This window comes from Xenopus tropicalis, chromosome 5 (genome assembly GCF_000004195.4).
Source record: "Xenopus tropicalis strain Nigerian chromosome 5, UCB_Xtro_10.0, whole genome shotgun sequence".
Taxonomy (NCBI): domain Eukaryota; kingdom Metazoa; phylum Chordata; class Amphibia; order Anura; family Pipidae; genus Xenopus; species Xenopus tropicalis.
Genome location: NC_030681.2, coordinates 43,166,722 through 43,238,810, shown reverse-complemented (window position 1 = coordinate 43,238,810; position 72,089 = coordinate 43,166,722). Strand labels below are relative to the sequence as shown.

Here is a 72,089-nt window from a genome sequence, read left to right as displayed (position 1 = left end):
ACAGGTAGCGTAGGGCAGGCAGAGTGCTACCCTATGCTGCCTGTGGGAGGTGAACCGGGCAGGGGTTTGTTCTGGGAGTTTGTTAGCAGTTGGAAATAGCCAGTAAATGGTCCCTAGTCATATGGATTTTAGGGTGTGTCTTAATATGACATAATATAATTCTTTCACATATGAATGATGGTTGATATCCCTGCAGTGAGGACCAAGCATTTGGGTTTTTGCTGCACTACCACCATTGTGATAAAATGGGTGTGTTTTGAAGTGGGTGTGGTTTAAAAGGGGGAGTGGCTTCCATTAGCAGCCCTCCACCATGTATGCGCGAGAAATTCCGGCCCTCGGCACCGCAGAAGTTGGACAGCGCTGGCTTAAGGAAAATATGACTGCATAATGTACATTGTCAATAATTCACTTTAGCAGATGAAAGTAGAAAATGTAAACTCAAAATATCCCCTCACTAGCTTGTGTTGGGACCCATAGGGTTTAGCTCCCCTATGGCTTTACTTCCCTACCTCTTCACATATTCCTTGTTACTGGGCAGAAGCCTTTGTAACAGTTTACAGTTATACCGTATCCTTTATTGGCCCATGTGGTTGTCCACACCCCTTGCAGCCTCAAATAGTGTCTAAATAAATAAATTTCACGGTAGCACTTACCGGTCAGCTCTGTGTGTGCTCGCGTACCGCTGACACCCAGACAGCATATCATCCATCAGAAAAAGCAAAATATACGGAGCAGCCACAACATCGCTGAATAAAATCCACGTTTATTACATCCATTAAAAACACATTGTGCGAGTGTCATGCAAGGGCCATACGCTTGACACGTTTCATGGCGTCACGCCGCTTTCTCAATAGCAGCTTTTGAGAAAGTGGCGTGACGCCATGAAACGCTTGTTTTTTGATTTGGCTTGTTTTTCCCTGAGTGATTAGTCCCATGAAATAAAGTTCTTTTTCAAACAGTCAAAGGAATGTTACTGGACCCTGTTTTAACCCAAGTCATTGGCCTCCGACCCTCCCCATGCCAATAGACTGTTGGTTTTCAGTTTTCTCATTTCTTTTATTTGTCAGTTCTTTTTTTAGTCCCATTAAATAAAGTTGTCTTTCAAACAGTCAAAGGAATGTTATTGATGAGAAATCACTAGCAAGAGCAGCATCTTTGCTCCAACCAGGAGAGACAGCTGTGAGTATTCTCTTTTACAGACTCTGCTGCCTTATTGAAGGGGCCGCACAAGGCACAAGGGTATCAGGTTAAGATTGATTCTCCCTCATCCATGTATGCTGTATGGAATCCGGACCACTTAAGGTGGAAACCCTAAGGACATTCTGTTACTGTCCACAGTGGTGCTCCATTATTCTGCTTACTCTGCATTTGAACCTGCATCTATTGATTACATCTGTTTTATGAGTATTGATAGACCTGCTTTGGATTATTTGTCTTGGACAAATAAATTGTTCTCCAGTTGCAAAGAGCTTCTGGAGTCCTTAATTTTCCTTTTCATTTACTTTATTACATCTGGCAGTGGGAGGTGTAGTTGAACAACACCATTCAATACTTACTCTTCCACATAGCGAAGAGAGTCCAATGTACCCCATGTTTTAATCTATCCTAGCTGGACTTGTCTGTATTACAGACAAAAAGGGGTTACAGTTATTCATTCTACAAACCACTCTCCTGCATATTTATCATGCACAAAGCACATCTGAAAAGCAACAACAGTTCCCTTTGCCTGTCCGTTTGATTTAATAGTGGCCATTGTAATCATTATGGACGAGTGAATAGCTTTAACCTGTCATTTTTCACAGTGGTGTGTGCTTGTATGTATGCAGAACTTTAATCAGAACTTTCTGGATAACAGGTTTCAGGATGATGGATTCCATAGCTTTCCTGATCCTGACTACTTTCTGACTTTATCCCTATCTGTACCACACTACAGTACTTACTTTGTTAAAGTTAGTAGGTTCTTTTTGGTATTTCTGAAGAAGTTCTGGCAACCCAAAAGGGTGTTGGGGAGGAGCGGTACCCGCAGGAATGGTACCCGCATTTTACAGTGACTAGCTACTGCTGGATGACTAGTTTAGGTTCCAGTTATTAAATTATTATTGTGACAAGCTGCAGGTAAAGCACTGGAAATACAAGACATATGGCCTTTTTCTTGTCCTTTAAACATGCCATGGCACTTCTTTGTCTGTTATTATAAATTACCCATGGTTTGCAACATCAGAGATGACCTATGTGCTATTGATCACAATTAATTTAACTTTTGTGTCAGCAAATTATTCTCATTTAATTAACTTTATGTAATTGATTACTTCAAATTAATTCATATCTATAGATTTTGGTTACATGAAGGTTAATTTATTTTTATTTTTTTTTTACATGAAGGTTAATTTAAATATCACACATCGGCACTTGTTTCATAACTTTAAAAACTTGAAAATAATCAAATAAGGATTTGCTCACATTAGCACTTTATCAGCTCACCTTATGCAAGAAAACTGTCTTTGACCAGTGACATATATAAAATGAATTGAATGGTATACAAGAGATGATTGCAGAATAAATCTCAAGGTATGGATGAATGAGCAAGATTTTTATCTGACCACATGTATCATTTCACCTGTATTTTTCATAATCGCTTGCAGGGTAACTGAATTGCATACAAAATAAAAAGGAAGGAAGAACATGAATACAGTGAGAATATCATAAATAATGTTATTGATAAGAATGTGCAATGTAATCAAAACTGGAAACAAAGTTTATGAATGTTTTTGCACTGATTCTGTGCTTGTTTTAACCTTACTGGGCAACAATTAGGCACAAAAATTTGGAATCATTACTTCTAAAGTCATATAAGTAAATCTAAAGCAACTGGACTTTCTAAGTTATCAATGAAGACGTTTCACTAGTCATCCGAGCAGCTTTGTCAGTTCAACTGAGTGGTATGGGAAGTCCTCAGCATATATACTCTTCCACTTATCCAATCACAATGGCACATTGTTAGGGGCACATTTACTAATCCACGAATCCGAATCCAAATGGGAAAAATTCGGATTGGAAACGAACATTTTGCGACTTTTTCGTATTTTTTGCAATTTTATTCGTCGCCGTTACGACTTTTTCGTAAATTGTCGCGACTTTTTCGTAGCCATTACGATTTGCTTGTATATTGTCGTGACTTTTTCGTATTGAGCGCTCGTAAACGGCGGGCAAACCTTTCAGACTTTGCATGATTTTGGAAGCCTCCCATAGGGCTCAATGGCACTCTGCAGCTCCAACCTGGCCCAAGGAAAGTCTCCCATAGGGCTCAATGGCACTCTGCAGCTCCAACCCGGCCCAAGGAAAGTCTCCCATAGGGCTCAATGGCACTCTGCAGCTCCAACCTGGCCCAAGGAAAGTCTCCCATAGGGCTCAATGGCACTCTGCAGCTCCAACCTGGCCCAAGGAAAGTCACGATACTGAAGCTTGAATGAATCCGAAACTTTCGTACTCGGTGCGACGGCTACGAAAAAGTTGTGACAATTTGCACAAGGCATAACACTACGAAAAAGTCACGACAAATTTACAAAAAAAATCGCAAAATATCGATCATTACGAAAAAAACGCATTCGGACGCTTTTCGGACGTTCGTGGATTAGTAAATGTGCCCCATAGTCTTCAGAGAGATGACACCTGGAACTCATAGAGGTGTAAATGCTGTTCAGGTGTCATCTCTCTGAAGACTAACAATGTGCCATTGTGATTGGATTAGTGGAAGAGTTCATATGCTGAGCACTTCCCATACCAGTCAGTTGAACTGAAGAAGCTGCTCGGATGAGCAGTGAAACATCTTTAATGATTACTTAGCAAGTCCAGTTGCTTTAGATTAACTTATACTAGATATACCATGACCTGGATGAATGAAAATCTTCATAATCATACTTCTAAAGTCATATTGCCTTTTTTTAAAAAATCAAATATTGAATAATTATTAAATTACATTTTCTACTGCTTATGGGACAATAATTTTTTAGATAGTATAGTTGAGATGTAAATGGTTTAGTAATGTCTTCCTTAACCCAATTTTTTTTTCCTGCTGAAAAAATGCAACCGTGCTGTGTGTCAGTGGTGCTATTCATAAAATAGATATAGTAATCTAAAAGTTCAAAAAAGACACTAAGGGGAAGATGTATCAAAATGTGAGTTTAGAGCTTAATATATAAAAATTCACCCACATTCTATTCATTCCCATGGGATTTTTAGAAGCGTATTTATCAAATTGTGAGTTATAACTTTCAGCAGATAATAAATACGCTTCTAAAAATCCCATAGGAATGAATAGAACATGGGTGAGTTTTTACATTTTGATAATCTGCCCCTAGGGATGAGCACATTTTTTGCATGATATAGATTTGACCATTGACTCATATTGACACATACACATAAAAACAGAAGGTATTTTATTAGCCTGGTGCTAAAAATGATGCTCAATACCAGGGTCATTAAAAGAAATCTAAAAAGTCAAAAAAGTTGTGTGTTTTCCTGAAAATGTGCTAGTCCTATAGATATCGGTCCTAAGAATTAACTTCAATTTATTTTACATGAAATGATGTGCAAAAATGCAGCCAATTTCATGTGACCCTAGAGTAATGCAAATTTTAGAATATGTTCTAATGCAAAGAACATAGAAAAGCATGTGGTATCCTAGTTTATATTATACTGTAGGTGATGTAGGTGAATGAAACCTCAATATTCAGCTTTGTTAAGAAAAACGTACTTCTTATAGACTTGTAGATGCTGTGCTTAATAGAATGAGAAGTGGATTAAAAAGATTGCAGAATATTTGATATAATCCTGCATCTGTGTACTACATGTGGCATCTATAGACAAACAAAGCAGAAAATTAGCCCTCGTAATAAACATGAAGAAAAGTGATTTTCAAAAAGTCTGCCAAGCACTTTAGCAGTTGGGGACACAGTCAAGAATCAATACACAGTCCATTAGCAGTCCCGCAGCTTTCTTACTAAGTATTAAAGGATTGGTTTTATAATGGAAAAGAAAAAATATGAACAGAAAGATAAAGTAAAAGATTGCCAGTTGGTTCAGAAACATTATCGAAACAAAATTAGATCAAGTGTGTTATGTGCTTCTAATTAACACAGTAAGTAGAATGAATAAAACACTACTTGAATTTTTCTCATAATGTTTCCCTTTAGAGTCTTAAGCCTGATTAATATGCAAACCATAAATAAAGTAAAGCATTAGCATTTAGAGTCTGGGATAACATTTACTTTATTTTACTAGTTGATACGATAAAACCAAATGTATACTGTAAATGTACCTTAAAAGGAAAAGGAAAGTCATTTTGGCATTTTATTGCCAATAAATTTGCCACATTAGTGCCACCTAGAACACTATATTTATTCTGCAGAAACCTTTACCATACCTGAGTAAAGAACCCTAGAAGCTTTATCTGTTTGTTTAAGACAGCAGCTGCCATTTTAGCTTGGCCTTCATAGCTTCCTGCTTGCAGCTTAGCCGTTGGTAGCTCAGATCACACATTCCTAAGGGAGGGGGGGAGTGAATTCCTTTGGGAGGAGGAAGCAGGAGAAGGCAGAGAGGAGTAAGCTGCACAGACTCTGGCCCTGGGAATTAAGGATTTTTCTGAGAGAGGAAGTCTGATACTGAAGAACATGTTTACAAAAAAGGAGACAAGAAATCCTGTGTTTCTTTTGATAGAGGAGCTTTTCTGTGAGTGCTTATGGCTGTATTTATATAGACCTTTACCTTTCCTTCTACTTTAAAATGTATTTTAGCGTATGTATGAATTACATCCAATTTGATTTATCAGTATTAATTAGTGTGTTGAGTAGGTTTTGCCTCGGTTTGAGCAGTGTCTCAATATATTTGCATTACAAAGTATTAAGGGAGACTAATATTTATTAGGTGTGAGCTGATATATTTGTGTATGAGAGTGTTTATTAACCTATCACCTTAACCACAGCAAGATTTTTTTAAAACCAACCAAATGTGAACAAATAGAATTCATTTTGCTGTGAATTTTGTCAAAACTTGGCGTTGAATGTTAATAAATCAGCCCTACAAATTTATCAAAATGGAATAATTCATAACAATTTTTTGGATTTATCATCCCAATTACTGGTGAGCACATTTTTTCTGCAGGCACGGATTCCCTACGAAATTCTACATTTCACAGAGTGAGGGAAAAGTTGTGGTTTGTGAAGCAGGTTTTGTGAACTCTCTGGTGAAGCGCAACAGATTCGCCCATCACTAATCCCAGTTACCAAATCTGATCACATTGGGAACAGTCAATTGTGAATCTGTATTAAAAGAAACTAGATACTATTACATTTCTGAAATATCTACAAAGTGAGATTTTGAGATGACAAAAAATAACTGCAGTTAAACTTTATTTTGTCCTTTCAAGTCACATACTGTTGTCCCCATTGCTTCTGAGACTATTGGGAAAGAGCAGGATTTCAGTGACTTGGCTTGTTAATGTATATTGTGGCTCCAGCAAAGGTGAAAAGTGGAGTCAGAATTTAGTCAGTGTTGTGGAGAGCAGAGTATATTGTCCCAACAGATGGCGGGTAGTAAAATTTTATGGTGGATTTTATAGTATAATATGAGTATTGGGTGTCGCATATGGTGGAAATCAAAAAGTCAGGTGCCTACCAAAAGCAACAGCTAAATGAGGCAAGAGGTTATTGTAAGCACTGCTTAATAAGCGAGTCACGGTGGAAAGGGAGGTCATGTTAAATTAATGATCTGGAATGATCCAAAGAAACTGAAACAATGAAGTGAATTATGTTCAGGAAAAAAAAAGCTTTTTCTGCTTCATTCTGCGTTCTTCTGAGAAAGAAAATTTGTACCATTTTTGCTAAATATTTATTTTGTTGTTGTTACACAGTTACATCAAGCTTACCCCTCCAAACAAACCCCAGTGCACATATGCGCACACACTCATACCAACACACTCACATGTATAAGCTATCTATAGCAATATCTATATTTAGGGGCCCATTTACTAACATTCATTTTTTTCTGTGATTCATGGTTTTTTGCACTAAAAAAATATTTTTGTTTAAAAAATGTGACTTTTTCAGCATTTATGTATCAAAGTTGGTAATGGGAGTTGCCCAAGCAATATTTTTGTGGTCCTTTTATTTATTTGAGTTTTTCGCATTTTTGGGGGGAGCTATTCATGCTATTTAAGTGATGTAAAATTCACGATTCAGAGTTTTCACTTTTTTTTATGCATTTTGGCATCCACTGTCCAATTTAAAGCAAGCAAGTCATAGTAAAATTTGCAGAAGTAGGAGACTTCTTAATGAATGCAAGTGAGTGTAGAATTGGCCAGACTAGGGATGACTTCGATGACATAGTTGGCCAACTTGAATATATTGCAATATATGGACAAACAAGTCCTCTTTTGTTAAGGAGAAGGAAAGGTAAAAACTAAGTAAGCTTTATCAGATCAGGTCTATGTAAATACAGTCATAAGCACTCACAGAAAAGCTGTGCTGGGTCCTCATTGAAAAGAACCTTTTATTCTGTATACATGATCTTCTGTGTCAGACTTCCTGCTTTCAGAAAAATCCTTCAGGGCACGGCACAAGCCTGCTTAGTTTGCTCCTCTCTCTTCCTCCCTTCTCCTCCTCCCCACACCCCTCTCTGCTGTAATCTGAGCAGAGGTAGGAGAGAGCTTCTAGGGCTGTTTACCGCTGTTTATGGTAAAGCTTTCTACAGAATAAATATTGCATTCTAGCTTGCCCTATGGTGGCTAATCAATTGAGAAGAAACTGCATCAGTAGCTTTCCTTCTCCTTTAATGTACATAATTGTGAATTATTTGTGCTAAGATTGTAAATATGTCGTAATTGCAAATTTTGAATATTTATGTGCACACTCTGCATTCAAGTTACACCACAGCTTTGTAGTGAAAAAAATGTATGCTAAACCATGCTCACCCAAACACCCATGTCAATTGTGAATATTTGTGCACAATATGCAGCTCACCACAATTTGCTATAAAAGGGAAAGATGGGCACAGCAGTGCAGTATTTAAGCATTTAGGGAAAACATGCACAAACAACAATATGTGAATAAGTATGTGCTAAGCTACATTTATAAATGGTCCCCACAGAGGACAAAAGTGATTTCCTTGTCTTAAATTTACAAAACTATTTTAGTCCTTAAGGTTATCTCTTGAGGTTATCTTGCCATATTAGACATTGTCATGAAGTCAATGAATGACTGCTACTGATTATAAATTATAATGTTACCTGAAGGTACAGGTATGGGACCTGTTATCCAGAATGCTAGACCTGGGGTTTTTTGGATGAGAGATCTTTCTGTAATTTCGATCTCCATACCTTGTCTGTTAAAAATCATTTAAGTATTGAATAAACCCAATAGGACTGTTTTGCCTCCAATAAGGATTAATTATATCTTAGTTGGGATCAAGTACAGGTACTGTTTTATTATTACAGCGAAATCATTTTTAAAAATTAGCATTATTTGCTCATAATGGAGTCTATGGGAGATGGCCTATCCAGAACTTTCTGGATAATGGGTTTCCAGATAAGAGATCCCATACCTGTATTACACAGCTTTTTTTAGCTAATTCTCATATCTGGTGTCTCATACTACTTCATTTAGATTGCAGGCTGTGTTGGGCAGGGCCCTATTTTCCTCTTGGATTAATTTCTTTTTGTAATGTAATATATTCAGTGTATATGCACACATTTATTGTAGAAAGGTGTGTAATTAATTGGTACTTTACAATAATAATAATAATAATAATAATAATAATAAAAATTGGATAAAATACAAGGAGTGCAAAGACTGAATCATGATTTGTTAGCTCCCATCAGTGTAAGCAAATATGTCTATACTCCCAGCTAAGTGACAGAGAGTGGAGCTTGACTGAGCATGCAAGCTGTCGGAGTGAGGAATCTATTAACAAGTGAGTCAGTTATAATACAAAGTGTAATTTACAACTGAAATGATTAAGAAAAGATAAGTAAAGCGTATCAGAAAATGAAAGCATTTGATCCTATCATGCATCTAAGATAATCGAGGACAAGTGAAGTTTGTTGGCATTAATCCCAAATGTTAATTCTTTTGTAATATTAAAAAAGTGGAATATTGAGTTTTAAACCCATTTGCTACTTTTTTCATATAGCTTTTACTCAATCTTTTTTTTATAAGTGCCAGAGGGGTGGGTATTTATATTAAGAATTTATCAACAATGTATGCTGTTTAACTTACTTTCACATTTTTACAGCAGAATAATTTTGTCCTGGATTATGCAATTTTGTATGAAACAAATGCTGTTTGTATGTTTACATAGTCCAGTTCTTAGTGTAGTTTAAATAATAATAGAAACATCTGTATATTTAGACAGTAATGTAAATATGAATAGTTGAAAGGAATAGGCTAATAACCTCAGGCTTTGAATACTGTACAGCGTTCAGTATTGATGTGTATATACGCACATCTAAATCTGTCCTCTTCTCCTAAAAGTTGTGGATTGCATGGTCAACATTGATAGGATGATTATAAAGCCCTATGGGAATGATACATTGCACCTTTGCACAGGGAGAACATACAGGAGGTGCTATAGCCACCAATGAACATATCCCTTTTAGTTAGAAATCACAAATACAGCTCCATGTCTTCATCAAAGTTGTATTAGAAACTTCCATAATTGATGGAACTGAAGGGTATAATAGATATACAAGGGATACTATACATACACTAGCATAGTACTGTACTAGTACTGTTAGATATACAGTAACTGCCAACCTTACTAAATATACCATGTAAAATCCAGGTATGCATGATGAATGCACCAATAGGTCATACAGGCCATACAAATTTATGTTTTGCAGAAATCACTGGTTCTTTCATGTATGTATGAGATGTGGAACTGGGTATAGATGGATATGTTTCATTGCTGGGCTATTATGGATGAACAAACTATGTAATTATATTGGTTTGAAAAACCCAACATACTTATTCTTCCGCTCATTTTTCTTAGGGCCCCACTTTTTCTTAGGTGTTTTAGGGGTACAACACCCAGACTCTCCACACTTCTTCGCCCTATAGCGAAGCAGGTTGCTTGTGCTTTTCTAAGCGATCCCGCCCCCCGTCTTTTTGTGGCACCGCTAGAGTATACCCATTGATATTTACTCTACTGTACATGCGCAGAATGCAGGCGCCAAGCAATAAGAAAGTAAGGTAAGGAGATGCCAGTGTGGCACTCTAAAGGCAGGCGTGGTTCTCTCCTAACAGAAGCACCAGCCTGGGGAAGAAACTTGCTGATCTATTTCACTGGGGGGTGCCTAACTTTACATGTCCTTTAAAGGAACAGTAACACTAAAAAATGAAAGAGCTTTAAAGTAATAAAAATATAATGCACTGTTGCCCTGCACTGGTAAAACTGGTGTGTTTGCTACAGTAACACTACTATAATTTATATAATAAGCTGCTGTGTAGCCCCGGGGGCAGCCATTTAAGCTGGAAAAAAGGAGAAAAGGCACAGGTTACATAGCAGATAACAGATAAGCTCTGTAGAATACAATAGTGTTTTATCTGTTATCTGCTATGTGCCTGTGCCTTTTCTCATTTGAATGGCTGCCTCCATGGCTACATAGCAGCTTATTTATATAAATTATAGTAGACTTTCTGAAGTAAACACACAACTTTTACCAGTGCAGGGCAGCAGCACATTATATTTTAGTTACTTTTATACACTTTCATTTTTTGGTGTTACAGTTCCTTTAAGATGATTCCTGGTAGTCATAATTGGCTATGGCAGAGGCTGGCACTGATAGACAGGCATAAATGGAAATTACTCAGGAAAACTTGTTTGCAATAGTGATGCCTGAGAGTTTTAGGGTCTGCAGTAAGCACCAATCTCACTAGCAAACGAATGGAAGGAGTCTATAAGTGGAATTTTAACTGTCTCAATTTAACTGCAGAAAAATGCAATGTTGAAAACATGCCATATTCTGTATCCCTTAGAAACAAGCCTGAAAGGATTCTGAGTACCATGCCATAAATGAAAATGGCATTGCCTCTAAAGCAAAAGCCTAAAATAAACTACTAGTATGTAATGTATCTATAGAACAATAATAGCAGTTTTAGACTAGGATTTTGACAAAGTCAAATGTTATCTTTATCACAATCAGCCCTAGCTGTCTGAGAGAGTATACATTAACAACAGTAAAGCTTTCCCATACCAACATTTCCCATACATTAATGATGTGGAATAAAAAAAAAACCAAAAATCTCTAAATAACATGCTAAACTGAAAGATAATGTCATTTCCTCTATCTCAAAGGAAAAATCAATTAGATTGATTGTTAGACTAATTGTTGGACTATGAGTTAGGCTACTGGTATTATGGCTCTCATTATAAAGGAGGAAAATCTGATTAGATGGCTGCTTTATTCAGTGTTAAAACTTAATTTTCACTTTAGTCACTCAGACTAGTATTTTTATGAAGCAACATTTTAGTTGGGCATATGCATGTCCCCCTCCCCATAAAATGTGGGAGACACTTACAGGCTTATTTACTAAGCTGAGTACAAAGTGCAGACTAGCGGTGCTATTTAGAATGTTTTTAACCACAATACACTGCAATACAATTGTGCTTGCTGCATAAATTGAATACTATAACAGTGAGGCCAGTTTATTCATTTTCACGGTCAAGGGAAGAAATGCAGTTTGTTTCATGGGGCACTAGCGAATTTAGGGGACAAAAAAGGCAGCAGCATATTTGCATCATGTTTTGCTGTGGAAGAGAAGTTGCGCACAATCAAAGTCACATTTTATAAATTTGCCCCATGGATTTGGTATTGAAGTCTCAACCTTCTTTCTATAAAGCACCCCCCCAAAACTCTTCACTGTTGGACCAGGCCACAGAAAGCAAAAAAATCTAAAAAGATGGATGTTGGAAGAACTGAACTCTCAACTTTTATATATTTATATAAAGCAGGATTTCCATACTTAAGGGCACTGATAACGAGAAAATAGGATTGTCTCCTCCAGCCCGAGTAAAATTATCTCCAGTGGGGAAAGAGTTAGGTGCCCTTTAAAAAGAATTGTGTGTTACGGTGTAGTTTTGTATGTCCAATGGATTCGCCATTAATACTTTAAACGCTTTACAATTACTGCATATAATAAATAATATTAAAGGAATGGATTCACTGCAAAATTCTGCATCAGTTTTGCAAATTTTTCAGCAAAGCGAAATGGGACAGATTCACTCATCACTAATTATATGTTGTTAGGGAATCACAAAGTGTGTTATAGACCCCAGTAGCCAAGACCCAAGAACAGGGTGCAGGGTGCTTACACTCAATACCCCCCATGTAATGAGTACTACAGGCTAGAGAACTGCGCAGGCACAGATAGGAGCAGTAACTCAGAATGGGGCTCAGACTTATTAAAAGGAAGGGCCTTGACTGGGTGAGGAAGGTCAGGCTAGAAATGGGGGGGGTCCGCAAAGGGTTAACTTCTGGATGGCTGCAATTGGAAGTCAGCAGACAAAAGGAGGAGACAGCATGGTATAGGGAACGTGGGAAAGGAAGTTCCTATCTATTCCGGTGGAGCAGAGGAAAAGCAACATCTCACCCTTCTGCCCTAGTTTTGTGGTAAGTTTACAGGTGAGGGGGCATTGTAATTGGCTACAGATGCCCTATTATCACAGCTGCAGAGGAATGCTAGCCAGGGGTGGGGGGCTTATGCCCCAGTTTTAGGCACAAGTGTGCCAAGGTGGATATGGTTTCCTCGGACAAGGGTCGGTGGTTTTATGGTTACCTGCTCCCACTTGCCCACCTGTTGCTCCTGTGACAGGCGGCCGGCATGGCAGGTAGCCCAGTTGGTGGTGGTGTTCCGGTGGGCAAGCATTCCATATGGGGATATAATGTTTATACAATGTTGATTGTTATTGTAAAAAATAAACAGTAATTTGTTAATAAAGCTGTGGCCTGGGGGGGGTGTCAAAGGTAGTTTGGGAACCCCTTCCAGGTTAAAAAAGCCGACTCAATTGACGATGCACAGTCAAGGCAGAAGCTGCTCAGATGTTAGGGCAGTCTGTGGGAGAAGCCTCAGTCAGGACACTCAACAGAGCAGTTTGGGAAGCCTGGCTGGTTCATACAGAGACACACAGCACCAAGGAACGAGACTAAGGGGATGTCAGGAAACAAGCCAAAATCATACACAGGAATCAACAACAATGCAGTACCAGAGGGTTAGGAATTAGCAGGGTCAGACAGGCAGGTTTCACAACAGTATTTTCTAGGTAAAGCACAAATGCTAAACTCTAACTCTCATCAGAACCTGTTTGCTCAGGCAAGGCACAAAGCAAGGCAGGGTCTATAAAAAGGTTTCCCCGGTTGCTGATTGGGGGAGAGGTGCAGGTAAGATTAACCCCTACCCTTGTTGGAACCACACCTGACATATGTTCATTTACCGGCAAAAATATTACTCCTTTCTTATTAGCTTTAGGATTTTAAGGCCTAATATAATCCTTTGTGAAGACACCCTAAGGTAGCCTTCAGATACTGCCCCCCTTGCCCCTGTGCTAGGGTTGCCACCTCGCCCCTTTAATACTGGCCACATATTGAATCCATATCCTGTATAGCTAATTAGCAATTCATTTAGATGCATGCTGCAGACTGAACTGATTTATATGCAGTCATGCAACATGCATCTAAATTAATTGCTAATTAGCCATGCAGGATATGGATTCAATATGTGGCCAGTGTTAAAGGGGTGAGGTGGCCACCCTACCCTGTGCTTGAGTTTCAGAGCTTTGGTGTGGCGAGGTGGTTCAATCACAGTTGTTCTCTCTGCACTCAGATTTAAATACAGGAATTTCAGCTCTTAAACTTGTCAGAAATGGCTTTTTGCCGCCCCTGGTAACCTGCGCAGTGCGCCCGCCTCAAGATTCTCAACTTGCTTCATGGTTGCAGAACCCCTGCCTTTGGGTTTTGATGAAGACTTTCATGTACAACATGTCTTTATTGGATCTTCATTTCATATTTGTTTCATTCTTTTAATAACCAGCAAGAGAAATTACGGTACTTATTTATTTAACATTGTTATTCCATAAAGTATTTAATAAAACTCCTAGAGGGTAATATTCTAAAATGTACAAGGTTTGTTAGTTGTCTATTGCCCCATAGCAACCAATGAGCAGACAAATTGCTGGTTATCCGTTTTGAAAACAAACAATCATCTGGTTGCTATGGGTGACTAGACCTTGCATTGTCCTTCACCAAAATGAAAGGCATACAGGAATTGTGAAGTTCATGTTTATAAACATCATTATATAGATATGCTTATTTATTGGCGTAACTGCCAGAGCTATTGCAAAATTATTCCTAGACAGTTGACACCTGTTTGTGGCCTTGCACTGACAGTTAAGAGCGCTACATACAGTAATTGTCTCATTACTGATAAACAACCACAATGTACATTTTGCTTTTCATTTACAGTATTTTGTGAAGGTCATGTTTCTTAATAGTAGATTGGTATATGAACAGGCTGTCCTACGTCATGTGTTATTATTAATTCATTTGGCTAAGACTGTATCAATCATTGTCAGTGTGAAATAACATGCTTGGAACGGGTAGAGAACTACTGCATTTACAGGCTATTGTATTGTGTCATTTACAGGCTATTGTATTGTGTCATTTACAGGCTATTTAAGGACCTAAAGGGGGTGATTTATCAACATTCAAATTTTAATTTTTTTCCACAATTAAAACTTTTTTTTCTGCTAAAATACCCAGTATTTGATTTATGGTTCAAAAACTCATATATTGCAAAAAATCCAAAAACAAATGTAAAACTTCAGCATGTAAAAGCTTGTGACTTAATGTAGAAGTCAATGGGAGTTTTCCTAGGCAAAATTCAAGCTATTTTTTCAATTTAAGATTTTCAAGTTTTTGAGGTTTTTTTCAATTGTTATTTGATCGAGTTTTTCGTTTTTTAATAAATAATTTAATAAAAATTCATATTTTAATAAATAAGCAGAGTTTTTTTAAATTGCAAGTTTATTCGAAGTAGAAAAAAAACATTGAAATTCACAAACTCGAAAATGGAAAAATGGACATATTAATGATGTCATTTGCATCTATACATCCTATAGAGCGATTGTGTCTCAACACAAGTGTTGCCCCACACTGGCCATCCTCCCCTTGCACCAGTACATGGTTTCAAAGGGGCCCCTCCTTCTATATCCCTTAGGAAGTCTGGCTGCTGACACGCACAATAAAAGGCAGCACTAGGTTGGCTTTCCCTGTACCTGCCCTACCATTGCTATTTCAATTGTGTCATTATACGTCATCAGAACAACGTGATGCTCAAGACATTGACATGCCACAATTTGTCTTTTACACCAAATTTAAATCACATTTATTCATTTCAACAATCGTTACTGGTTGTAGGTCTCATATTCCTGAGTCCTGTTTATCACCTGAAAAATCTATTGAACTCTACAAGACCACAAGACCATAAGATAAGTCACATTTTTTAAAACCCATTATCCAGAAAGTCTATGGAAAGGCCATAACCCATAGACTCCATTATAATCAAATAATTCACATTTTTAAAAATGGTTTCCTTTTTCTCTGTAATAATAAAACCTTGTATTTGATCCCAACTAAAAAATAATGAATCCTTATTGGTGGCAAAATGATCCTACTGAGTTTAATTAAAGGAGAAGGAAAAGTTATGTAAATAGAGCTCACAGTATTGCCAAGTCCTGTGTGAAAAAAAATATTTCATTTCCTTGCTTCTGTTGTGTACACATGGGCTTCAATATAAGGCTACCTTCTCTCAGCTAACTCTGTGCCATGGGCAGCCTGCCTGCGCAGTTTGGTCCTCTCTCCCCCTCCCTTCTCCCGCCTCCCCCTCCTCTCCCTGCTGTAATCTGAGCTGAGAGCTTCCAGGTAGCAGCAGGAAAGTGATAAACAAACAGAGAGAGCCACTATGGCTTTTTACTCAGGCTAAAAGCTGTTCTACAGAATAAATATAGCGTTCTGGCTTGCACTATTGTGGCAATAAACTGCATCAGTAGCTTTCCTTTTCTTTAATGTTTAAATAATTTTAGTAGATTTACGGTATGGTGATCCAAATTACAGAAAAATCCCTTATCTGGAAAACCCTGAGGATTCTGGATAATAGATCCCATACCTGTATCCATCCATCCTTCCTTTCATCCTCTCTTTTCCTTCTCGTCCTTTCTTTTCATTCATTCTGTTCACGATGTTTGCCTGCATGATATGACAACAGCTGCTTTTCTGCCGTCATAAAAATCAGCAAGCGTGGACAATCTTTCACTGAAATGTTATCAGTTTTTCTAAGTAATTTGCGCATATGCTTATAATATAAATATACTTAATTGCATATCCCAGCTGGAAAATGTAGTCATTTACTTTTAAGCAGACACAGGTGAGGTGTATAGGTGAATCTGTCAGAGCTGCTCATCCACTTATAAAATTGCACCACGGTATTAACGAGAAAGAGGTTGCCAGTGAAATAATGATCCATTCTGAAGGGTGACAAGCTATTTTCTGTCATTTACTGTTTTATAGTCTAGACAAGTATGGGGTGTGCAGAAATGTCAGCATTTAATCAGACTGCCATTAGTTAAACAGAGTCGATTGGAATACCTGGCCAAAGTACAATAATATTATTGCTCTGCATTTTAGCGTTGCTTATTATGTTAGCAACTAAGGGGACTTTGCTTGCTTTCCTATTTCTGACACAGTATATTATATTACTTGGTTGAGGAGCACAGTAGGCACAAACAAAGGAATTACACTTAAACTAACACTAGATTAAATTAGGTTTTATACAGTAGGTCAGGGATCCCCAACCTTTTATATCCGTGAGCCACATTCAAGTGGAAAAATTGTTGGGGAGCAACACAAGCATGGAAAAAATTCCTGGGGGTGCAAATAAGAGCTATAATTGGCTATTTGTTACCCCTTATGTAGACCTTGCAGCCTATATAAGGCTCTGTTTGGCATTACACTGGGCTTTATGTAGTCAACACTTGCCTCCAAGCCAGGAATTCAAAATCAAGCACCTGCTTTGAGGCCACTGGGAGCAACATCCAGGGGGTTGGGGAGCAACATGTTGCTCACGAACCACAGGTTGGGGATCACTGCAGTAGGTTATACAAATGGGTTCAGTTGTACTAGGTGCTTATATAGTGTATAACTGTTATTTTCTTACTTATGCAAGGATTGATTTATATGTAGTTAATGGGTCTTAGTTCTATATTTGTTTATTTTGCAAACACTTGTCAGGTAAATACATTTGTACATGCCCATTAACCAAGTTGATCCATTCTTAAATTGTTAGATGTGGCCTTTAAATCCAACCATGGAATTTCAGCTAATTCCATCCAATAAAATGACAGTTTGGGGCATAAAAGAAGTATTCTAATGACTGTCAAAGCAAGTGAGAGAGATACAAAGCTAGCTAGATATCAGAATACAGGTGAATAATTAAAGATAGAACAGAATTTAGAATACGTTCAATGGAGGAGGTGCATTAAAAACTGATGTCAACTGCCATAAATGGGAATGGACACAGTCAGTGTAAGTGCCATTCTTAATTACACTGAAATTATGAATGAGTGTTTTAAATTGGTAGCTTTTTAATCTCAAAATGATTCGAAATTTACCCAGGAAAAACAAAAACAAACTTGCAAAATTACTTTTGTGGACACAGAAAAATTCAAATATTGGCCACTCTGGTGACAAGCTGTTACTCTTAGTTTTACACTCAACCTACCTGGTTAAACTGGTTGTGAAGGTCATGGAATAGTTTAGAAAAGACCTAGGGAAAAGTGTAATAAAAGTCAGAAAGGAATAAAGGTTGCAGAAAAAAGAAAAACATTTTTATTTCAGAATTTTATATCCTTGTAGTTAAGAAAAAATAATTTTCGCATTGTGAACATTTTCCCTTAGGTGCCTTATTATAAATAGCCCCTATATGTTTGCACATTAACTGAGTCTTGATCTCTAAAACAAAGCATGCAGAAAAACCTTGACTGAAAAACCTTAATAGAAAAATATTAGACCCTCTTTTGCTATAGCACTTGGTAGAGGTAAATTGACTTTTTTTAATCAAATTGCAGCTAAAAATGACACTAAAATGTTTTCTTTCCACTCATCGACTGCTGCTGCTTCTTTCATTCTCTTTGTTTTCTTCTACCTTGGGCACATGCATTTTGAGCTAGAAGCATTACAGATAAGGCATTAATACCATCAGTCCCATCTATCTTGTAAGCCTAATGATGTGTCAAAACTTAAAAAAACATTCATTTTCTGTACAATGTTATTGAAAAGACCTGTTAGGTTGCAGTGGCAGTGGTTTTCTTTTATGTTATTTGCACTTTCCCTCTTTGGAAGCTAAGAAAATGAAATTTTAATACTTTTTTTTCAACTATTTGTAAAGAGCATGTTCTCCCAATGATAGTGTGGGATTTCTCTTGCCGCTCCGGTTCTTCCCACACACCAAAAACATCCAGGAATGTTAATTGGCTTCTAATAATATTGACCATAGAGTGTAATAGAAACCTTAGGCCACTTAGGAGCAGTAACCCATAACCAATAAGATGATGGTTTTAAACAGGTGACCAGCGAATTCATGGGAACCGTTGTGCCTTTTATTCCATAGTCCCATTAGATCACTGTCAGGGAGTGATATAAATAAGATAACATGTATGTAAAGAACTGCATAAATAAACTAATAGACTACAAGCTGAAGTAATGAGAGTAAAGCTTAGTAGAGGTTATACCAATCAGTTACAACAGTTTCGATCCCTGGCTTATTCATCTATATAATTTAAACTAGAAATATGTATTTTTTTACATCTTCAATTTACAAAATAATGTTAATCACTTGTTTTCCTTATTTTCATCGTATAAAAAAAACATAAAAAATGGTATGTGTGGAACACTGGATCATTTAAGCATATTTATAAAAATGTTTCTGCAGAAATCTCCAGCTGTACATATATTTTCAGGATGTGCCTTCAGACAAACACAGCGCTGTATGTTTCCTCCAAACTGACACACTAAATGCCAGCCAAAAGCTCTAATCTAGCTAATTGCAAAGCTCAGGCTGTGACTCCAGACCGTGAATTATTTGGTCTCTATTAAAAGATGGCATGCAACCTCTATACAATGTAAATACAAAAGTATAATAACTTTATATATCCTCAGTTTTAAAACCAGAACAATATCCTGGCATTTATTAATTAACCTAAAGAGAATAATCATTCCCAGAACACTGGTTAAAGCCTGCACCCCCGGGTATCAGCTCTGGGAAAATAAATGTACCATACATATGCCGGGGGGTGTATTTAGGTCCGGTGCTGCCATAGGCACCCTTATACCCACCTCCATTGCCAAACTTCCTATGAAAATCTGCAGCATAGGCTGGGGACATTTTTTTATTGAAAAAAAAATATATAGGCCACCCCCCCCCAAACCTGCTGCCCTTAGGTGTCTTATTATAAATAGCCCCTATATGTTTGCACATTAACTGAGTCTTGATCTCTACAACAAAGCATGCAGAAAAACCCTAATTGAAAGACCTTAATAGAAAATATTAGACCCTCTTTTGCTATAGCACTTGGTGGAGGTAAATTGACTTTTTTTTTTTTTTTTAACTCTTTATTTGTGTTTTATTTTTTTAAGAACAGGTTATGCTTATAGTTACATTTCTCATAAATTGCTTTGTTGTAAAACAGGGGAAGGGGGGAGGCTCAAAATTGACTTTTTTTAATCAAACTGCAGCTACAAATGACACTAAAATGTTTTCCTTCCACTCATCGACTGTTGCTGCTTCTTTCATTCTCTTTGCTTTCTTCTACCTTGGGCACATGTATTTTGAACTAGAAGCATTACAGATAAGGCATTAAAGGAACAGTAACACTAAAAAATAAAAATGTTTTAAAATAATTAAAATATAATGTACTGTTGCCCTGCACTGGTAAAAGTTGTGTGTTTGCTTCAGAAAGACTTCTGTAGTTAATAGAAATAGCTGTTGTGTAGCCATGGGGGCAGCCATTTAAATTGAAAAAAGGAGAAAAGGCACAGGTTACATAAGAAGATAGCCTGTCTTTGCTTGTGCAAGTGGAAGGCTGTGATTGACTCTCCCCCTCCTACTGTGCTTCTGGCAGGGACCGTTAGGACACGCCCACCCTTCATTTCAAACACAGACAGAGAACTGATAGGATCTATAGGGAGCTCCAATAAAGGGGCCATTTTTACAGGATACATTTTTTAGCACAAAGGGAAACCAGCACCGTATATTATTCATAATTGCCTACAAAATTAAGGTTTTTCCCATTTATCCAATATGTCTCCTTTAAACAGTCTCTTATCTGTCTGTTCAGGGCAGGCATCAGAAATTGAAGGGCCCCATACAGGTAATTTGTCTGGGTCTTCTAAAGGTACTTGAAGTCCAAGGAGCATGTTTGGATGCTAGATAGGTGCACCGGATGCCATTGCATCCATCCTGCCTGTGTTGCTGAATCACCAGTGCACCTATTGATGCTGTGGAACGCTGGCCCTACCATGAGTGTGGCGATAATTCCAGGGATCCCACTATGGGTTAAACTGATGAAATACACCTTAACATTATGGGGAAAATGCTGAATTAAAGGTGAAAAAATATAGTATCCTCTGCTTGTGGGGAAATTTTGTTTAAGAACTGTATTACCATTTATCTTATTATGATTTATTTTCCTGTTCTGCTTCTACTGGTATAGCTTAGATCAAGCATGGAGCGAGCCAGTCTCACCTGCCATGTCAATAACTGAACCAGAAGTTATTGTGCTTGTCTGCTTTACCTGTTATGACACGGCAAAATATTTTAACCACTATCCTAGGCAGTTTATCTCAAAAAAACATTGGCATCCCCAACTATTTACAGACATTGTGCCAGATTCCTCATTCAGTGGGGAAAAGTCATCTCATAGTTAACACGTGAAAACTCATGGATGAGATTCAATTCGATGAGAAAAGACTTTTCTTCAAATTCAGATCCATTTTTCCCCATTGGGCCAGATTCAATTCAGTGAGAAAAAGGTTTATCATGTAAAAACTCATGGACACAATTCAATTTGAGATGCAATTCAGAAAAACTCAAAGTTTATCATATGAAAACTCTATTAAAGGCTATGGGAAAAAACTGGAACTGATTTAGGAGAAAAGTTTTTTCTCTTTCAATGGAATCTCGTCCATACGTTTGCACTGCTTTATGATAAACAGTGAGATGACTTTCTCATTAAACTGAATCTGGCACATAGACTTAAATAAAGTTTTCATGTGATGAAGTTTTTCTGAATTGAATTGCCTCCCAAGTTGAATCCCATCCATTAGTTTTCACATGATAATCCTTTTAAATAATTGTTTTAACTGCCTCTGCTGCCTATTATTCTGGGTATATTACAATAACACAAAAGTTTCACTCAAAGACTCATTTGTAATATAACTATGATATCAGCAATTATCTTACATTCTTTCAAAAACATGACAGCCTTTCTACAAATATTTTTATAGCTGTAAACATGTAGGATGTACAATGTCATTGCAATGCAGTTCTTTCTAATCTGTCACTTTCTGTTCTCCGATATGGTATGAGGTTTTTATTTCAGATGCAGTGTACTGCACTGCTTTATAAATACTTGTAAAGTTAGCAGTTAAGTAATTGCCTTCGTGGAACAGATCATGTGCGCTATACAACAGCCCATAGAGACTAGGGCCAAATAACAAAGCCCATCAAACTTCAGCAATCCCTCAAGGGTCACCTGACCTTCTCCTTAAGACGCTGTTCATGTCATATCATAAATAAGAAGAAAATAAATCAATGCACATGGGACAATTTATTTTCTCATATATTCCTTCACAGAAATATATATGTGTACGAAATAACAAAGATGTATTCAGAATGGAGAGCTAATTTTTTGGGTTTGGTTAACAGCATTTATATCCTAAAGGTAGCTCTTTGATACCAAACACCCACATCAGCTATAGATATTAAAGATAAAGATAAAGCCCAGTTAAAAAAAATCTAATTAAAGGTGGAATAAAAACAGACTGATGACTTGATGAGACAGGGAATGGTTTCAGTTGCAGATAACTAGAAAGAGAAGGATGTGCTGTGATGCTAAAGGCTCATTCTGTTTCCATGGGCTGATATGGGTAGATATTTGAAAGGAGAATCATTAATCACTGATTGTAAATGGATACGACAAGTAAAACCCAACAAAGCACATTACTTAGTTCAGCCCTGTGCTTGGAGTTCATTAGGACAAGTAACCCATTTCAGCGTTCTGCTCAAAGCATCTGCTAAAGGGGCTTTACTTTTCTTGGCTAATGGTATGAACTGGTCAGTCCAGGAATTAGCACACTACTTGTTGACCCAAGTGCTGTTCAGAAGTGTTAATTGTAAATTATTCTATACTTCGATATCCCTTATTCATTTATGTTGTGTATCTTCACAGCCTTGCAGTAAATACTAATCACATTCATATACAAACAGAAAATGTATTGGAAGTCAGATGTTTATAGTAAATTAGACTTAAAAACTTGACATGAAAAGTAATAAAAAAAAGTTTTTGTATAGTATGATAAAAATGTATTTGTAAAGTTGCCCCAAAGACTTGCATTGGATTAAAATATATGGTCTACCTCAGTAACTTGACTAATTCAGATAGAAAGCAAAACAACCGAATTTGACTGTTTTAACATAAGAAAAGCATTTTAGTTGAGAAGAGACTTCCCATTTATATGCAAAGCAGAAGGAATTCTGGGAAAGATGCCCAGGGTAGCTCCTAAAATTTCCATGGAATAACCTAGAGACTGAGCCTCATCCACTGGGGTTTAAAGCACAGTCAGGGCAGTATGGCTATTGGATCCTCAGTGCAGGCCAGGTTCATCCTTATTGTTCTGACAAAAAGAACCCCATCGAGGATATATCCCATCCAACCTGTACAGTATTCTATTTATGAATTATTTCTTGGTAATGTCCTTGCATGAGACACAAATACTTTGTTGTTTGGTGTGCTACTGCTGACTAAAGCTGGCCATACACGTGGCGATCCGACGATGTTTCGTACGACCATCGGTCGCACGAAACATCGTCAGATCCGCCACACACCATTCAGGGCTGAATCGGCAGGTAAGGAGGTAGAAACAATAGGATTTCTACCTCCTTCTGCCGATTCAGCTCTGAAGGGAGAATTTTGGTCAGGCGCCTTCTATGGCGCCCGATCAAAATTTTCTAACCTGGCCGATCGACGAGCCGACCGATTTCAGCAGCTTCCTGCGACATCGGTCGGCTCGCTGACATACCATACACGCACCGATTATCGTACGAAACGAGGTTTCGTACGATAATATCGGTGCGTGTATGGCCACCTTAAATGTCTTCTGCCTTTTGTTTTCCTTAACCAAGGTGACACCCTTATCTCTACAGCAATAAATGGTGATATAAATCAGAGGCTTTTTGCTTACTGCACTTTTCTGGCAGATATCCACCTAATAACTTCCACAGTTCCACCCTGAATCAGAGCATCAGTTACTCTCTATTTTTCAATTAATACAGCCAGCACATATTGTTCATGGGTCCCGAGAGAGCAAAGGAAAACTGTTAAATTCTGATTCTAGTCTACAATAAAAACCATTTTCTCATTACAGAAATAAGTATTAAAGTTGCAGGCTGAAGTTCTGCCACACAATTTAGCAACATACTATTATTAGTTGGTGTAGTAATATAAGTATTATCATGATGATGATGATTATTATTATATATGCTCTCTGGTCCATTAATTATATCTATATCTGTATTATTGTTGGTCATCTCCTTCCTCTTTTAACTTCCATTATTCTGAGCATAATTGTCTTTTTTAACAAACTGTCTCTTTATAACGGGCCAGATTCAATTCAGTGAGAAAAACATTTATCACATAAAAACTCATGGACAAGATTCAATTTTAGAATTCAATTCATAAAATGTTATCTCATGGTTTCTCACGTGAAATCTCTTTTGCAATCTATGAACTTGAACTGAATTAGGAGAAAAAAATTTTCTCCTCGAATTGAATCCCGTCTAAAAGTTTTCATGTGATAAACCATGAGATAACTTTATCTCATTGAACTGAATCGGCTCCGAATACAAAAAAATCGTATTTATTTCTAAGTTTTCGTACCTTGCCTTAATGACAAAGTCCACTAATCAGAAGGATTGTCCAGATGTAAAGGATGTGTAATGATTTTAAAGGTTTAAGCAATTGCATAATGAAAGAATGTATTTCTGAGCAATTTTCCTATATACATTAAACATTTTCAATGGTTTTAAAATTATTTGTAAATATAACTGCTATCAAAAGTGATATCTGTTTGCCAGTTTATGTTCTCTGTACTTTCATTCTGTAAGCAGAAGCCAGCTGATTAGCTGATTCACGGACCTGGAGGCGAACTGACTTATGTTACACTGTGTCAAGAGTCAAAACCTAATAAACAAATACTGCTTTCCATTGGAAAGTGCATTAGACTTACATTTCTTTCATTATGCAAAAAAACTGGAGTTTCATATTGTAATCTGCAAAATAACAACAGATTCAGGGTAACTCAGATATCTACAGTATGAACAATACAGTATTATGGGGAATGTATGTATCTCTTGGGCCTGAAGGTGGGACAGTTACTTGCCTGTCTTTTCTAAATGATTTTGCAGTGGGTTCCTCCAATCTCTTGTTTAAATTATAACAAAACCTTGAGCAAAATAGAAAGGACATATGATATAAAGGAAAACTGAAAGTGAAAAATGATGCGTGTGTTGCCATAGCCATGGAGTTTTTAAAACTATATAAATAAACTGTACTTGGTTTGTGGATAAACACATTCTACATCTTCTAACCATTAATTGTTTGGATATAATGCACATTTTTCATCATTTGAATTTTTCTAAAGACTGGATTTCTTTGTCTAATGAAACAGTAAACATCTGCTACTTAGCGTATTAAAAAATCCCTTGAGTATAGTATTGATCAAAGGATTGCCGTTTAAATATGTTTTATGTATAAGGCTAAAATACTGTAAACATTAGCTTAGGCAGATAGGTTGGATTTGCATCATATTGACTTTAATCGCACTGATGATAATTGTTCCCTGTAGACTCCTTTTTATGACAGGCATTAAGTCGGATGAAACCTGTACTTGATATAAAATACAATGCAAACTTTGCTCATCACTCAGAATCTGATTGCTTTGGATAAAACTACTAAAATAGGAATTTTGATGATTTGTTTTGCTAATAAATTTTGCAACCAAAAAAGTAAATCAAACAGTAAAGTTTGTCATCTGTATTTACTACTATGCATTTTACAGTAACAGAGTAAATAAATCAAAATTCACCAGATACATTTTACAGAAACAGGACAAATAAAACAGCATTCTAAAGTAAGAGATTTCACTTTGCAATATATTATTTACAAATAGGCCTATGTTATTATCATGTTCTCACCTCTAACATCTGGGATGCAATCCAGGTTGCCAGATGTTCGAATATCATACAGTGGTTACACTATGGGGCCATATTCCATTAAGTGAGAAAAATGATCTCACAGTTTATCACGTGAAAACTTATGTACAAGATCCAATTTGCGGAAAAAAAACCTTTATCCTTATTCAGTTCCAGTTTTTACCCCATTGATTTCAATAGGATTATTATGTACACCATAAGATATGTTTTTCTGCATTGAATTGCCAATCCTCCTAGTCAATCTGCTTTGTTACTAAGGTCCGACAAGGCCGGTGGGACACCGTCAAAAAAGCCTCACTCTACCAATCACAGCAAAGTTAAGTATAAGGTTTGCACACTCGGGGGGGGGGGGCAGTCAGCAGGGGCCCCTTGGGTAGCAGCCCCCATGAGCCCCCCCACACCCCAGTCCAAAGCTTTCTGTTACATAGCTACTGTAAGAACTTGTAGTACAAGTTGATCCAGGGACTGGTCCGATTGCCATCATGGAGTCCGAAAGGATTTTTCCCCTCTGCGGCAAATTAGAGAGGCTTTAGAAGAGGAGTTTTGCCTTCCTCTGGATAAAGTAGGCAGGTTTCACAGAGACATAAAAGGTTAAACTTGATGGATGTGTGCCTTTCTTAAACCTAACTTACTATGTTACTATGCTAATATTAAACACATTTTCAAACACTTTTTTTTACACTGAAAACTTATTAGACTAGTAGTAGTAGAATATTTTTTTAATTTACACGGGTTATGCAAAGTTTGACAAGGGGGAGATTCTTATAGTCAAACTAACAGCTTACAGTGCTACAGGCACTTTTAGAGGTATTTAATAAAAGGCACAAACTCTGCCCATGTATAGTAATCCATAGAAATCTGTCAGGTGATTGTTTAAAAATAGATGATCTGTAATTGCTACCTGTTGATTGGTTGCCATGGTTTACCGGACTAGTAGAAAACATTGCACCTTTTATTAAATTAATGTGTGAATATATTATATCCTCACAGGTCCCATACCTGTAATATTTTCATGGCAGTGACATCATTATAAAAAATGATGCTGACCAGCACACAAAAACTTGGACTTGTAGACATTTTTGTGAGTTTGTGATTTAACTATTACCACTGTGTATATATACTGTTCCATTATTACCCGGTTGAGGGGCCTTATTGATACCTGAAAAGCAAACACACTTATATGATTTTTTTAACTTTACATTATTATATATATTAAGTTTACATTTCCATTTTTGCTGTGTTGTTAACGCATGATTTCTATTAATGTAAAACACACAATGCAGTTAATCTGGCTCCATAATAAGAGACTGCTCCTGAAAGCTCCCAGAAATAAATATTCTTTCTGAATTCAGAGTATACAAATTGAAGTACATACAGAAGACTGAGGCAGAAAAGGTGTCAGTTCACACAGGTAGTATATAACAAGGGAATTAAAATAAATTAAAAAAAAAAAGGTATTAAATGTGTTGGGTAGTGATGAGCGAATCTTTTCACCAGGCATGGATTCAGAGTGAATTTCTTCACATTCGCTCATCACTAGTGTTGCCATTACCCTAGAAATCCAGAATCCTTTGGTTAGTGGGCTAAGATGACATTGGGAGAGGGTAATGTTTTCTACATTTCTAAGAAAACTTATCCATTTAATAGTATAGCTGATATTAGGACTCATTTACGAGCGCAACTGCAGTGAACAAAGCCTGCAGGCTGCAGCGCATCCACAAATTTCAGTGCACTGGAAGTGACATAGCATGCATGCATGACAGGAAGTGACATTATATGCATGCACATTATGTCACTTCCTATTACACACACCCATCATGGCCCTCCAGGTACCTCTTACCCCCTCCTCCTGCCGCCAGATTTAGCAGAAAGTATTCAGCAGCAGGGAGGGTTTCTTTAATTTATCTCTAAAAAATGTTTTTTACCATATAAGCACCAATGCAACCCCCCCCCTTAAAGCTACCACCATAGGCACAGGCCCTTAAGTGCCGATATGGTAAATACAGCCCTAATTGTAGCAACAAGCTGATGATATAAATGCACTGGACTATGTGTGTAATTGCACATTTTATTCAAATCAGATGCAGTTCTGAAATTCTTCATTTTTTTCTTTAAGCACAAATGCACTGTCTTTTCTCTAAGGCTGCTGTGGAAATTTTGGAGCTACTGGGTTCCTCTGCATCAAATAGATGCGCTTGCTCTCATTTCGGAGCAGGAGGTGGAACAGATGCAATGAAGCTGAGCACAACAGTAAATTTTGCCCTTTTACATCCTTTCCCTTAATCCACCATTTAGTGATGGGCTGTGTGCTCCCTCAGAGATCACATGACCAGAAATAATGCAGCTCTAACTGTAACAGAAAGTAGTGTGGGAGCAAAAGGCAGAACTCTGTCCATTAATTGGCTGATGGGGCCTAGCATGTATGTGTGCCTTGGCTTGTTTGTGTGCACTGTGAATCCTATGATCCCAGGAGGCGGCCTTTAATTCTTAAAGTGGACCTGTCACCCAGACATGAAAAGCTGTATAATAAAAGTCCTGTTCAAATTAAACATGAAACCCAAATTCATTTTTATATTAACACATCCAAACCCATTAAAAAGGCATTTAAAAATCACAGCTGTCAATCATATATTGCTTGCCCCGCCTCTATGCCTTAGGCATAGAGGCGGGGCAGACAGTAACTTTAGCTTTCCATTCAGCACTTCCTAGATGTCACTGCACATCTCACTTCTCCCCTCCCTCCTCCTTATCTAACTGTGTAGCCAGTGCAAGGGCCTGGGCATCAGATCCCCAATTCTATCACATAAACAAGATTTTGGCATGATACAAAGCTTGCCTTAATAACAGTATCCACAAAAAAACAAAACAAGATTTATATTATTTATATAGAGTAAGTAAAGTTTATTTTGCTCAACTAACAATATAGAAAATAATTTGGACTTATTTCTTAGGGTGACAGGTATGCTTTAAAATGACAATTTTCTATTTAGGAGTACCCAATAGCACATACTACTAAAAAAGTGTATTTTTATGAAAATGGTTTATTTAGATGAAGCAAGGTTTTACATATGAGCTTGTTTATGGAATATATTTTTATAGAGACTTATGTTGTTTGGGAGTATAGTGATGCAGGGTCAGACTGGGCTGCCAGGATACCGGGAAAAAACCCGGTGGGCCCCGGTGGCCCAGACCCAATCCCTGTTACGGCTCCCCCGGCCATCGCTGTCCTACCCTGATACGTTTTACTTACTCGCGTTCAGGGGAGGATGTCGGGGGGTTATGGGGTCATGGAGGGGGCCCCGGTGGACCATGCACTCCACAGTCCGACACTGAGGTGAAGTGATGTAGATATCACAAATGGAACAATGCATTGGCAGGCTTCAATTGGCCTATAGACACCCTCATTTTCCTTATAATTTCCTTCATTATACTACATTAGGTGTGAACAGCATATGTCATTTACAATGTATTAAACTTCCCTTGGATTCAATTAGTGAAGCATTTTAGTTTCAGAGTGCATTATTGAGTGGATTGTATTTTTTCAGATTTTGTATTCAGTTTTTCTGACACAACATCAACAAGTATACTCGCTTAAAGAAAAACATGTAATTACATTGTGCAAGCCCACTTCATTCTTACTTCCATTACCATTTCCTCCAGCACATTAGCAGCATCCATTTAACACCTAATTATCTTTGCTCTTTAATCCGCTAACTAAGTTACCATGGAAAACAAATTACACAATCAATGATAAAGTCCTGATTTCAGCAGTCGTCTCTTCAATTCCTTGCACTTATGCTAATCAAAAATACATTACAAGTTTATTTTATAAGGCAAAATTCAGCAATTTAACAGGTATAGTAAAAGATTACATTAGTTGCAATCAGCTTTTCTTCATTCAGTTTGATTAGTTGGATCAATACCTTCTGAACAAATACAGAAGAAAGTTTGGAACCAAAAAGTGCTCTAGGTATGATTAGCTTCAAGTTGACATAGAAGTTTGAAAGCATCAATCACTTACTTACATCCAGCATTAATTTCAACTTCGACTATCACATAGGCTAAGGATATAAAGTGTATTAATTCTTTGAAAGTTCATTTCTATGGGAATCTGTATAAGTATTTAATTGAATGGAAGTGTTCAAAGTTTGACTGGGATTTGGCCTACGTGGTTAATAGGGTTTATAAATGGATCCTCTCCATACACATGCAGCATCATTTTCTTCAATGTCATTCTTATATGTGTGTGTTTGTCTTAAAACCTTAAAAATTCACCTTTTTATATTTTAAGCACTACATTATTGACAGATATTATTCACACAGAGCCCAAAATGTTTTAGAAGCATCAAATGGATGAACAAACTATAAAAAATATATAATTGCAAGAAGTAAGACAGAGAAGCTATAAATGCAGTTAAGTGGTACCATTACCAAGTCAACATAATAGATGAGGTAGGGAGCAGGGTGGAATTTTCCAACAAGATATATTAACTACAGTATTTTAGAGCACAGAGGTTAAGATTCATATAAAATACTATCACATGGAACAAAAGAGGTTGTAAAAGAGAATGTAAATTAAACAACATACCTTGCTGGAAAAATAATGCAACTGTCTAGTAAAGAATAGTTTCGCCAGGCATGGATTCACAATTAAATTCTGCATTTCGCCATTGGAGAATTTTTTCACGAAATGGCCACAATATTTTGTCACGGAAAATTTGCAGTCGCGTCAAAAAATGTCACATCAAAAAAAGTTGCATTATCCAGGATATGCTGGATCCAACCAATAGAATGCTGGCAGTTCAGTAAAAGCACATCCATTGCCAAATGATTATATTAGTACAACAGCAGATGTAGTATAATGTAGTTGTAGTACAGGTCACCAAGTTAAGAAACTTCTATAAACATTTGTTGCAAAAAAGAATTATGCATTAATTATGCATTACTAGTGATGAGTGAATTTTTTTGTGAGGCATAGATTCACAACGACTTCCTGCATTTCGGCATTAATGACAAATCGTGTTAAAAGAATTACACCGTTTTTTACACAGTAAAGCCTGTCGAAGTGTGCCGAATATGGTTGCAATTCTTACACCACATAATAAATCTGTTCCTAATTGTTCAAACAGATAACGTTAAGATCTCACAGAATACATTTCTTATATACGGACAGAAGTGGCAAATGTTTTACTGGAGATAACATACTCTCAAACTTTGGTGGGAAAGAGAAAGTTGTGCTCGCCACTTTAAACCCTGCCTAATGGTTTGAAATTTAGTGATGAGCACAACTTTTTTTATAGGTGGTTAAGCCAACCCATCCTCCCGTGGCTGACTTTTATCATTTGCATACCATTGAAGAATACAAAAAAAAATAAATACAATGATATGTACAATCATATTTGTCATTTTAAAATGAAAACAAATAGGAAAATAATATTCTAAATGAAAAAGCGTCATATTTCCTAATAAATGTGGTTACTCAGCAATTCATAATCAAAATACAATGGAAGTAGTGCATTAGCCTGAATGTGGGATGCGAAAATGAATAATCTGTTAGAATAAGTCTATTAGATGAAAGGTGAATCTAAAGTGCAATGTAATTTATTATTTATTGTTATTAATTTCAAATGCAATTGAAACTGTCCGCATTAAGATTGCAGTTAATCTATTTACCTTTCATCTTTTAGAGGAATATGATTAATGATTCAGAGTAAAACATGTATAAAAAAGGCTGAAGTTATTTGGCTCATCTCTTTGTTAGTTAATTCATAAATATTTAGTGTATAATTATTGTAAATATGTACACTGTGCCAGTATGTATTTTAAACTGTGTACCTTGGTCAGCTTTAATCATAGTCAATGTAAGCAACCTTTCAGTTAGAAACAAAGACCTCCCATAAAACAGACATAAGAATCCATTTTCAGAAGTTAATTGTGTGCTCTATTCACATAATAGTTTTGGAAATGGCAGTCACTAAGAAAGTCTGATATGCCCTGAATTCATTAAACAAGAAACAGAAATTCCACTGATGATTAAAGTGTGTTGCTCTGAAATATCTCTCTGCACATGTAGCATCAATTCTCAAACGAGTTATCAAGCTGTATAAATACAATAGCTTGTCGGTTTAAGTACATTTTGCCGAATGAATTGTGTCTAAATTAGTTAAATATAGAGATATATAGCTCTCTTTTCTTTGCAAATAGTGCAGGTTTTTTACTTACCCTCTCCGATTGCGTGGATTAAAATGCAGAAACAAATAAGGAATTCAAGTACACTGAAGCTGTATTAGCACTCCACTCCATACCCTTAGGAGTGGCTTGAGTCTACCTAAGGCCACACACATTTATACAGTACAGGTATGGCTACCTAGAATGCTCGGGACACAGGGTTTTATGGATACGAGGTCTTTCTGTAATTTGGATTTCCATATCTTAAGGGGCAGAATTACTAAACTCTAACATTTCTCATGTTTTTTATTTTAAAATTTGAACAAACTTGTTTCCACGAATATCAGCTTGGGAAAAGTCAGAAAAATTCCAAATTTTTCAACTTGTCGCATGAAAACTGCAACTTTTTCAAATCGTTGCACCAAAAAAACAGCATCAAAAACCAGAAACCGCTAAAGTTTAAAAACAAAAGAAGGATCTCTAGCAATAAGAAGGAACATCTGCTATTGACTTCTACATAATCTCGCCAAGTTTTAGCTGGCGAATTATCAGATTCAGATTTTTTGGATGTTTGGATGCATAGTAAATCTCTGAAAAGTTGCAAGTTTTTTTTCTGTGACCGCTAAAAATCCTAATCGGATAAACAATAATCTAATGGTTAGTAAATGGACCCCTAGACCTAAGTTTAAACATTGACTAAAACCAATAGGATTGTTTTGCTTCCAATAAAGATTCATTATATCTTAGTTGGGTTCAAATACAGGTATGGGACCTGTTATCCAGAATGCTCATCGTTATAATAATTTGGATCTCCACAATTTAAGTCTGCCAAAAATCATTTAAATAATTAAAAAACCCAACAGGCTTGTTTTGCTTCCAATAAGGATTAATTATATCTTAGTTGGGATCAAGTACAAGGTACTGTTTTATTATTACAGAGAAAAAGGAAACCATTTTTAAAAATTAGAATTAGTTCCTTATTATGGAGTCTATGGGAGATGGTCTTTCTGTAATTCGGAACTTTCTGGATAACGGATTTCCGGATAAGGGATCCAATACCTGTACAAGGTACTGTTTTATTATTACAGACAAAAAGTAAATCTACTTTAAAAATTGGAATTATTTGATTAAAATGAAGTCTATGGGAGATGGCCTTTTTGTAATTCTGAGATTTCTGGATAATGGGTTTTTTCGGATACCTTTAGTGTATCTCAATATAGAAAAGCATTGCCATATCCCTGATCTTACAGTATCAAGGCTACTTTTAGCAGTGGACAGGTAGGGTAGGCAAAACACACAATGGGCCAGTTTCAATTTAGTGAGAAAAGGTTATGTCATGGTTTATTATGTGAATGCTTGTGGACAAGATTCAATTAGTGGAGATAAAAAACATTTCTCATAATTCAGTTCATTTTTTCCCCATAGACTTCAATATATTTTATAAATAGCAAATCATGAGATAATTCTTTTCATGTGATAAACCTTTTCTTTTAGCTCCACATCAAAAACAGATATTGTATTTATATTTCAGAGACAAGATATGCATAAGCTAACCAAGATGGTGGCCAAAGGCATGGATACAATAGCAAAGAGCTGCCACCTAGCCAGAAATATTCTGTCTAGCTGGTAATTACCAGCTATGGCTGGCATCGTTATTACAAGTTTACTGGAAAAGTACTTGCTGGTAAATTTGTAACACCCTATAAATCCCTATAACCCCATTCCTCACCTTCTCCGCACTGATTAGCCTTTATACTCACAGGCCTACCCTGCCCATGCCACGCCACTCACATTCACCTTTCCCCTGCCTGGTCCACCCATTTTCCCACCCCTTACATCATAGTTCTGCCACCTACATTACATCATGACTTGCCCTGAAACAAAGGTTGGTGTTAAAGAAAAAAAAAACACAAGCCCCATCTGGGCAGGAGTCATTATATGAGACAAATTTTTTAAATATCTGCCAACAAAACTAAATTCAATTAAAGGAAGTAAAGTCTGCATTTAGAGATGAAATGAAGAACTAAGGGTCACTTATTATGTGCATCTGGCTATAACCAAGACCTTAAAGAGGTTTATGGTTTAAATAACCTTTCCAAAATACAGAACACATATTTAAAGAAAAGAAAATTAAAAGGAAAGCCAAATAAATTGACTTAAGGCCTAAAACACAACTTGTGAACATACCAATGAGCACTGGTGAGACTAATGTTATAAATGTCTAACAAATATTCTGCAGAATTCTAGCCCACAAGCAGGATACAGAGATTGTTACAGAGTGAACATAGATCATTATCATAATCTTTTATATAGCATTGACATTCTACAGAGCTTTACCGAGACTATACATAATTCACATTAGTCCCTGTCCCACTCAGGCTTACAAGGTCCCAATTACACTCAGAAACTGTGAATCATATTCTTTACAAGAAAAAGCCTATACTGACATCATTTTGTTCTTTTTGTATAGGCTATGAAATGTTATTCTATTAAAAGTACTTTTGCCCAATGATGCCACGGGATCATAGGATCTAGATTCTTTTAATGGGGTAATATTACAAAAGTAGATCTAAAGAAGACAACAAGGAAGCATATGGTCAGCATGATTAAAAGGCAGCAGACATTTGCAAAAAAAGCATGAAAATAAAATGAACAGGTGTGCAGTTATAGAAATAAGAAAAGTTTCGTAGACATTTGACAAGAATAAAATAGATGATATGTTGTCAATTCTCATGTCAACGTTTGAAAGAAATTGTCAACACTACTCTTTCAAGTCATAAACTGTTGTTGTTAAATAACTTGAAAATAAAGTACTGTTCTATAAACAGGAGCTATGGAAACAGTGCAGACCTTAAACACATTTAATGGTGACTAAATGCATATACAATAAAAACAGAGTTGTGGCCAAGTCAATTTGTTTCCCAGCTAATCAAGTAGGCAAGGATATTTACTTATTTGCCTTGAAGCTGACCCTATCCTGCATGTCTCTGCAGCGCTGTCAGGGGATACTGTGACCTGGATGCAAGCAGTAGCAACATAATTAGTAAAACAGCAACAATTGCAAAGCACACATTTGGCTCCTCTCATCCAAGCCAAAGTTTTGTGTTCTTTCCTTGAAATAACTGAACGCTTTATTTATCAATGCATATAATGCATGGACCTGGTTCCCATTCTCTGGTGTAATAATTGATATCTATTTAACATATACTCCATAATATTGGGTCACCACAGACAAGATACTTCATTAATTCACCTTTTTAAAGGAGACATATCCTATAAAAATTATGAATGTACCAGTGAATTATACTCCTCTAGATATAGAAGGATTGTGCTTAAAAAAGTTGTGTTTCCGACTGATTTATAGAGAAATTCCCCCAAACCCCCACTAGCCCCGCCCATCTGTTCCACTTCCTGCTGGCTGAATTCTCTGGATGAGCTGGGGAGCCGGCAGCCCTCCGTACACTGCACTGTAGGATAGGAGCCAATCAGCAGCTAGGCTGACCTGATAGGGAACTGAAGCCTGTCTGTGCTTGTGTGACTGCAGGGCTGTGATTGGCTCTCCCCCTCCTACTGTGCTTCGGGCAGGGACCGTTAGGACACGCCCACTCTTAATTTCAAATGTGGTCGGAGAAGTGAGAGGATCTACAGGGAGCTCCAATAAAGGGGCCATTGTTACAGAGAGGGTAAATGTTTAGCCCAAAGGGAAACCAGCACCGTATATTATTTATAATTGCCTACAGGGTTAGGGGTTTTCCCATTTATCCAATATGTCTCCTTTAAGTGCAAAGAGCTAATTCCTAGTTAGGATTTTTAATACTTCAAAAGTTATTGCATGTCAGTGGCAGCTATTATTCTTATATAGTAATATTCACTACAGTCTTATCCAAAAAGCATATTAAAATCTAGTCATTTATTTGACACTGGCTAGCAGAGGATTTGTCTTCTAGCTTCTGCTTCTAGCTGCTGGAAAATAAACAATGTATACAAAGCCCCTTGTCTCAAGCTCATGAGGCTGGGTTCCCTGTATAGTAACTGAACAGAAGTTCTTCTGTTTGCATGTGCTTACTAGGAATGAGTAGCTTCACCAGTGTTGCAAAAGCATTTTCGTGATATTTGCGGTCATCAGAAATTATTGTATCCAATCCGAATTTTTCCCATTTCCCATTGGGCTGAAACCATGGCAATCAATGCCAAGGCTAAAAGTAAGGTAATACAAGCAGTAATACAAGGAGCTTTGAAAACTTGGACCAAGAAGACTGATGAATTGAAAAAGGTGTAAAGCAGGGGGCTCAAACTCAATTTACCTGGGGGCCGCAGGAGGCAAAGTCAGGATAAGGCTGGGCCGCATAAGGGATTTCACAAAAAATTGGCTTTCAAGGGATAATGCAAGGCACGGCGGGAGCTGCTGATTGCGGAAATGACGTTATGCCATCATAACAGTTATTATGGGAAGATGTTCTGTGTGCACAATTAGCTCCTTAGCAGCTAATTGTGCACACAGAACGTCTTCCCATAATAACTGTTATGATGACATAACGTCATTTCCGCAATCAGCAGCTCCCGCCCGCCGTGCCTTGCATTATCCCTTGAATCGCAATAAAAATCGCAATCCATTCATTGCTTTTGAGAAGTGATAAGACAAAACAGAGGCGCCAAAAGGATAAAATTAGCTAAAAACACTTAAAAACCCAATGGGTAATTCAGAGGAGGTAGTAGTAAGCTTACCTCCTCCAGGCAGACACCAACAAAAGTGGTAATTTTCAGTAATAGTTTATTCACAACAATATTGCAACGCGTTTCGCAGGCATTTCCTGCTTCAGGGCCTGTGACACCGCTTGTCAGCTGAATGTAATGCCGCTTTGACTTCCTTATACAGAGTTTTCACAAAATGTTACACTTCCAGTCATGTACATTGAAAAATTAACAGCTGCCTCTATAAAAATGAGGGCACCATTCTATGTGGATCACACTCATACCTGTAAGCTTTAGCTAACATCTAGTTAAATAAGTTTAATGGAGCCATTGTGATGAATACAGTATATTACCAAAGTAGTGAAAAATTCCCAAGAAAACTCAGAAAAAGTCCAGTTGTGTTTGACATATTTCTACTATATATTGATTGCCCAGAATATACTTAACTGACATATTAATATCATTGACATATTCTGTTAATTCTGTTTTTCATTTGATTAAATTTGCACCCAATTATAATCTTCTGTTGATACCGGTATTTTTTCTTGTAATACATACAAGCACATACTATCATTTAAAATGTGATTTTATTTTTACTTCAAAATACAATACCCTGCAAGAAATCAATTCTTTATTTTTGGTTCTTCATTACTTCTTCTACCCTGTATGGAAATACTTGGGGAAAAAACGCATTTGCTTGTATGACCAACGGGAATGCTCAGTACTAGTGCAATTGGAATCCTCTGTTTTGCCTTACCTTATCTTGTTATTCTATTAAAACCAGTCATTTTCCTTATACCTGTGTGCTTATGTTTGCAGAGAACACGTGTGTATATCTTTGCAACTGAAGCATGATTGAACAGGACAAAGGAAACAGGTCAGCTGGGAATAAGACCTCTCTGAAGGAAACAGGTCAGTTGGTAAACAAGAGCTATCTGTAATTAAATCAGTTACTTTAAAGTCATTAATTGATCTTTCACCTAAAATAACTTCTTCTTCTGCACAGGGGAAAAAAATATCTTCATGTGTGATCTCTACTACAGTGGTGTGAAAAACTATTTGCCCCCTTCCTGATTTCTTATTCTTTTGCATGTTTGTCACACTTAAATGTTTCTGCTCATCAAAAACCGTTAACTATTAGTCAAAGATAACATAATTGAACACAAAATGCAGTTTTTAAATGAAGGTTTACGTTATTAAGAAAAAAACTCCAAATCTACATGGCCCTGTGTGAAAAAGTGATTGCCCCCCTTGTTAAAAAATAACTTAACTGTGGTTTATCACACCTGAGTTCAATTTCTGTAGTCACCCCCAGGCCTGATTACTGCCACACCTGTTTCAATCAAGAAATCACTTAAATAGGAGCTACCTGACACAGAGAAGTAGACCAAAAGCACCTCAAAAGCTAGACATCATGCCAAGATCCAAAGAAATTCAGGAACAAATGAGAACAAAAGTAATTGAGATCTATCAGTCTGGTAAAGGTTATAAAGCCATTTCTAAAGCTTTGGGACTCCAGCGAACCACAGTGAGAGCCATTATCCACAAATGGCAAAAACATGGAACAGTGGTGAACCTTCCCAGGAGTGGCCGGCCGACCAAAATTACCCCAAGAGCGCAGAGACAACTCATCCGAGAGGCCACAAAAGACCCCAGGACAACATCTAAAGAGCTGCAGGCCTCACTTGCCTCAATTAAGGTCAGTGTTCACGACTCCACCATAAGAAAGAGACTGGGCAAAAACGGCCTGCATGGCAGATTTCCAAGGCGCAAACCACTTTTAAGCAAAAAGAACATTATGGCTCGTCTCAATTTTGCTAAAAAACATCTCAATGATTGCCAAGACTTCTGGGGAAATACCTTGTGGACTTTTTGGAAGGTGCGTGTCCCGTTACATCTGGCGTAAAAGTAACACAGCATTTCAGAAAAAGAACATCATACCAACAGTAAAATATGGTGGTGGTAGTGTGATGGTCTGGGGTTGTTTTGCTGCTTCAGGACCTGGAAGGCTTGCTGTGATAGATGGAACCATGAATTTTACTGTCTACCAAAAAATCCTGAAGGAGAATGTCCGGCCATCTGTTCGTCAACTCAAGCTGAAGCGATCTTGGGTCCTGCAGCAGGACAATGACCCAAAACACACCAGCAAATCCACCTCTGAATGGCTGAAGAAAAACATAATGAAGACTTTGGAGTGGCCTAGTCAAAGTCCTGACCTGAATCCTATTGAGATGTTGTGGCATGACCTTAAAAAGGCAGTTCATGCTAGAAAACCCTCAAATAAAGCTGAATTACAACAATTCTGCAAAGATGAGTGGGCCAAAATTCCTCCAGAGCGCTGTAAAAGACTTGTTGCAAGTTATCGCAAATGCTTGATTGCAGTTATTGCTGCTAAGGGTGGCCCAACCAGTTATTAGGTTCAGGGGGCAATTACTTTTTCACACAGGGCCATGTAGGTTTGGATTTTTTTTCTCCCTAAATAATAAAAACCCTAATTTAAAAACTGCATTTTGTGTTTACTTGTGTTATCTTTGACTAATAGTTAAATGTGTTTGATGATCAGAAACATTTTGTGTGACAAACATGCAAAAGAATAAGAAATCATGCTTTTATGGAAACAGAATATTACAGTTTATTTTGCCATTACTTCTTTATGGTTATAAAACAATTTGTTCAACACAATTAGATAATGGACTCAATTCTAGTCACTGAGTATTTCAATAGCTAATGCTAATATCAACATTATGTTGAGCTTTATATTTTGAGGCTCAAAGCAAATGAAGAGCTAGGTAAATCATCCCAAGAGAATAGTGAAGTTCCAGTTGGTTGAATGCTTAAATTGAAGATTTTTTTCCTCTGTTTAGACATTTTCAGCTTCCATTTAAGCAACCAGCAGAGCCCATTTTGTGGCTTTGTTACTTTTCATAGACAGGGAACAATTTGTCTCACTAGAATAAATGACTCTAAGCAATTGAAAACAGGAAATCAATCACATCGTAACCTGCCGAGTGAAGCTTGTTATGGTATATGGTGTTGTATAAAGAAAATAGGCAGCAGATTGATGGTGAAAATGTTGAAAAACACTGTACTTTGAGATCAAACTGTTCAAAAGCAGGGGGAATTGAAAAGAACTTAATTAAACTAAGTAAACCAATTAAAATATTTAAAACTGTAGCCAAAGTACAGATCCTAAATTAATTCAGCATGTGGCTGACTAGTGAGTGATGAACTTTCAAACATGTCACATTTTTAGAAGTTCTTTAAGCAGAGTTCTGTGACCCCCAAAAGGAGACTTTGGCCATGGAAAATGCAAATATTTCTGAAACATTGTATTAATGAAGTTTATTGCAAAGTTGAACAGCACTGTACTTTAGGACGCTATCTCACCACATTGTGCAATGATACAATAATATTAGAAAGAATATAAGAATGCCAACATGAGGTGAAATTATAGCCAGCAATACAAGTCAGCTTGATACTAAAACACAGGCCAGAGTCCAGTAGAGAATTAACTGATCTAGTTGTCAAAATTCAGGCAATGGACAGGCAATCAGTTGTTAGGAACAATCAAATATTAATGAATATTGGTAAATTAGCTAATATCAGATTTATAAAGCACCCAGGAACTATGTACTACAACTAGGTATTGAACCCAGGTCCTAGTCACCATTCTTTTTTTAATTTGTTACCACAGCTTGATGCAATGCCACTGTAACACCTGGCACAATTTGGTGTTTTTATGTTGGCAGCTGCAATGAAGTAAGGATGTTGCTTAATATCAACAGGACCTTACAGCTGCAAAACAATACTTATTACCGGTTAAGTATAAAAATGGATTTTTACCTAATAGATAGCACCGTAAGCAAGTCTCCATATTTCTGCCTCTTTTCATAAATCATCCCATGGCCAATGACATTATCCATTCATGGTTATGTGCCTGTGACCCTTATTTAGGGTTTGCTCTTCTACTTCTCGAACACAGACAGTTGGGTGACTTAAATCTGCCTTGTAAATAAATAGCTTGGCCAGGACCACTTTAGGGTATCAGTGAACCCAGGGCATTGGTGTGTCCCCAATAACCCTCAAGAAATGAGTGACAGAACTACATTCAAGCAGGTGAACCTGAATATAATAAGGCAGGCAATGAAGAAATGTGCATGCTGAAATAGATGTTATCCCCAGGTGCACTGCCCTGGACCTACAGCCACATGAGCAGACTAAATGGGGTTAATAAAAAATTCCATTCAGAAAATTTGTTTAAACAGAAAGCTAAAATTAAGAAATAGAAATGAAAACGTTTATGATGTAGAGTTGATTGAAGTAAGTTATACAGTAAGTTGTAACTGACTTAACTTGCTGCTATAATTCTATGGGTAATGCAGTACTGTACTCTCTTACCTTTGGACAAGGAACACTGTACATGGAACTTTTGCACTTAGGGTGGTCCCTTATTGTATTAGTGGTGGAAAATACAGTGAACTACAACCTCAGGTTGAATAAAACACTTGGGTGCCAGTGGCCCAGTTGGCTTCTCTTAAAATTCTTGCTCAGTTCAGGCATTAATGGCGATCTGCAGAATAGTATTCACTCAAAAGTGTCCAATGTGTGAGTACAGGCATTCCAAGTGGAACTTTTGTGGGATCTACTTATATCCCTAAGTGTGTGCAGCTGAGCCCCTACTTTGCATGGTGGCAGCCTGATCCTAACTCACTATCCTCACTCCCAGACTGAGCTACAATATTGTGTTTCCTCTCACTAGCTACACATACAGAGGCCTATTTTCACCTCAGGCTAAGCGCATAGTGGCTTCCTCTTTTAATGACTAGGGAAGCCTTATACCCCAGATCAACTATGGGACTGTCAGGTAACACTTTAAACTGAAAATGGATTAGCTTCCCTTCTAGCTACAACACAAGTCCAGCCCTGAGCTGGAATTAACCCATAAGGGGACTTTCTCGACTGCAGCAAACCTTTATATTTCCCATTCCCACACTCCAATAAAAACTGCTTTATTAACCCCTAAGAATTAAATAAAAGTATAGGCTCTTAACGGTTGCTTGCTCTACAGATAAAGCAAGCTTTAATAATGTGAGAGAACAAACATAAAATCTCAGTCATTCAACTCATTAAAGGTCTGTTTAAACTCTACCTACCTAATAGCCCCTGTCAAGCTACTCTGCCTTGTCATTGCTTGATAAAGGAATTATGTACATTTTGACATATATAACTTATGTTTTTGTATATTTTGTGTAAATTGCATAGGTTTAGGTCCCAGTGATCCCACTGTAAGGCAAAATAACTAGACCAGTGCTATTCAACTGGTAGCCTGCAGCCCCTCTCTGTGTGCCCCCCCCCCCACCTGTCTGGCTGCTGTGACTGCTTACCTTTGTCTAAGCTTTAAATGATATCAGTACTGAGATTAACTGTGGTTTAAAGTGGGTGCAGTTTGAGAAAAGGGGAGAAGTCAAAACTGTCTTCCATTAGCAGCCATCCACCAAGTAGGCAAAAAAATTCTGGCCCCACTAAACTAGACAATCTACTGCTGAAAAGTTCATGCGGTAGATAACTGATATGATTAAGTCAATAGATCATAATATAAATTATTACTCAATAATAACTCATTTGTTTACAATATAATTATTTGAAATAATTAATTACAAGTCAGTTCATTGGTGGTTAGTGTAATATACTTTCATCTTTTTTTAAATCAATGGTGGTTACTGGAGTTAGCCCCACGTTTAAACCCTACAAAACTGCCCACCCTGCCACATTGCTCTGCCATGTTATTGCTTTATATGTAAGTTACATAATATTCTGGGTAAGGTATGTAAGTCTTTAGACAAGTCATGGCAGTTATTTTGTCAATATGCGTAGGTTTTAAGTTAAAGCTCCAAAGACTTACACAATTTACATAACTGTTTGATAAAAAGTTATGCAATTTCTGCAACTTTTCTTTGCATTTTGCAGTCAGGCCCCCCATGAGATTAGAATTTGATTGGGTCCAGGGCTGGGTCTCCCTCTTCCCCCCTCATGCTTGCCCTGGTTATATACTTTTTGTTAGGACAGGAGTGTCTATTAACTGTGAGTTTTTAACTTGTAAATATTTCTTATTAGTATATGGTTAGAATGTACTTGTGGTTTCTTTTACAACTGGAAAAAAGGAAAGACCATTCCCTAATATAATAGGAGAGCGTAGAGCAGCTGTAAAGTATATTTCTATGCTAGATTAAGATCACCAAACTTCTATTCTAAAGAAACATTTCCTCTGTAGTTTGGTAGTTTGCAATAGAAAGTTATATTTACCCATTTTTGTTTCACTAGAATGTTTACTTAAAAATATATGGTTTTGTAGGGTCTTTGAACTGCTAGGGGGGCTTTGGAATCTAAATTATGCAGTATTCTGCTGTAATGCTTTGAAAATGCGAAACTAAAACTATACACTCACCTAAAGGTTTATTAGGAACACCTGTTCAATTTCTCATTAATGCAATTATCTAATCAACCAATCACATGGCAGTTGCTTCAATGCATTTAGGGGTGCGGTCCTGGTCAAGACAATCTCCTGAACTCCAAACTGAATGTCAGAATGGGAAAGAAAGTGTAAAAGTACCTGGGCAGCGGGGACGCCCGCCGCTCTCCAGGCGGGGACGCCCGCCTCTCCTTGCGCGCCGATGCGCGCGTCCGGCTCTTCTGGCGAGCGGCGGTGCTCGCTCTCCCTCTTGAGCCGGCGCGACGTATGACGTCATCGCGCAAGGCGCGAAATTCAAATATTTAAAGGCGCCTGCGCATATTTTCGTCGCCCAACTGCGGTTTTGCCTCCTGATTACTGTTTTCTGCTATTCTGATTCTGACTACTGTTTTGACCCCTTTGCCTGACCTTGACCTTGCCTGATTGCTGCCTGAACTGACCCCTTGCCTGTTTTTGACTACGTGTTCCGGATTTCGATATTGTACCTCGCTGCCTGTTCGGTTTTGACCTCGGCCTGCTCCACTTCGTCTCAGCTTCCTAAAACTTTACGTTAAACGCAAGGTTCCCTTGCCTGCCCAGAACATTCGCCCTGATCCTCTCACAACAAGTCCTGGCGGCACCCGAGTAGCGGAGGGCTCCACCCGAAGCGAAAGGTGGTTGTTATAGGCAGAAGAGTGAGCTTTGACCGGGATCTCAGCTTTTGTTCTGGGTTTGGGATACCGAGCGTGACAGTAAGTTGGGCCTGAAAAGAAAATGGATGCTGAAGGGGCCTCTGCTTCGTCCGCTTCTCCAGAGATCATGCTTAAAAACCTCCTCCAGCGTCTCAGGGAGCAAGAGACCAAACAAGACCAAATTGTCCAATGCCTCCAGGGCTTGGCCGTTAGGTTGGATTCTCTCCAACAGCAACCTGCAGCTGATGATCCAGCTCCTACCCCGCTCTCTTTGGGAATTTCCCTTGTAGAGCCTAAGATACCTTTCCCCGAGAAGTTCTCTGGGGATCGGAGTAAATTTTTTGCTTTCAAGGAAGCATGTAAACTCTATCTTAGTTTTTTGCCTCGCTCTTTTCCTACTGAAACAGCGAAGGTTAATTTTGTGATCACTTTACTGTTGGGTGATCCTCAGGTTTGGGCCTTCACTCTGTCCTCATCTGACCCTGCCCGATACTCTCTAGAAGCCTTTTTTAAAGCCATGGCTATTATCTATGACGACCCTGATCGGGCAGCCTCTGCTGACTCTACCATCCGTGCCCTCAAGCAAGGCAGGAGGCTTGTTGAGGAGTATTGTACAGAGTTCCGCCGCTGGGCAGTGGAGACAGGGTGGAATGATTCAGCCCTTCGTAGTCAGTTCCGAACTGGTCTGTCTGATGCCATTAAAGACAGTCTCATTAATTATCCTGCTCCTTCATCCCTTGATGCATTAATGTCCCTATCCATTCAAATAGATAGGAGACTTAGGGAGAGGCGTCAAGAAAGAATGGCCTCTTCCTTAAACCCCTCTTCTTCCCTGGTACCTGAACCTATACGTAACATTGCTACCCCTATGCCAGTAGAGGAGCCTATGCAATTGGGTTCTACTCGTTTATCTTCAGAGGAAAGAACCCGCAGACGCACTAATGGGTTATGCATGTACTGTGGTGAGGGTGGTCATTTCCGCAAAGATTGTCCAAAGAGGCCGGGAAACTGCAAAGCCTAAACAAGTCTGGGGAGTCTTGTTTGGGTAATGCAGTTTCTACTCCCCATTATGTTTCCTCTAAAATCTTCATTCCCGTGCTCCTCGATTGGGAGTACGGTAATGCTAAGATTCCGGCCTTTTTGGATTCTGGAGCGGCCGGGAACTTTTTGGATATTAATTTTGCCCATAAGCTGGGTATTCCTTGTACCACTGTAGTTCCCCCAGTCAGGTTACTGGCTATTGATGGGAATCCGCTAGGGTGTGGGTTTGTGTCTTCCAGATCTCAGAGCCTAGTCATGTCTATCAAAAGTTCTCATAAGGAACAGTTATTTTTCTATCTAATCAATTGTCCTGACACTCCTGTGATTCTAGGTCTCCCATGGTTACAAAAACACAACCCGCAGATTGACTGGGTCTCCGGTAGAATTCAAGGTTGGGGACCACACTGTGTAGTATCTTGTTTAAAAGGGTCTGTTCTCATTGCTACAACCACTTTAAAGGGTCTTCCTTCCCCATATACAGCCTTCGCTGATGTATTCTCTAAGAAAGCGGCTGAGTTACTACCTGCACATAGACCCTATGATTGTGCAATTGAATTAATTCCTGGGGCTGTTCCTCCCAAAGGTAGAACCTATCCACTTTCTCTTCCTGAGACTCAAGCAATGGAAGAATACATTAAAGAGAATTTGGAACGAGGGTTCATTAGACCATCCTCTTCCCCTGCGGGGGCAGGTTTCTTCTTTGTAAGCAAGAAGGATGGTGGGCTTAGGCCCTGCATCGATTATAGAAATCTAAATAAGATTACGGTTAAAAATCGCTATCCCCTTCCCTTGATTTCAGAGCTCTTTGATAGGGTTAAGGGTGCTTCGATCTTCACTAAGCTCGATCTCAGGGGTGCATATAATTTAATCCGGATTAAGGAAGGCGATGAGTGGAAAACAGCCTTTAATACTCGTGATGGGCATTATGAATATTTGGTAATGCCTTTTGGGTTATGTAACGCTCCTGCTGTCTTCCAAGAATTTGTTAACGATATTTTTCGTGACCTTCTTGGACGCTATGTTGTAGTATACCTAGATGATATTCTGATCTATTCTTCTAATTTGGAGGATCATCGTTGTCAGGTTCAGGAAGTACTACTGAGACTTAGACAGCATCGATTATATGCCAAGTTTGAAAAATGTATTTTTGAGGTTCCTTCTGTTCATTTTCTGGGGTACATCATTTCTCAACAAGGTTTAGAAATGGAACCAACCAAGGTAGAGGGTATTTTGAAGTGGGCTCAACCTCTCTCCTTACGTGCCATTCAAAGATTTCTAGGTTTTGCCAATTATTATAGACAATTCATTAAGGGGTTTTCTTCCCTGGTGGCCCCAATCACGGCCCTTACAAAGAAGGGGGTTGATCCCAGTATTTGGCCCACAGACGCAATTGAAGCTTTTAAGCTTCTTAAAGAAGCTTTTGTCTCTGCGCCAGTTCTGCGTCACCCAGATTCCACCTTACCATTCCTCGTTGAAGTTGACGCTTCTGAGGTGGGGGCTGGGGCGGTATTGTCACAACGTCACCCTGTTACTTGTAAGGTTCATCCTTGTGCCTACTTTTCAAGGAAATTCTCCCCTACGGAGGTTAATTATGACATTGGTAACAGAGAACTGTTGGCAGTTAAATGGGCCTTTGAGGAATGGAGACATCTGCTAGAAGGTGCCAAACATCCTGTTACCGTATTCACTGATCATAAAAATTTACTGTATATTGAATCTGCTAAACGTTTGAACCCTAGGCAGGCAAGATGGGCTTTGTTCTTTACCCGTTTCAATTTTATCCTAACATATAGACCTGGGTCCAAGAATTTAAAAGCCGATGCCCTGTCCAGGAGTTTTGTCTCATGTCATAAAGAAAACCTTGAACCTGACACTATTCTTCCTAAGGAAGTGATTGTGGCTGCCCTGAGTCCTGACCTTTTGGCCTCTCTCTCTGAGGCTCAAATTAACTTGCCTAGAAACATACCATCTGGCAGGTTTTTTGTTCCAGAAAATTTACGCGAGGCTGTTTTGTCTGAAACTCATGACTCTAGGGTAGCAGGGCATCCTGGCCAAAGTAAGACTTGTTCACTATTATCTCGTTCCCTTTGGTGGCCTACTATGAGACAAGATGTTGGCAATTATATTAACTCTTGTGCAGTTTGCCAACGCTCCAAACCATCTAGGACTCTGCCTCAGGGGTTATTACAACCACTTCCTGTTCCCGAGAGGCCGTGGACTCATATTTCTATGGACTTTATTGTTGAATTGCCGTCCTCTAATGGTAATACTGTTATTTGGGTGGTAGTAGATCGCTTTAGCAAGATGTGTCATTTCATTCCCCTTCCCGCCCTCCCCTCTGCCAAAACTTTGGCTGGTCTTTTCGTTACTAATATATTTAAATACCATGGAGCTCCATTGAATATTGTTTCTGATAGGGGGGTTCAGTTTGTCTCTAGGTTCTGGAGGGCATTCTGCTCTCTTTTAGGTACTGATTTGTCCTTTTCTTCGGCCTACCATCCTCAAACTAATGGTCAGACTGAAAGAACTAACCAATCTCTGGAACAGTATTTGAGGTGTTATGTGTCCAATAATCAGTCTCAGTGGACAGAGTTTCTTCCATGGGCTGAGTTTGCCTTTAATAATGCCACTCATGCTTCCACCGGGGAGTCTCCTTTTTATATTGTTTATGGTTTCCATCCAAGAGGTTTTTCTTTTTCAGAACATTTTTCTGCTGTTCCTGCGGCTAATTCTATGGTGGAGCATTTTTCAAAAGTTTGGCAGAGAATTCAAAATTCTCTGTCTTCTGCAGTGAGCACCCAAAAAAGGGCTGCTGATAGGCATCGGAAGGAGTCACCAGAATATCAGGTTGGTGATAAGGTGTGGTTATCTTCAAAAAATATTCACTTAAGGTTCCCTCTGCCAAATTGGGTCCCAAATTTATTGGTCCTTTTGTAATTTCTGACATCATTAACCCTTCCTCTGTTCGCCTAGTACTTCCCCCTGAACTTAAAATTTCAAATACTTTTCATGTCTCTCTTTTAAAGCCTGCCAGGGTGGTTCGTCAGCATTCTCCTCCTCCTCCAGTTTTGGTAGATGGTCAATCTGAATATGAAATACAAAAGATTATTGATTCACGCTTATCCAGGGGGGGGTTACAGTTCCTTATTCACTGGAAGGGATATGGTCCTGAAGAAAGATCATGGATTTCTGCCACTAATGTTAAGGCTGACCGCCTTATCAGACAATTTTATGCTAAACACCCTGAGAAACCAAGGGGTCCAGTGGCCCCCTCTAGAGGGGGGGGTAATGTAAAAGTACCTGGGCAGCGGGGACGCCCGCCGCTCTCCAGGCGGGGACGCCCGCCTCTCCTTGCGCGCCGATGCGCGCGTCCGGCTCTTCTGGCGAGCGGCGGTGCTCGCTCTCCCTCTTGAGCCGGCGCGACGTATGACGTCATCGCGCAAGGCGCGAAATTCAAATATTTAAAGGCGCCTGCGCATATTTTCGTCGCCCAACTGCGGTTTTGCCTCCTGATTACTGTTTTCTGCTATTCTGATTCTGACTACTGTTTTGACCCCTTTGCCTGACCTTGACCTTGCCTGATTGCTGCCTGAACTGACCCCTTGCCTGTTTTTGACTACGTGTTCCGGATTTCGATATTGTACCTCGCTGCCTGTTCGGTTTTGACCTCGGCCTGCTCCACTTCGTCTCAGCTTCCTAAAACTTTACGTTAAACGCAAGGTTCCCTTGCCTGCCCAGAACATTCGCCCTGATCCTCTCACAACAAGTCCTGGCGGCACCCGAGTAGCGGAGGGCTCCACCCGAAGCGAAAGGTGGTTGTTATAGGCAGAAGAGTGAGCTTTGACCGGGATCTCAGCTTTTGTTCTGGGTTTGGGATACCGAGCGTGACAGAAAGGTGATTTGAGCGTGGCATGGTTGTTGGTGCCAGACGGGCCGGTCTGAGTATTTCACAATCTGCTCAGTTACTGGGATTTTCACGCACAACCATTTCTAGGGTTTACAAAGAATGGTGTGAAAAGGGAAAAACATCCAGTATGCGGCAGTCCTGTGGGCGAACATGCCTTGTTGATGCTAGAGGTCAGAGAAGGGTATTAGTATGGTGTTCCTAATAATCCTTTAGGTGAGTGTACATATCAGGTATTGGCACGTTCGGGAGACATGAGGCTTTCTGAATAAGTTGAATTTTTGTTGTGGTATAAATCCATATATCATGAAAAGAGCCATCTATCTTTTTTTTGGTATTTAGAGCTCTACATCTCATTTCAGAAGTGGGAACACACAAAATCTCAGGGCAGATTTGGAAATCTCAGGTTCTCCTGAAAACAAACAATATTTAGTTTTCCTACCTAAACTACACCCCTCCCCAAGTAAAATAAGAGAGCACATAAAATCTAAAAAACGTCTGGCACTGAGGGGAACTGAAATGTGTAATTCTGCTGGCACTTAAAGGGTTAAACCAAGGCAAGTTAATAGTGATGAGCAAATCTGTCCTGTTTCGCTTTGCCGAAAGATTCTTATAACTGATTAAAAAGTGAAAAATTGGCGAAACGGCTTTCTCAGAAGGATAGCGAGCAATTGAATAGCAAATACATTTACAAGTAACTTTAAAATCAGTGAAAGCCTGTGATTAATGTATAATAGAAATCTGCCTAGAGAGCCTTTCATTCTGCAAAATATTATATTTGCATTTACAACCCCTTTTAAAGAATGTATCAAGATACTACCTTCATACATATGTGTTCAGTTATACTATGAACTCTGTAGTATTCCTAGGAAGCAATGCAATCATACAATAAATTCTTTAGCATTCCATACAATGGATAGCAATCATTAGAAATATGGATTTTAATTAGCAATCAACATCAATGAGGGTTGGAGGGCAACAAGGGTATTTGGGACAATATACACTTCAATGCCAGCATGTAATAATAATGAATATGGTATGCTGAAGGACAGACTGTAGAAACTGATATCCAATGGACATCTATGCACGTACTATAAAATCAACTGTGTAAAACATCAATGCTTATGCTAACCAGCAGTTATTATCCTTTCCCTTTGAGGCCTCCCTCCCAGAAACCCTTGCATCCAAACTGGCGTGCCTCTCAGCATTCTCACCCAACATACTGCTAAGGCCCCCAAACTTTGCAGAGCTAGTCACCTGGTAACTGCGGTTCAGAGTTAGAAAAAGTGGGTGGAGCCACCAACAGCCAATCAGATTTTAACAATTGATTTTCAATGGGGAAATTAAACCTGCTGCCATTCTCACAGTATTAACACCAGGGTCACTAGGGGGCTGCATCTTTAGGTTTTAAAAGTGGGTGGAGCCCCCAACATCCAATCATTTTGGTTTAAATTTAAAATGCTGCCTTTCTCACACTATTTATGTCAGGGTTCCCAAACTTTGCACAGTCAGTCACTGGCTGACCACGTATTCAGGGTTAGAAAAAGTGGGCGGAGCCACCAACAGCCAATCCATTTCCACCCATTAAATGTCATTGGTGTATATTTAAACTGATTATTGAAGTATTAATTCTAGGGTTGTTTAACTTTCCAAAGTTAGTCACCCGGTATTTGTGGTTCAAAGTTAGAAAAAAGTGGGCGTGGGGAAGTGTAAAATGCTGTCAGTAGTTGAGGTTGCAAGCAAGTGGTTGCTTTGGGAGGAACAGAGTGGTAAGCCATATATAGTGACACATCAAAAGAGATGTAGGGGGGGCTTGGCTAGCTGAGAATGAGAGCGAACGCAAAATCAGGAGCTCTGCCCACCCTAAACCTAAATCTACTTAATCGCTCCAACAGAGACCTACAAAAAGTAAACAATAGACACACTGACAATACACCGGAGCCCTGCTATAAAGAAAAAATGAACTTCAACTAACTAAACTGAAAACACTATGGTTAACCTCAATACAAGATATTAATCAATAGATCTCCAATAAATAACCATACATCACAGTACCATGAGTAAAATCTACAACAGTATCCTTAAATTGTTTGAGGAAACCAATACAATTTATATAGTTGCTAAAGTGTATAGTGCTAAAGGAGAAAAGGCCACATACGAGATCTAGGATACCTCACCCTCCCTTCCCCCCAACCTTACCCCCTCCCAACCTCTTATACCCACTTTCTCCTCAGGTACCCTAAAATAACTCAATATGATGGGTGGTGGCCCCCTGGCACCTTGGATTCCCTATTACTCCCCTTTTAATACAGTAACAATAGGCGTTTTTTGCCTGTGCGAAAACGGTAAAACGTTGAATGCTTTTGATTCTTATTATGTTCAATTTACAATGTACCGATTTGTAGCAATTTGACAAAATTAGAAAACTGGGCAGCAAACTGGAAAATGAGGTTCAATGTGGACAAGTGCAAAGTTATGTAATTTGGTAGAAATAATATAATTGTGAGCTATCTACTGAATGGTAGTTTGTTGGGGGGATCCTTAATGGAGAAGGATCTGGGTTTTTTTGTAGTTGTCTAATTCCTGGCAATTTCATTCGGTGGCTACTAAAGCTAATAAAGTGCTGTCTTGTATAATAAAGGGCATTGACTAAAGGGATGAGAACATAATTAATAATTGCCTCTTTATAGGTCCCTGGTAAGGCCTCACCTTGAGTATGCAGTGCAGTTTTGGGCTCCAGTCCTTAAGAGGGATATTAATGAGCTGGAGAGAGTGCAGAGACGTATAACTAAACTGGTTAAGGGGATGGAAGATTTAAGCTATGAGGTTAGGCTGCTGAGGTTGGAGTTGTTTTCTCTGGAAAAAAAGGGCACTTGCAAGGGGACATGATTACTCTGTACAAGTACATTAGAGGGGATTATAGGCAGATGGGGGGTGTTGTTTTTTCCAATAAAAGCGATCAACGCACCAGAATCCCCAGGTCCGGATGGTTTTTCCTCCGAATTCTATAAAATCCTATGCAATGATATAATATAATACAAGCATATAGAACAATGTTAGCATCTTTAGATATACCACAATATCAAACAGAGACCTTACCAACGTAACTATATACAGGCCTATTTCACAATTAAATATGCATTACAAGGTCCGGAGCAAGGTGTTTGCAGATAGACTCAAAAATATTTGGCCAAGAATCATCTCCCCAGAACAGACTGGCTTTGTTCAAGGCCAATACTCTAGTCTATCCAAAACATAAGAAATCTTAAGCAACTGTACTGAAAGCATGGACTTTCCGCACACCACGACAGCAGTTAGTCTAGATGCCGTAAAGACGTTTGACCGAGTCACCTGGCCACACCTGCTCGGGGACTTGGAATTTCAAAACTTTGGCCTAGGATTCCATCAATTTATACAAAAAATATACAAGACACCACAAGCCTTCGTCTCCACTCAAGGGGTAAACCCAAAACCATTTACCTTACACAAAGGCACTAAAAGCCCCTTATCACCACTGCTCTTTAACTTGGCACTTGACTCTCTGATACATAATTCAAATTTACTACAACAATTCCAAGGCATCAAAATAGGAACAGTAGAAACAAAACTTTCAGCTTAGGCCAGATATATTTTGCTATTTGTAGCAAACCCAGAAATAGCCATCCCACACATAATAGATACGCTAAAACAATTTGGAACTATCTCAGGGTTTTGTGCCAACTTAGACAAATCCGAGATACCGTGGTTGGGTGCGTATAGTGACAGACTGGTTATTTTAAGAAAGTACACATTCTGGTACTAATTCAGAATGGGTTTCCCTGTCTTTCTACTCAAACTACAGAGTTGCAATGCTTGCCCAAAATTGGCGGTTGTGATGAAATATAGCAACAAACCTTCCACTTTCGAGAACCTTATCTCACACATAACATTAGGTACCAAAAAAACACATCCTAAATATGAAAGCCAAGGGTCCACTGAACAGTTTGATGGCCATTGTGCATAGGATCACTGATGTATCTGGCATTTAGAGACCCCAAAAGGAATTTGGTGCATAGAAATTGCATACGCTGCAATATAAGCTCCCGGCATGTGTATTATGTGCCATAAGACCCCCTAACAGTATGGAAACCCTAGAAAACCATATATTTTCTGAAAGTACACATTCTGACAAAACAAAAATGGGTAAATACTTTTTTCTACTACAAACTATTAAACTACAAAGCTATGCAAAACAGAATGGTTTTAATGACATTTCTGAAACCTGTCACAAAGCTTGCATTTTACCCCATTATGTACCCTCAAATTTTGTAACATATCAACATAAAACACTCTAAATATGAGCGCCAGGGGTCTACTGAACAGTGTGAGTTAGAATCTGCGTGCTTGCCTTTTCCTATGGGGTCCCTGGGCGATAGCGCCCCAGGGGCCACTCATTCCCCGCCTCTGCTCATTGTCTAGGAGCTTCATAACCCGGAAGTGCTGCACAACGTTGAATCTACATTCTGTGGCAGTTCGGTACTTTTATATAGAGAACATAGATTCTACATTGGGTTTTTAAAGGGTTAATGGTGAGAGACTGCCCAGACCAACAACAATTTTAAAGGCATAAGACCACTATTAAAGGGACAGGTGTGGGGGTGCTACAACCACATTGAAGTTTAACCATTCTTCCTGCAAATAACTTGGCTAAAATACAAAATACACAAATAACGGGGGTTGTGAGAGCACTCCAAGGCTAAGTAGAATGTGAGTCTGACTGATCCTCCAGCCAAATTATCTAGAGGCATACATAATAGAGAGGATTGATTAATGCACTCCCCCTGGTCCCCTGTTGCACTAGTCATTTAGTATGAATGCAAGTTTATGTATTTAGTAAAATAGAGCTTTTCATGACAAATTTATGATCATAAAATTGACAAGCCACCATACCATGTCAGGGTAAACCCCCTATATAGTGGTCTCAACTATTTACCTAAGTTATACATGTATTTGTCATAGCTGGCACCACCCTGACCTGGGCACTGGTTAGTGTTGCAGGGCTTGATCTCCACCCCCCGCCATTAGATTTTAAAGAGAGAGAAGTGCTGAATGGAAAGTGAAAGTTATTGACTGTCCTGACTCAATGCCTGAAACATAGAGGCGGGGCAGGCAATGTATGATTGACAGCTCAGAGTTTTAAACATATTTATAACAGATATCAATGTTTTTATTTAAAAATAGGGTTTTTCTTTTTGTTGAGCATTAGTTGTCATTAGTCACTATTGTCTGTAGTGTCTTCTCTCAGTAGCAAATAAAGATGAACTCAATGTTTCCTCGCTCAGCAGCAGCTCTTCACTTCCAGTGTCACCATCTGTGTTTGTCTTCAACTTCTGTAGTCTTCACTGTAGTATCTTCTTCTTTCGGTAGCTAATATAGAGTTAGAAGAATTAGAAAAACTCAAAATTCTATGTATGCTTGTTCAGCAATCTCACTATAACTTTCCAACCCCCTCCAATCCTGACTTCCCATTCTCTGCATACAGTCAGTGTGGTGCACCTTTGGCAGATGCCTAGCAGTGAACAACAATTAGGCATGTTGGGATTGGTATTTTGAAGGTTTGATAGGAGTCCACCCACCCATCCAATCCCTGTGCAGCTCAGTTGTGTGATGATAATTATCTGGGTGTGCCTAGATGGACGGCACAGTTATACAGAATAATGTCCCTTACCAGCTTCTGGGTCCTCAGTTCCAGTGTCACCACGTAGCACTGTTACACAGGTTATCAGTACGTTTCCTTATGACTTCTACCACGCGTTTCGTTCCATACACGGGAGCTTTATCATATTTGAGTCCACCCTTCCACCCTCCCTCATTATTGACTCTCCGGCCTCTCTACAATACTGTGCTTCTTGTTCACACAATCAGTAGCATCTTTCTCGGCTTCTGGTGTCACTTCCCCAGCAGTAAGTGAATCATCTTGGCTGAACTCCTCAAAATAAAGTATGTCGGTATTTCGTTCTGGGAGCAGTTCTTCAGCAATAATGACTCATATTTGATATCTGTAGCCAACTCTTCAACTTGGCTGCTAAAATGCACGTTTGCCTTCTAGAGTACACTTTTCCTCTTTTATTTGTAGTTCCACAACAATAGCTGATCTTAACTGACCTTCTGGATCCAGACTCTCATCATTACCAAGGCTTCCTGAAAAACCTTTAATTGCTGAAATTGCTTTCTGATATTGTGAATTCAGCATCCCTGGCTTTATTAATCCTAGAGATTAGATTTTGAATCTCTGTTCTGACCGTCTTTACATTCTTTAGCTTTCTCACAAATGGGTCTTTGAGCAGCTGTCCGGCACTAGGTCTAAGCTTTGGGTCCTTTTGAAGACAGCGACCCAAAAATGAGTTGAATTCTGTAGACCTGTAAATAAAATCATGGTGCAATAATTTACGTGTGTACATAAGTAAACCTTTTCTCTCTCTCTCTATATATATATATTCAATATATTAAATCATTTGTAATGGACAAGTATGGGAACTATAATCTAGAACAGTGCTGTCCAACTGGCAGCCCGCGACCCCCCTCTGTGTGGCCCCCCACCTGTCTGGCTGCTTTGATGGCTTACTCTTGTGGAAGCTTTATATGGTATCAGAACTGTGATTAACTGCCCCCCCTGCATGGTTCTCACCTCAGATTCAGGCTGTAACCCCCCTGTATTGTTTAAAAATGTAATCCCCTGTACTGTTCACACCTTTTAATCTCTGCATTGTTCACCCCCTGCAGAGTTCACACCTTAGGCTGAGACTGTAATCAACCCCATTGTTCCCCTGTTCACACCTCAGACTGTAGGAGCAGTAGAAACCCACAAATAATCCCTGCACACTACAAAAAGAACATATACTGAGGTGGTACTGCAATTAAAAAGTTTTTTAATATATAGTTATTGTGCAGACAGTAGGAGCAGTGCCAGCATTGTGTCACTGTATGCTGCCTGTGTGTTCCATACACACAGGCAGCATAGAGCAAGCAGAGTATGGCACACACAGGCAGCATAGGGCAGGCAGAGTATGCACACACAGGCAGGGTAGGGCAAGCAGAGTATAGCACACACAGGCAGGGTAGGGAAGGCAGAGTATGGCACACACAGGCAGCATAGGGCAGGCAGAGTATGGCACACACAGACAGGGTAGGGCAGGCAGAGTATGGCACACACAGGCAGTGTAGGGCAGGCAGAGTATGGCACACACAGGCCAAGTATGGCACAAACCAGCCAAGAATGGCACACACAGTCAAAGTATGGCACACGCAGACAGGGTAGGAAAGGCAGAGTATGGCACACACAGGCAGGGTAGGGAAGGCAGAGTATGGCACACACAGGCAGGGTAGGGAAGGCAGAGTATGGCACACACAGGCAGGGTAGGGAAGGCAGAGTATGGCACACACAGGCAGGGTAGGGAAGGCAGAGTATGGCACACACAGGCAGGGTAGGGAAGGCAGAGTATGGCACACACAGGTAGGGTAGGGAAGGCAGAGTATGGCACACACAGACAGGGTAGGGCAGGCAGAGTATGGCACACACAGGCAGGGTAGGGAAGGCAGAGTATGGCAGGTTTTTGCTGTACTACAACCATTAATATGGGTATGGTCATGTGATAACACGGGTGTGGTTTCAAGTGGGTGCGGTTTCAAAAAGGGGAGTAGCTTTCATTATCGGCCCTCCACCACGTAGGTCGGAAAAATTCCGGCCCTCGGTACCACAGAAGTTGGACAGCACTGATCTAGAATGCTTTGGATCACCATGCCTAAAGTCAACTTAAAATCATTTAAACATTAAATAAACCCAGTAGGATTGTTTTGCTTCCAATAAGATTTCATTTTATCTTAGTAACAGCCAAGAGCCACAGCGCATCATTAACTGATGATACATGGTAAAAACCATATCAAGATGACTTACCATTTGCTTGGAAATCTTAGTGTGGGAGGATCATCATAAAGGATTTTTATGCACACTTCTTCAGGTTCAATAGAGTGCAATGCTAATGGGAATACAAAAAAAATATTTCAGAACCAATAAAATTACAATAAACTAACAAAATGTTCACTAGCAAGGACCATATATAGTGTAGTCCTCCAGCTGTTGTAGAACCCAAATCCCTATATCCTTAGTCATTCATTAAAGTTATTATTAAATATGCATGCTTATATATTTGTGTATAAATGAATAAACTGAAAATATCAGGGTTGTACTTACGGCACATTCCCTCTGCCATCTCTATTGCTGTGATCCCCAGTGACCATATGTCACACTACAAATGAAAGAGTAAAGGAAAATTATTAAATAGTGAGGCCTATAAATGATTTCCAAATAACTTGTTAGGAATTTGTCAGGACTCTCTTATCCTAAATGAATTCTTATGGGGAGGGAAAGCGAGAAATAAACTGCATCACCATCACTTTGTTTTGTACAGTCTCCCTAGTACCAATTTCTATAAGTAAAAGCTATGTTGGATGTTCAGTTAACATTTAATCTTAACATTTTATTGCATTATTTTGGCTTCTGTCACCCCTTTTGTTTTGCTATACTATATTATGCAGAATCAAAGCACCCATACTTGAGACCAGCAGACAATAATTTAATTAAATCAGACTGCTAGGAATTTAGATAACATTAAATAATTCTGTTACCTGCTAAACTAAAAACAAATTACAGGCTTAATGCAAAGGTATTATGGCATTATAGTAAGCATCTTACCTTGTAGTCATACGTTGCCGTTTCAAATCCTGCGGCAAACCAAACCTCTGGTGCAAGCCAATGAGGTGTACCAACTGGGTCTTTGCAGGTATCGCCTTGGTTCAGCTTCTGACTGACACCAAAATCGACTGAAATCAGAAATCACAACATAATTATATATTCTCTCTCTCTCTCTATATATATATATATAAGATGTTCAATGGAAAATAAAAATAAAAAATGTTCAAAAAACAAAAGGCAAATTCCCACAATACAGTGGTTAACACAGGTAGTTTCAAAAGGGCATCAGCCAATTATTCTTTCTGTATATAGAAAGAATAATCAAAATAAATTCACTACACAAAAACACTAAATAGCATACAATATTGCATTAAGTTTAGTGCAGTGCTCTTTTAGCACAATTTTACTTACTTAAACGAACACGTGCATCTTCTGTAAGTGCGATATTAAGACCCTTTATATCGCAGTGCACGACTTGCTGTCCGTGAAGGTATTTCAGGGCCTGGAAGAGCAAAAAACAAAATGTATCTATTAAAAAATGAATTTTCTTTTACTTGAATAAGGAAATATAGACATATTATACAGATTCCAAGAATAATCTAAAATGGGTGAAAAATAACATACCCTTAAGACTTCCCGAATGATGTAGGCAATCCAAGTCTCGTGAAATGACCTGTATGGCGTGTTGCTTACCAATTCAACAATATTGCCGCCTCCACAATATTCCATTGCAATCTGCATTGAAAATAAAAAATATACACATTTTAGGGCCTGCATCCTAATGTAGTTAGAGCTTAACGTAACACAAGGCAAAAGGTTTTAGCCAAACAATATCAGGGAAGCAGCACTAGGCTTCTACCTTCCATAAGTAACTTATTAAAAAATAAATTCCTTACCCATAATTTCTCCCTTCCTTTCGGGACAGGGTTTAAATATACTCCATGGAATGTTGCAATATTCTTATGCTCAGTATAACTTTGGAGGATTTCAATCTCATTTTTGATTTCCTTATCTTCAGCCTAGGTCAAAGAAATTCCAGTTAGTCCAAATTTATCATATTTTGATGTATAGTAATGGGTCACAAATCCAGTACTACTTAGAGCTAAACTATATAGCCCAATTACTTATTTGATGAAAAACTAAACCCAATGTATCTATGTTATTAATTTAAAATTCATACATTACCTTTTCAGCATTGATAATTTTAATGGCCACTGTATCATTGGTTTTCAGATGGCAACCCTGTAAAGAAATGTTTATTAGTATACTTTAATGTTTTGATGAATACATTTGCTTCATTTTTTTTAAAAAATGTGTCCGGTGATTAATAGTGATGTGCAAATTTTTTCAGCAGGCATGGATTCGCTGCAAATTTCCACATTTCACCATCGGTGAAACTGCTGCAAAAATTCACAGCGGTCGCATGAAAAATGCCCCGCTTGCATCAAAAAGTTGGGCGCCGTGCTGTAGCCGCATTTTGTGAATATTTCGCATATTTTTCAGCAGTTAAGCAAATTTTTTGGCACAGTAAAATGGGACCGATTCGCTCTTCACCAGTGACTAACAAGAGGATTTATGGGATTTGGTAGAAGGAAAAGGGGCGATAGGTTGCATGTCTTATTCCCAGCTTCAGGTAATCTCATATGATAATAAAATGGTTTACTCTTTTTAACTTTAGAGCCCACACAAATATGCATTGCTGTATAGGGCACAGCCAAGCTGAGAAAAAATTAGTCATTATTATGTAATTACTCTTAATAAACACTCTTTAGCTTAGATTCTTGCTCTGGAACCTTACCTTGCAAACAAGGCCAGTTGCACCTTCTCCAATAGCCTCACCCAGCTTTAGTATTCCTCTGGGATCCTGGAAATGTAATATTAATAGATTAATGCAAAGCAAAACTATGACATGAAAAACAAAAAAAAGTTTTGGTAGCATGATGGCAGAAAAACAACACAGGGAGACATATTAACCAAATATCGTATACAAGTATTTTTGATTTTTTTTTACAAATTGAGATAAAACTTGGGAAAACATTGAAAACTTGTCATACTCAAATGTGCATATTAATTATTCATACTGAAATCTATGGTCTAGGTGTTTCACTGAAACTGAACCCTAAGGATTTTGCTACCTCCTGTAAAAATACTAGGATTGAGCCAAATCCCTAATGGAATGCCGGGATCACTGATTTCCTAATTAAAACACACCATTTTGGGTTTTTAACAAACATTTGCTTACCTCATATTTGCATGTTTTTGGCTTTTCTTTTTTCAATGCTTTTGGTGTTTCTGGTGTTTCTGGTATTTCTGGTGCTTCTGTTGTTTCTGGCTGTCTGCAACAAGGCAGACAGCTACAGAAAACGTCTCTAAGTTTCCTCAACATTTTCACTAGGAAAGTGAAAATAAGAGACTGTAGACAAAGATTGAAGATCTGTGGAGAAAAAGAAGCTGAAACCTCAGTTTATGTTTAAAATGTTATACATTTAAACATAAAGGGATTGATTCACTAAAGTGCGATAAATTTTATTGCACGTTTTTTTGCGTTAAAATAGACGCAAAAATGAGCGTGTGATTCACTACAGTATTACCGTGTGCGTTAAGTCGTGTATCGCATGTGCTATTTTTCACGCAACCGCATGCGTTAGTTTTAACGCATGCATTATTTAGCACGCTGAAAAGAATACGCATGATTCACAAACACTTAGGCTCGCTAAATATCGCATTAGGCTATGCGAAAAATAATACCTACTTCAGGCAGGCGATAATTATAGAAAAGTACAGTAAATGAGCTTTTGGCAATAAAATATTGACTTTGCAGTGCTATTTATTCAAGTATGTGTTGGCCCTAGAGTGACGCAGCCGCCAGTTTGCAGGGAAATGGTCATTTTTAATACAGTAATTTTACGAAAGTATTGACATGTATGGCTAACATGGCGTGCGTTTATTCGCGTGACTATTTATATGTGGCTACAATTGCTGAAATGTTTCGCCAGGCATGGATTTGCGGCAAATTTTTGGACGTGCGGCGATTTTTTCCGCTGCAAATTTTTTCATGCATTTCGCAAAACAATCCGCCAATGGCAAAACGCATGAAAAAATTTGCAGCGGAAAAATTCACCTTACGTCCAAAAATTTGCCACAAATCCATGCCTGGCGAAACATTTCAGCAATTGTAGCCGCATATAAATAGTCGCGGGCAACAATTTTTTTGCCCGCATGACATTGTGAATTTTTCGCTAAAGATAAACGGAACAGATTCCCTCATCACTAGCGGCTACTATTTATAAGCAGCTACTAATTATATGCTACCATTTATATGCTACCATATATATGTGGCGACAATTCATATGCGGCTACTATCTATTTGCAGTGACTATACGCGGGCGTTAATTAGCGCATGTACCGGCAAATACCGAACGAAAATAGTCTTCGCGAGTTCAATAACACATGCAATATCGCGCGTAAATTAGCGCAAGTATGCTTATAGTGAATCGTGCAATAAGTCGCGAAGATTTAGACGCGCTAAAATTTTTAACGCACGCTATAAATAGCGCACGTTTTATTGCACTTTAGTGAATCAGCCCTAAAGTCTCACAACCAATCTTAGATGAGTGATTAAATAATGCTGAGTTGTCCAAACCAACAGCTAATCATCATTACCATAACATATTGTACAACATGTATTGTGTATAACATTCAGGTATTGCACCCACCTCTAAGTTAAACAACACTATTACTGTATTTTGCTCAATGACAGTCAATCTGATATAATATGACTGAGAATTAAATTGCAGGCCCACCGGCTAAATTTATATATCTATATACTCTGTATATATACACACACACTTTATAGATGAACAAAAACAAAACAAATAGTCATTATTATTTTATCACTCTTAATAAACACTCTTTAGCTTAGGTTCTTGCTCAGGAAACTTACCTTGTAATCATTGTCATTTGCATCTTCTTCCGTAGTATTCCCCAGTTCTACTATTGCAATGGGGTCCTGGAAATGTAATATTAATAGATTAATGCAAAGCAAAACTATGACATGAAAAACATCAAATGTGCATATTCATTATTATATACTGCAATCTGTGGTCTAGGGCTTTTACTGAAACTGAACCCTAAGGATTTTGCTACCTCCTGTAAATATACTAGGATTCGGCCAAATCCCAAATATAATGCTGGGATTGGTGATTTCCTAATTAAAACACACCATTATGGGTTTTTTAAAAAAAACATTGGCTTACCTTTTTGCGTGTCTTTGCCTTGATTTTCTTTGGCTTGGACATTTTAGATATTTTTGATGTTTTTAATGTTTTTGACATCTGTGGAGAAAAAGAAACTGAAACATCAGTTTATGTTTAAAATGTTATATTTTTAAACATAAAGTCTCACAACCAATCTTAGATGAGTGATTGCATAATGCTGAGTTGCCCAAACCAACAGCTAATCATCATTACCATAACATATTGTACAACATGTATTGTGTATAACATTCAGGTATTGCACCCACCGTCTAAGTTAAACAATAACAATACTGGCTCAATGACAGTCAATCTGATATAATATGACTGAGAATTAAATTGCAGGCCCACCAGCTAAATTATATATATAGGTATGGGATCCCTTACCTGGGAACCCATTATCCAGAAAGTTCCAATTTACGGAAAGGCCATCCCCAACTATGATATAATTAATCCTTATTGGGGGCAAAACAAGCCTATTGGGTTTATTTAACGTTTATTTTTATTTTTTTAAAGTTAACAAATGAAGATCCAAATTATGGAAAGATCCCTTATCTGGAAAACCCCAGGTCCCGAGCATTCTGGATAACAGGTCCCATACCTGTATATATATATATATATATATATATATATATATATGGCACATTTTTATTAAAGAATCATGCTTCACTGGATCTAAAGTGTAGGTCTGAAGCATTGTATATGATTTATTGACCCTGCACCAACATAAGGGGAAGACTGAGGGGCCGATTTACTAATCCACGAACGGATCGAAAGCGTCCGAATGCGTTTTTTTCGTAATGATTGGTATTTTGCAATTTTTTCGTCGCCATCGCCATTTTTTTGGAAATTGTTGCGACTTTTTCATAGAAGTTACGACTTGCGCAAATTGTCGCGACTTTTTCGTAGCCGTCACGAAAAAATTGGAAAGGTTTGCCCACCGTTTACTAACGCTCAATACGGAAAAGTCGTGACAATTCGCGCAAGTCGTAACGGCTACGAAAAAGTCGCGACAATTCGCACAAGTCGTAATGGCTACGAAAAAGTTGCGACAATTCACGAAAAAGTTGCGACAGCGACAAAAAAATCGCAAAGAATACGAAAAAGTCACAAAATGTTTATTTCCAATCCGATTTTTTCCCATTCGGGATTCAGATTCGTGGATTAGTAAATCAGCCCCCGAGTGTGGGTGCTTTGCTATATACATATATAAATATATATAACAAAAAAATGCTCAGTGGCTGGCACACCCTTTAAAAAAACCGTCATACGTTTATTTAGACATATTGTTTTAAAAGAATCCGACGTTTCTTTCCTCACTAGGACCTTTTTCAAGGATTCTTTAAAAACAATATTTCTAAATAAACGTATGACGGTTTTATTAAAAGGTGTGCCGGCCACTGAGCATTTTTTTGTTGAATATTGAAAATTTGGCTGTGCACCCCGCATGGTTATAAGCCTTGGAGTGCAGACACTAGAAAGACCTAAATATATATATATATATATATATATATATATATATATACACTTGCTTATTAGAGAAAATGCCTAGGATTTATATAATGTCATATAAATCAAGGCACTCACTTAAGCTTGACAAAGGTCTGAAGGAATCCTGAACATTGAAATAGCAAATAACATTATTTGGGTCATCAAATTTTGATGCCCTGTTATGTAACATTCTATATATATTATACAATATAAATAGCAAAAAGGGACAGTGGTGCTCACAATTTCAAACCAATAGGTAGGCAGAAAATGAGGATGGGACCACTAAATTGGTATATATACAAACAAATGTATTGTGCAAGGGGTTACTTAAGGTTATAAAAGTATATTGTTTATCCTAATAAATAATAAAGTTTCCATACTTACAGATAATTAAATTGGCTGATTAGCACACGATGCGTAATGCTCGATAGCTAACCAACAAATGGCACTGTCTTGGAGATGAAGTTATAAGCCAAGATAGATCATGAGATTAGAGCATTATGACATCACAATGTCATTCTTGTTGCCATAGGAACCCAGCCTGAATCACTAACCATCAACTCAACTGTGATGTTGAGTTCTGAACATAGATCAAATGACTGAGCTTCATCCCCCACTAGATAGGAAGTGCAACTTCATCAAACTTATATTAAGATAAACTAAAATCATTTAGATTTCAAATACATAATACACAATCCTATGTCCCAAACTGAGAATGTTTCTTTTATTGTACATCCTAATAAATAAAAGGTTACTTAAGGTCAAGAAAGGGAAACGTTAAGGTTACTAAAGGTCAATTAAGACTACAAATGGTAAAGGGTTCCATAAGTTAACAAACAAGGGTTCCATAATGAAAAATCCCATTGACTTTAATGCTTTTGGAGTAGGAGAAAACACCAACTGACTTTAATGTATTTTAAGTGAGAAAAAAGTTTTGCACGTAAAAAAACAAAAGGCAAATGGTCCAGGTGCTTTCTAATGATGGAGCATTTGTGGGACTTAAATGTATGCAAATATTAATTGCTGTTTAACACCAATTAACACCGATAGTCCCATATAGTGACGAGGGAATTCTTTCCCCAGGCATGGATTCGCAGCAAAAATCCTAAACAGGCTCAAAATTTTACCAATGAACACAATTAAAAAAAATAACTGTAATCACAAAAAAGTCACATCAAAAGAGCCCATTAAAAAACATTGCAGTCGTGTCAAAAAAAATTGCGTGGGTTGAAAAAGTAGCGTTTGGGAATTTTTTTGCGCATCATTAGTCCCATAAATATTTCATCATTTATATATATATATATATATATATATAAACGAAAAAATGACAGCACTCACAGGGGTTTTCACGATAACATCACACAAAAATAGAGAAAAAAATAAAGTTATCTAGCAAGGTTTTTTATTACTCCAACATTTCAGTTCCTTCCTGGAACTTTCATCAGGGAGACCAGTACAGAGTGAATGCAAACGGTTTAAATGTGCATGATGGCACCAAAAGGATGTTGCTAGGCAACCACCAAGTAAATGTAAATAACAAATAAACCACACAGAAACAAAGAAAAGTAAAAATGAAAAAAACGTAAAGAAAATAAGTGCAGAATCAAATAAGACAATAAAAGGGAGAAAGGCTATAGCACAATATACAGCATGGAGACACATGAAAGACCCAAATTATCCCTCCGCCCTTAGCTCACTGGCCCCACCGTAAATCGCTCATGTCTTACAATGATGCGGGGTGGAATGCATGCGAGGAGGCAGGGAACCACTTTTTTTTTCATTTATATATAGTATATATATATATATATAATTATGTTATATATATATATTTTTTTTATAAATACACAGGTATAGGATCTGTTATCTGTTACCTGCCATAGACACCATTTTAATAGAATAATTCAAATTAACTTTACCTTTTTCTCTTTAATAATAGAACAGAATCTTGTACTTGATCCCAACTAAGATGTAATTTATCTTTATTGGAGGGGTTTAATGAATGTTTAAATTATTTTTTAGTAGACATAGGGGCTGATTTACTAAGACACGATTTCGAATCCGAATTGGAAAAATTCCGATTGGAAACGAACATTTTGCGACTTTTTCGTATTTTTTGCGATTTTTTTGGCGTCTTTACGATTTTTGCGTAAAAACGCGAGTTTTTTCGGCGTCTTTACGAAAGTTGCGCAAAGTCGCGATTTTTTCGTAGCGTTAAAACTTAAAAGGCGCAACGTTTCGCGCAAGTTTTAACGCTACGAAAAAATCGCGACTTTGCGCAACTTTCGTAAAGACGCCGAAAAACTCGCGTTTTTACGCAAAAAACGTAAAGACGCCGAAAAAAATCGCAAAATTACCGATCTTTACGAAAAAAACGCTATCGGACGCATTCGGCCTGTTCGTGGGTTAGTAAATGTGCCCCTTAGGGTATGAAGATCTAAATTACAGAGAGCCATTATATGACAAAACCCATAATTATGTTGGCTTGAAAAACTTAACCCAACACCCCCCATTTTCTAAACGCTTCTCCTCCTACAGTTTTATGGGTACAACACCCAAACTCCCCACACTTCTTCGCCCTATAGCGGAGCAGGTTGCTTGTGCTTTTCTAAGGGATCCGGCCTCCCGTCTTTTTGTGGCGCCGCTCTGAACACCCCAATTTTCCCATTGACTTTGACAGGGAAGATTTTTAAACTGCTGCAACTCTTACAGCTTTAAAACTACACCCCCCAAACTTGAATAACGTATTCATGGGGTCACCCCAATGAAACAGCGACATTTGTTGGATGACCCAAATTAGGAACAGCCAATCAAATTTCACCCATTGACTTTAATGGGGAAATTGAAACTGCTGCCAATCTTACAGCTTTGAGGCTACACTCCCCAAACTTGAATCACATAGTCATGGGGTCAGCCGGAATGAAAAAATGATGATTGTTGGCAGCCAATCAGATTTTACTTTCAATGGGGAATTGAACATGCTGCCTAGTAGGTCACTAGGGGGACTGCAGTTTTAGTGGGTGGAGTCACCAACAGCCAATCAGATTTCACCTATTGAATTTTACTGGTTTAATGCAAGGATTCCCAAACTTAGCACAGTTTGTCATTGGGTGACTAAGTGGGCAGAACCTACAACAGGCAATCAGATTTCAGGTTCAGGCACCAAGGAACTGCATTTTTTAGGTTTGGAAAAGAGGGTGGTGCCACCAACAGCCAATCAGATGTTGCCTATTGACTTTCAGTGGGGACATTTAAATTGCTGCCATGCAGACACTATTAAAACCAGGGTCCTTTGCACAGTGGGTTTTACTATATAATTGTGATCCCAGGTTAGAAAAACTGGGTTGAGCCAACAACAGCCAATCAGATTTCATTCAGTGACTTCAGGTTTTCAAAACAACATGAAGTTTGTTTTCAAATTCCCTTTCAAGTTTATATTATACATTAATCACAGGCTTTCACTGACTTCACTGTATTTGCTGATCATTTGCTTCCTATCCTTTACTCACTACTGCAACACTGTTTCAATATTACATGTAGTCAGAACCAGCAGTTCTGAGAATGACAAATGACAGATAGCTTCTGCTTTTAATAGTAACTGCAATAACTGTATCAATAAATACTCTATAATGATATATACTGGAAGGCTACTTAGAAAAAAAGTTTGCTGTTTTTTTGCTGGGATATATTGTGATGGTGATATTAAACAACCAATCCTATAAAATGGATCTGAATACTACGGGGCCCATTTTGTTTTTTTTTGGAGATTACATATGTGATTTGATTTTTATGTGTTTTTTACAATTGTTTTGGGTTTTTTGCTCGAGAATTCTGCATTTCAGAGTATTTTCTCCAAAAATTAATATAATTTTTTAAAAAACCACAAATATTCGAGATTTCTAAAAACTTTATGTGACTTTTAGACTGAAAAAGTTTAAGCTGCCAAGAACCATTTAGTCCTATGAAAGGCTTTTAATACCCACATTTGTAAAGTTTTATTGTAAAAAAAAATACAAAAATTGTAATAGACCTATCCTTGACACATTTTCAAGGGGACGTTAAACGCATTTTTAAAAAAAACTTTCATGGGGAAGTTAAACACAAGCACATTTTTCACACACTATTTCATGGAAAGTTACACATTGTTTTACACAAAATTTAAAGGGGAGGTTAAACGCACTTTCAAGGGAAATTGAACACGTTTTCACACACACATTTTTCAAGGGTAGGTTAAGCACATTTTTCACACACACTTTAAAGGGGAAGTTAAACACATTTTCACACACACACTTTTAAAGTCAACTTAAACACATTTTTCACACACAATTTCAGGTGGAAGTGAAGAACATTTTTCACACACATAATGTCAAGGGGAAGTTAAGCACATTTCCCCCCACACATTTCAAGGGAAACTTAAACACATTATTGTTTTATATTGCACAGACTTTCAAGGGTAACTTAAACACATTATTATTAAGGGCAACTTAAACCCATTTTTCATATGCAGTTTTAACGGAAACAATCATATTTTTCACACACACACAATTTCAAGGTGAAGTTAAACACATATTTCACACACACTTTCAAGGGGAAGTTAAGCACATTGCTTTCTATTTCACATACTTTCAAGGGAAACTTGTATGAAATGTCATTGCTCTTGTTCCCACCAATCAATGGCACTGACTTACTGACTTGTCTAGTAACTTATACCTCTATACATTCTTGACTTTCACAAATAAATGTATCTTTTTTTTTTTTTTACTAAAAAACAATAACTATTAAATCAATAATTTCAACATTCATACAGATGTATTGATAACAAAAACTTTAGACATCCAACAAGATGTAGATGGCCAGGCATTATAAACAGTATGATAAAAATGTAAAAAACATTTAACATTTATGACCTATGTAAAAATATTGGGTGCCCTGTTTAAAAACAACAGATACATGAAATAAGTGCTGGGCTGCTGCCTTAAGCCCTGGAAGGCCAGCTATTAGTAAAGTTTAGAGTAGTACAACATTCAGTTGCCCTTTAAGGCTTTTGACTTTCATTGTGGAAAGCAAAGGAAAAGGAAGGAATATAAAGTGTCTAACATAAGGATGTTGGAATTGCTTCTCTAGTGTGTGTTTGTTTAGGTAGGCCAACACAAAGGCATGGCCAAATCTGTAAATAGGGAAATGCACAATAAAGAGGTTGGAGCAAATGCACTTAGATGTTAAAAGTGCTTCCCAAATGTTATTGGGGATGGAACCACAAGATTGTGTCAACCCTCAGTGAGAAGAATTCTGTTTTGGTTGAGGAGGATTTTGTAAATAATGGGACTTATTGTTTTGTACCCATTCCCATCAGATCATGTAGTGGATAATGTGAGTGAAGAGATGCATTCAGAAAGTTTGTGACCAGAGAGCAATAAGGTGAAGGGCTCTGGCCACTAGAAGCGGCAAATCAACAGCAGGGACACAGATACGACACCTACTTGCACTTTTAAGTAGACCCATAGTTAGGGTCGAACCCGCTTCCATGCCCCCTTGCCCTAGGCCTGTGTTCACCAACCAGTGGCTCATGATCAACATGTTGCTCTCCACCCCTTTTGATGTGGCTCAGAGTAGCCACAAAGTAGGTGGCCATTTTTAAATTTTTGGCTTGCAAACAAGTTTTGGAAGAACAGAGACAGTTTTACTCCAAGCAGAGCCTCCTACAGGCCAGCAGTCCACATTGGGCTACCAAATAGCCAATCACAGGCCTTATTTGACATCCAGGCCGTGACCCTTTATCAGACCCTCCAGAGACAGGTGCATGCATTGCAAGCCCCAGGACTGCCAGCTGGGCATTTGTGCACTTGCCAGCCATTCCTGGTGTTGTCGCTCTCTCTCTATCTTTCTCTCTCTCTCTCTCTCCAACCTACCTTTGCCAAATTCCTCCCTCAATTTGATGGTCATCAATGGGGGCCATCACTTTATTCAGATAAGAGGCTTTCAAATCTTTAGCTTAAAATGCACTGCACTCCAGTTGGAGGAAAGAATATTTTTTAAAAATAATTCTCCGCCTTCCACCAACCACTAGGCACCACACCTGCACCAGAAGGGAGCTCCTAGTGCCAGCAGACATATTATGAAGCATGCATGCTTGTAATGAGAGTATGACATAGGTGCCTCACAATCTGGCTTCACACATATGCCTATAATGAGCAAGTTGCGACACTCGCTCATTCTGATAAATTTAAATTTTACAATTCAATTTAAAAAGTGTTGGCAAGCCTATGGGCCTCCCTGTGGGAGGGTGGGAGGGAATGAAGGAAGGAAGGAATGGGGGAAGGAGGGAGGTAAGGAAGGAAAAGAAAGAAAGATGTTTTCAAGGGCACTGAAACAGTCTATCTGAAGCCAGATCTACATAACATGTATCCCTAGCTATAATAAATTAACCTTTATCAAACTCCAAACTGAAATGCCAACATAATACCTTTCTGTTATCTACTATGAAAACAGATCCACTGAGAGACCTGATAAAATTCAGCTGAAAATTCAATATTCTCAAACAGTTATCATTTTGATGTTTTTTAGTACAGGTATAGGACCCATTATCCAGAATGCTCGGGACCAAGGGTATTCCGGATAAGGGGTCTTTCCGTAATTTGGATCTCCATACAATAAGTCTACTAAAAAATCAATAAAACATTAATTAAACCCAGTAGGATTGTTTTGCATCCAATAAGGATTATTTATATCTTAGTTGGGATCAATTACAAGGTACTGTTTTATTATTACAGAGAAAAAGGAAATCAGTTTTAAAATTCTGAATTATTCGATTAAAATGGAGTCTATGGGAGACAGGCTTTCCGTAATTCGGAGCTTTCTGGATAACGGGTTTCCGGATAAGGGATCCTATACCTGTATATGTGATGGCATATGCTGAAATTTAGAAATCTGTATTAGCTTGTAAAATCCAGGCATCTTGATAAAATCATTGGATATAATTACAATGTGGAACTAAAAAACATTAAACAAGCAAAATACTTAATTAAAAATCTAGTGTTATTAACATTGATTTAATCATTTGAAATCTAACTTGAAGTATACTAACTAAAACCAATACAAAAAAGCAAATTATGTTTGTTTATTAATAATATTATTAATAATATTCATAATTGTGTCTGTTTACATTCAGTCACATTTCTATATAACCTAATATTTTTACTAAAAATACTTTTTTTTGTCATTAATATGTCTTTATTCAAAGCAGGAGACAAGCAAATACACTAAAATGAATATCAGGATTGTTCCATAACTGAATAAAAAATATGATGACAAAGCAAATTCATTATTTCTATTCTCCCTTACAATATTAATTTTTAAGGCAAAGAATGGATCTGATTTGCTGTAAAAAGTTAGTTGTCTGGGACGTCTAAATGAAAATAAGATGAACAATGCAAATCTTGCCAACATAGTTACATAGGGTTAAAAAAAGTCCAGAATCCATCAAGGTCAACCCTTCCAACGAAAACTCAGCACACACAAACCTATACTTACCAATCTATACACTCACATACATAAACTATATATACCAACATCAATACTAACTGTAGATATTAGTATCACAATAGCCTTGGATACTATGCTCGTTCAAGAACTCAGCCAGGCATTAACAGAATCTGCCATCACCACATCACTAAGAAAGACATTCCCCAATGAAAGTTCCATTCCTCTAATCTAAAGGGGGGGGGGGGGGCTCTGGTGAGCTGATCGTTTTTATGGGAAAAAAGTACATCCCCTATCTGCCTATAATCCCCTCTAATGTACTTGTACAGAGTAATCATGTCCCCTCACAAGCGCCTCTTTTCCAGAGAAAACAACCCCAACCTCGACAGTCTCACCTCATAGTTTAAATCTTCCATCCCCTTAACCAGTTTAGTTGCAGTCTCTGCACTCTCTCCAGCTCATTAATATCCTTCTTAAGGACTGGAGCCCAAAACTGCACTGCATACTCAAGGTGAGGCCTTACCAGAGACCTATAAAGGGGCAAAATTATGTTTTCATCCCTTGAGTCAATGCCCTTTTTTTATACAAGACAGTACTTTACTTTTGAGTTTCACTTTAGATACAGTACATATAATATGTACTAAAGATGCACCAAATCCAGTGTTTTGTTTGGGATTTGGCCAAATCCAGACACTTTTTGCATTACTTAACTGAACCTTAGAGATTTGTTTTACATGAGAACTTTATTTTTATTAATAAAGAAATTAAATTACTCCACCTAAAACCTGACAAGATGGGACTGATGTCAATGGGACCTGTATCTTTAGCATTTAGCCAAGCTGATATCCACATTTTTTTATGCAAAACTTGGGATTTTATGGTTTTTCATACATATGTAGAAAACCTAAATAAAAATCATGAATATCATGAAGAAATAAGAAAACTCGAGGAGATTTCCTTTTTAATACAACACAAAAGCCAATACTACAAAAACATATGGACACCCTGGACAAACTACCTACAGAAACTGAGCCAATAAGGGCACGCACTCCAGAAGGCCTATAGCCCATCCACATAAAAATTCCCAAGCCCTAATAGATTATCAAGGTACAAAGGAATGTTAAAGGTGTATTATGGAATCCACTGATAAGCTGGTTAAAATGCATGACTAGGCCGAAGGGAAAATATGAATATGTACTAGTATTAGACAGTCATGACTTGCTGACAGATGATGCCTTAATCTTATTGCTAAATATGTATGTGTAAGACTGTTATTTACTCCCTTCCCCCTCCTTTTCCTTCTGTACCCTACCCCCCTTCCCATTTCACTTGAAAATCAAAATAAAGAATTTTAAAAAATAAATAAATAAATAATCATGAATCTCTGTAAAATTGAACAACAAAAAGTTAGACAGCACTTGGAATTATTTACTGCAAGAGTATATTGCCTGTCATTCAAAACAATGTTGGCTAATGGTTGGAAACAGTTGTTTATCCATGTAAATCTGTAATCCCCCTACCATGAATATGGATTGTGATGGTTTTTAGTAGTGACCAGATATATTGGAAGATTACTGTTATTATTTATTTTTGCAAACAGGAAT

The 72,089-nt window shown here is 38.1% G+C and overlaps 1 protein-coding gene across 1 annotated transcript; it reads right to left on the bottom strand.

The window, feature by feature from the left end:
• Positions 1-54,599: 54,599 nt before the first annotated feature.
• LOC116410899 (mitogen-activated protein kinase kinase kinase kinase 4-like) lies at positions 54,600-61,602 on the bottom strand. Its single transcript, XM_031902485.1, has 12 exons — positions 61,522-61,602; positions 61,209-61,274; positions 59,508-59,699; positions 59,064-59,129; positions 58,451-58,507; positions 58,162-58,284; positions 57,890-58,000; positions 57,677-57,767; positions 57,266-57,393; positions 56,765-56,819; positions 56,468-56,549; positions 54,600-54,933 (listed from the first exon to the last, which is right to left on the bottom strand). Exons 1-12 carry the CDS (start codon positions 61,597-61,599, stop codon positions 54,726-54,728), a joined length of 1,257 nt encoding a protein of 418 aa, XP_031758345.1. The 5' UTR covers positions 61,600-61,602; the 3' UTR covers positions 54,600-54,725.
• Between the last annotated feature and the right edge of the window lie 10,487 nt (positions 61,603-72,089).

Excerpts from the sequence above, each read along its gene's own strand:
- LOC116410899 (XM_031902485.1), bottom strand. The coding sequence starts at position 61,599 with ATGTCAAAAACATTAAAAACATCAAAAATATCTAAAATGTCCAAGCCA. Across the intron at positions 59,700-61,208 it reads CAAATGACAATGATTACAAG|ATCTTCAATCTTTGTCTACA; the intron begins GTAAGTTTCCTG and ends TTTTCTCCACAG. Across the intron at positions 56,550-56,764 it reads GATGGCAGAGGGAATGTGCC|CATTGCACTCTATTGAACCT; the intron begins GTAAGTACAACC and ends TATTCCCATTAG.